Source organism: Salvelinus fontinalis, chromosome 7 (genome assembly GCF_029448725.1).
Source record: "Salvelinus fontinalis isolate EN_2023a chromosome 7, ASM2944872v1, whole genome shotgun sequence".
NCBI classification, from domain to species: Eukaryota; Metazoa; Chordata; class Actinopteri; order Salmoniformes; family Salmonidae; genus Salvelinus; species Salvelinus fontinalis.
Genome location: NC_074671.1, coordinates 5,469,349 through 5,541,437, shown reverse-complemented (window position 1 = coordinate 5,541,437; position 72,089 = coordinate 5,469,349). Strand labels below are relative to the sequence as shown.

The 72,089-nt window shown below is 43.0% G+C and overlaps 1 protein-coding gene across 1 annotated transcript; it reads right to left on the bottom strand.

The window, feature by feature from the left end:
- Positions 1 to 27,243: 27,243 nt before the first annotated feature.
- LOC129858941 (somatomedin-B and thrombospondin type-1 domain-containing protein-like) lies at positions 27,244 to 50,053 on the bottom strand. The gene is made up of 6 exons (XM_055928187.1): positions 49,229 to 50,053; positions 35,816 to 35,891; positions 35,408 to 35,526; positions 34,638 to 34,716; positions 31,092 to 31,268; positions 27,244 to 28,588 (listed from the first exon to the last, which is right to left on the bottom strand). The coding sequence occupies exons 1-6, from the start codon at positions 49,449 to 49,451 to the stop codon at positions 28,471 to 28,473; spliced, it is 792 nt and encodes a 263-aa protein (XP_055784162.1). The 5' UTR covers positions 49,452 to 50,053; the 3' UTR covers positions 27,244 to 28,470.
- Positions 50,054 to 72,089: the final 22,036 nt, after the last annotated feature.

Genomic DNA, 72,089 nt, shown 5'->3' with positions numbered 1-72,089 from the left:
CCCCAACAGCCCAACTCCGGTCCTCCAGTACCCCCAACAGCCCAACTCCGGTCCTCCAGTACCCCCAACAGCCCAACTCCGGTCTTCCAGTACCCCCAACAGCCCAACTCCGGTCCTCCTGTACCCCCAACAGCCCAACTCCGGTCCTCCAGTACCCTCAACAGCCCAACTCCGGTCTTCCAGTACCCCCAACAGCCCAACTCCGGTCCTCCAGTACCACCATCAGCACACATGTGTGTTGTAGCCCTGGTCAAAAACACCTGATTCAACTGGTCAAGGGATTGATGATTAGTTGACAGGTAAAATCAGGTGTGCTTGTCTGGGGACACAACAACAAATATGGAGTGTTGGTGATACTGGAGGACTGGAGTTGTGCTATTGGGGGTACTGGAGGACCGGAGTTGGGCTGTTGGGGGTACTGGAGGACCGGAGTTGGGAAAATACTGCTGTACAGTATAGATGCAAACTGAAATAGCACCCTATTCCCTATGTAGTGCACTACTTTTGGCCAGAGCCCTATGTAGTGCACTACTTTTGGCCAGAGCCCTATGTAGTGCACTACTTTTGGCCAGAGCCCTATGTAGTGCACTACTTTTGGCCAGAGCCCTATGTAGTGCACTACTTTTGGCCAGAGCCCTATGTAGTGCACTACTTTTGGCCAGAGCCCTATGTAGTGCACTACTTTTGGCCAGAGCCCTATGTAGTGCACTACTTTTGGCCAGAGCCCTAAGTAAGGAATATTTAGCACCAAAGTCAGTGTGTGTGTGTGTGTGTGTGTGTGTGTGTGTGTGTGTGTGTGTGTGTGTGTGTGTGTGTGTGTGTGTGTGTGTGTGCCTGTGTGTGTTCCTGTGTGTGTGCCTGTGTGTGTGCCTGTGTGTGTGCCTGTGTGTGTGTCTGTGTGTGTGCCTGTGTGTGTGTCTGTGTCTGTGTGTGTGTGTGTGTGTGTGTGTGTGTGTGTGTGTGTGTGTGTGTGTGTGTGTGTGTGTGTGTGTGTGTGTGTGTGTGTGTGTGTGTGTATGCTGAATGTAACTCTATGAGCTAACAGAAGCAGAAGGACAGTGTGCTACGACAGTCTCCTGGTATTATTACCGTTATCACCGTTTCCGGTGGAGAAAACGTTATGTCTTTATTGTCTTTGACACAACGGTTATTATTTGTGTCATCCACACGACATAAAATTATCGAACTCCCACTTCCCTTCCCACAAACACATAAATGCTACATTGTTTGTTTCCCATGTCTATGTGTAATTCTGCATCTCTTATTTTGGGGATATTGTTTTGTTTTTGATTCTTTTTTGTTGTTGTTCAGTTTTAAGGGACATTATCAGTAAACACATTTTTAAGATTCAGACTGTTTGGCATATCTCTGTACACATGTTTTTAGTCCCATTAATTATGTGACCACAGAACACTTTGTTATGGTACATGTATGTTAACATTTCTGTATTGATTAGACAGCATTGTTCTCCATTAAGTCTACTAGCATATGCAGGATAACAAATACATGTAAATACAACTCACCTGTGTCCTGTCTGCTCTTCTTCTTCTACAAGAAAAGATACATCCCAAATGGCACCCTATTTCCTATATAGTACACTACTTTAGACCAGAGCCCTATGGTACCCTATTCCCTATATAGTGCACTACTGTAGCCTGGCATCAGTCTCTTTAGCTAACGTTCCCACTCCCTGTAGTCCATGTCATGTGACATCTTCATGAACTTGAACATTCTATCACTAATGAGCTCGAGGAGAACAGAGGATTTGATCCTGATTTGATCACCCTCACAGCTACAATCCAATCACAAAGAGTATGCAAAAGATTATGTATTTTTTCCTCTATCCACAGAACACATTGGTATCCGGTTTCTAAGCAACCGTTGTCTTTGTCCAGGTCAAAAGTTGCTAGCTCACGTCCACATTCTCAAACTAAATAGCTGGCTGCATATTCCAATTCCAACCATAAAACGTCTTAGCTTTGATTATAAGCCTTAAAATACAACAACTTGCCTAGCTAACAGCTAACTGTTTGTTTATAAATATGTATGTTATTTCCAATAACCAATTCGGTATTAGATAGCTAGAACATAGTAGCCCTTTAGGGAAAACAACCTGTGGTTACCTAGGTTACCCAATCTGCTCACAACACATTTTCAAGCGCAATTTTCTTGTCTACTTGTTTTTGTCAATTACAAGACTACATTTAAGAAAAGTATAACATGTCTAAAGATAACTTTTCAACATTTCCTGCTCCCGAGCATTCTCACTAATTAGAAAAAAAAGTGAATATTGTAGGGGTCCTTTTCATAACGGTGCTAGCAGCCAGGGGAGTGAATGTTAACTAGGAGTTACCCACCTGAACATTAAATGTCTTACTGTACCTGTGATTAAATGTTTTCCACATTCATATCTATGTGTATCCTACTTAGACACCGGGTCCCATATTGTCCAAGCCATCGCAGAATAGCCTGAAGCCACGGGGCTCTTCTCACAGGCTCTATTTCCCTACCTGGGAGTATTACAAACCGTAGCTCAGGATGTTTGACCTGGTTGCATGTACACTGAACAAAAATATGAAAGCAACATGTAAAGTGTTGGTCCCATGTTTCATGAGCTGAAATAAAAGATTCCAGAAATGTTTCATACGCACAAAATAAGCTTATTTCTCTCAAATGTTCTGCACATATTTGTTTACGTCCCTATTAGTGAGCATTTCTCCTTTGCCAAGATAATCCATCCATTTGACAAGTGTGGCATATCAAAAAGCTGATTAAACAGCATGGATATTACACAGGTGCACCTTGTGCTGGGGACAATAAAAGTCCACTCTAAAAAGTGCAGTTATGTCACAAAACACAACGCCACAGATGTCTCAAGTTTTAAGGGAGCATGTAATTGGCATGCTGACTGCAGGAACGTCCACCAGATATGTTGCCAGAGAATTAAATGTTCATTCTACAATAAGTCACCTCCAACAGCGTTTTAGAGAATTTGGCAGTTCGTCCAACCGGCCTCAAAACCGCAGACCACATGTAACCACGCCAGCCCCGAACGTCCAAATCCAGCTTCTTCATCTGGTCTGAGACCAGCCCCCCAGACAGCTGATGAATCACTGTCAGAAACCGTCTCAGGGAAGCTCGTTGTCCTCACCAGGGTCTTGACCTGACTGCTGTTTTGTGTCGCAACTGACTTCAGTGAGTAAATGCTCACCTTTGATGGCCACTGGCACACAGGAGAAGTGTGATCTTCATGGAAGAATCTCGGTTTCAACTGTACCGGGCAGACGGCAGACAACGTGTATGGCATTGTGTGGGTGAGTAGTTTGCTGATGTCAACATTGTGAACAGAGTGCCCAATGGTTGGGGTTATGGTATGGACAGGGATAAGCAACAGACAACGAACACAATTGCATTTTATCAATGTCATTTTGAATGCACAGAGATACCGTGACTAGATCCTGATACACAATGTCATGCCATTCATCCGCCGCCATCACTGCATGTGTCGGCATGATAATGCACGGCCCCATGTCGCAAGGATCTGGACACAATTCCTGGAAGCTGAAAATGTCCCAGTTCTTCCATGGCCTGCATACTCACCAGACATGTCACCCATTGAGCATGTTTGGGATGCTCTGGATCGGCATGTACGACAGTGTGTTCCAGTTCCCGCCAATATCCAGCAACGTTGCACAGCCATTGAAAAGGGAGTGGGAAAACATTCCACAGGCCACAATCAACAGCCTGATCAACTCTATGTGAAGGCGATGTGTCGCGTTGCATGAGGCAAATGGTGGCCATATCAGATACTGACTGGTTCTCTGAGCCACGCCCCTTCCTTTTTCTAATGTATCTGTGACCAACAGATGCATATCTATATTCCCAGTAGTGTGAAATCCATAGATTAGGGCACAATTCAGTTATTTCAATTTACTGATTGCCTTATATGAACTGTAACTCAGTAAAATCTTGGAAATTGTAGCATTTATATTTTTGTTCATGTATATTGAACAACACAACAGCTTTTCGGCATGTTTAGATATTTCTGTATAGCAAAAAAAAACGACAAAGTTGGCTCTTTTACACAGGGTGTCAATGGTCAAGAATGTTTGTTTTCACAAATTTGTGGGTCGAGGGGAATTCCTTATTATTGTGTGAATATTGACGTAGACTATCCAGCTGCATATAGAGCTTGTCAGTTTGTAGTCCTAAAACCCAGAAATGAATTAGCTACAAAAATTCGATTTATTTCCCATATAGGCCATGTCCAACGAAAACATGGTGGAGTTAGTGACTACAAAAATATATCGTTACTATAACCAAGCTAAATAAGATAGCAACCAATATAAATAAGATAGCAACCAAGCTCAATAAGATAGCAACCAAGCTAAATAAGATAGCAACCAAGCTAAATAAGATAGTAACCAAGCTAAATAAGATAGCAACCAAGCTAAATAAGATAGTAACCAAGCTAAATAAGATAGCAACCAAGCTTTACAAGACAGCAACCAAGTTATACAAGATAGTCTTCATTGCATCATTGTGCTTTCGACCAAACATTTGAGTTAATTAATCACCTCAATCAATAGTTTAATTACTTAACAGATTTTCAATTTCCAACAGTGGGTTAAATAATTCATTATTCATCTCCAAAATTGCAGAATAAGCAACAAAACAACTGGAGTGTGTGTGTGTGTGTGTGTGTGTGTGTGTGTGTGTGTGTGTGTGTGTGTGTGTGTGTGTGTGTGTGTGTGTGTGTGTGTGTGTGTGTGTGTGTGTGTGTGTGTGTGTGTGTGTGTGTGTGTGTGTGTGTGTGTGTGTGTGTGTGTGTGTGTGTGTGTGTGTGTGTGTGTGTGTGTGTGTGTGTGTGTGTGTGTGTGTGTGCGTGTGTGTGTGTGTGTGTGTGTTGAACAATTTATCACAAAAGAGGAAATGTATTACATTTCAATACACAGTTAATTGATTGCGCTTATTTAAATCAGGATCAATAACTCAGTCTATTTGTCAAGTGGAGAAGTTTAATGTCTGGTTTTAGGACCAGTCTCCTATAACAGGTCGTAGCCAGATGAAAACGGATATCTTCATATCATGTTGGATTTGGGATTCTTAGTCGAATAACCTAGTGGTTTATATTTATGCTCAGAAAGGGGAGACGACGAGGATACCTTACACACTCCCAATAACCTTACACACTTACACACTCCCAATAACCTCTCCTCACCTTACACACTCCCAATAACCTCTCCTCACCTTACACACTCCCAATAACCTCTCCTCACCTTACACACTCCCAATAACCTCGCCTCACCTTACACACTCCCAATAACCTCTCCTCACCTTACACACTCCCAATAACCTCTCCTCACCTTACACACTCCCAATAACCTCTCCTCACCTTACACACTCCCAATAACCTCTCCTCACCTTACACACTCCCAATAACCTCTCCTCACCTTACACACTGCCAATAACCTCTCCTCACCTTACACACTGCCAATAACCTCTCCTCACCTTACACACTCCCAATAACCTCTCCTCACCTTACACACTGCCAATAACCTCTCCTCTCTCCCCAAGTGTGCACATGTGCACTTCCCTTCACGGCATTGAAAGGAAATCCCATGGAAACTCCATTTAGGCCATGCCAACACCAATCCAATGCTTTTACATTTAGTGAACAAGTGCACACTTCAGGAGAAAGGAGAGAGTATTGGGATTGAACCCTTACATTGTACTAGCCTACCAGGGGGATCCCTCATTGGTAGAGGTAGAGGCTGGTGAACCCCCCCACCTGTAACCCTCCCTCATTAGCTAAATGTGGTAGAGGCAATGCGAACCCCCATTTCCACATCACCAACAAACTATCATGGTCCAAACACACCAAGAAAGTTGTGAGGGGGGGAACCCTCAGGAGACAAAAAATATTTGGCACGGGTCCCCAGATCCTCAAAGCATTCTACAGCTGCACCATCGAGAGCATCCTGACCGGTTGCATCACCGCCTGGTATTGCAACTGCTCGGCCTACGACTGTAAGAAGCTACAGAGGGTAGTGTGTACAGCCCAGTAAATCACTGGGGCCAAGCTTCCTGCCATGCAGGACTTGTATACCCGGCAGTGTTGTTTTTACACTGCTGCTACTCGCTGTTTATATGCATAGTCACTTTACCCCTAACTACATGTACACTGCTGCTACTCTCTGTTTATATACATAGTCACTTTACCCCTAACTACATGTACACTGCTGCTACTCTCTGTTTATATACATAGTCACTTTACCCCTAACTACATGTACACTGCTGCTACTCTCTGTTTATATACATAGTCACTTTACCCCTAACTACATGTACACTGCTGCTACCCTCTGTTTATATGCATAGTCACTTTACCCCTAACTACATGTACACTGCTGCTACCCTCTGTTTATATGCATAGTCACTTTACCCCTACCTACATGTACACTGCTGCTTCTCGCTGTTTATTATCTATGCATAGTCACTTTACCCCTAACTACATGTACACTGCTGCTACTCGCTGTTTATATGCATAGTCACTTTACCCCTAACTACATGTACAAATTACCTCGACTAACCTGTTCACCCGCACATTGACTTGGTACCGGTACCTCCTGTATATAGCCTAATTATTGTTATTTTATTGTGTTACTTTTTAATTTTCTACTTTAGTTTATATAGTAAATATTTTCTTAACTCTATTTTCTTGTTGGTTTAGGGATTATAAGTAATCATTTCATGGTAAGGTTTACACCTGTTGTATTTGGAACATGTGACAAATAAAATTTTATTACAAAGGTGCACCTTGTGATTGGAACAATAAAAGACCACACAAAAATGTGCAGTTTTGTCACACAACACAATGCCACAGATGTCTCAAGTTTGGAGGCAGTGTGCAATTAGTATGCTGACCAGAGGGAATGTCCACCAGAGCTATTGCCAGATGTTCAATGTTCATTTTTCTACCATAAGCCGCCGTTTTAGAGAATTTTCCAGTATGTCTAACCGGCCTCACAACCGCAGACCATGTGTACGTGTGCCCAAAGGTGGCGGTGGGATTATGATAAGGGCAGGCATAAGCTACGTACAACAAACACAATTGCATTTTATCAATGGCAATTTGAATGCACAGAGACACAGTGATGAGATCCTGAGGTCCATTGTGGTGCCATTCATCCACTGCCATCACCTCATGTTTCAGCATTATAATGCATGGCCCAAGTTTGCAAGAATCTGCACACAATTCCTGGAAACTGAAAATGTCCCAGTTCTTCCATGGCCTGCATTCTCACAAGACATGTCACCCATTTAAGCATGTTTGGTCTGGATGGACATTTACGACATGTACGAAAGTGTGTTCCAGTTCCCGCCAATATCAAGGAAACAGCAGAGGGAGCACCCTCCTATCCACATCGACGGGACAACAGTGGAGTAGGTGAAAAGTTTTAAGTTCCTTGGCATACACATCACGGACAAACTGAAATGGTCCACCCACACAGACAGCGTGGTGAAGAAGGTGCAACAGCGCCTCTTCAACCTCAGGAGGCAGAAGAAATGTGGCTTGTCACCCAAAACCCGGACAAATTTTTAAAGATACACAATCGAGAGCATCCTGTCAGCAGCCTGGTACGGCAACTGCACTGCCATCAACCGCAAGGCTCTCCAGAGGGTGGTGCGGTCTCCCCAACGCATCACCGGGGGCAAACTACCTGCCCTCCATGACGCCTACAGCACTCGATGTCACAGGAAGGCCAAAAAGATCATCAAGGACAACAACCACCACTGACTGTTCACACTGCTACCATCCAGAAGACGAGGTCAGTAGAGGTGCATCAAAGCTGGGACCGAGAGACTGAAAAACAGCTTCTATCTCAAGGCCATCAGACTGCTAAACAGCAATCACTAATTCAGAATGGCTGCTGCCTACATTGAGACCCAATCACATGCCACTTTAATAAATGGATCACTAGTCACTTTAAACAAAACCACTTTAAATAATGCCACTTTATTAATAATGTTTACATATCTTACATTACTTATATCATTAAGTATATACTATATTGTATACCATCTGTTGCACCTTGCCTATGCATCTCGGCCATCGCTCATCCATATAGAGTTGAAGTCGGAAGATTACATACACTTAGGTTGGAGTAATTAAAACTCGTTTTTCAACCACTCCACAAATTTCTTGTTAACAAACTATAGTTTTATCAAGTCGGTTAGGACATCTACTTTGTGCATGACACAAGTAATTTTTCCAACAATTGTTTACAGACAGATTATTTCACTTATAATTCACGGTATCTAAATTCCAGTGGGTCAGAAGTTTACATACGGTAAATTGACTCTGCCTTTAAACAGCTTGGAAAATTCCAGAAAATTATGTCATGGATTTAGAAGCGTCTGATAGGCTAATTGACATAATTTGAGTCAGCTAAGAGGTGTACCTGTGGATACATGAAGTTACCACATTCATCTGTACAAACAATAGTATGCAAGTATAAGCACCATGGGACCACGCAGCCATCATACCGCTCAAGAAAGAGACGCGTTCTGTCTCCTAGAGATGAACAGACTTGTGTGTGAAAAGTGCAAATCAATCCAAGAACAACAGCAAGGACCTTGGGAAGATGCTGGAGGAAACAGGTACAAAAGTATCTATATTCACAGTAAAACGAGTCCTATATCGACATAACCTGAAAGGCCGCTTAGCAAGGAAGAAGCCACTGCTCCAAAACCGCTATAAAAAAGACAGACTACGGTTTGCAACTGCAGATGGGGACAAAGATCGTACTTTTTGGAGAAATGTCCTCTGGTCTGATGAAACAAAAATAGAACCCTTTGGCCAGAATGACCATCGTTATGTTTGGAGGGAAAAGGGGGAGGCTTGCAAGCTGAAGAACACCATCTCAACCGTGAAGCACGGGGGTGGCAGCATCATGTTGTGGGGGTGCTTTGCTGCAGGAGGAACTGGTGCACTTCACAAAATAGATGACTTCATGAGGAAGGGAAATGATGTAGATATTTTGAAACAACATCTCAAGACATCAATCAGGAAGTTAATGCTTGGTCGCAAAATGGGTCTTCCAAATGGACAATGACCCCAAGTATACTTCCAAAGTAATGGTAAAATAGCTTAACTTCTTGACGCTAGGGGCCAGAATTTTATTATTTTTTTAACGTTCCCAACGTAAACGGGCTATTTCTCAGGCCCAGATCGTAGAATATGCATATAATTTACAGATTAGGATAGAAAACACTCCAAAGTTTGCAAAACTGTCAAAATATTGTCTGTGAGTATAACAAAACTGATTCTGCAAGGTGAAAACCTGAGGAAATCCAACCCGGAAGTCTTTTTTTTAAAAATCCCTGTTCTGGTGCCTGCCCCTCCTCCATTTAAAGGCATATCAACCAGATTCATATTCCAATGGCTTCCTCAGGCTCTGACCAGGCTTTAGGCATAGTTTCAGGCTTTTATTTTGAAAAATGAAAAATGAAAACCAACACCGCTGATGGAGGAGGAGGAAAACCAACACCACTGATGGAGGAGGAGGAAAACCAACACCACTGATGGAGGAGGAGGAGGAAAACCAACACCACTGATGGAGGAGGAGGAAAACCAACACCACTGATGGAGGAGGAGGAAAACCAACACCACTGATGGAGGAGGAGGAAAACCAACACCACTGATGGAGGAGGAGGAAAACCAACACCACTGATGGAGGAGGAGGAAAACCAACACCACTGATGGAGGAGGAGGAAAACCAACACCACTGATGGAGGAGGAGGAGGAAAACCAACACCACTGATGGAGGAGGAGGAGGAAAACCAACACCACTGATGGAGGAGGAGGAAAACCAACACCACTGATGGAGGAGGAGGAAAACCAACACCACTGATGGAGGAGGAGGAAAACCAACACCACTGATGGAGGAGGAGGAGGAAAACCAACACCACTGATGGAGGAGGAGGAAAACCAACACCACTGATGGAGGAGGAGGAGGAAAACCAACACCACTGATGGAGGAGCAGGAAAACCAACACCACTGATGGAGGAGGAGGAGGAAAACCAACACCACTGATGGAGGAGGAGGAAAACCAAAATCACTGATGGAGGAGAAGGAGGAAAACCAACACCACTGATGGAGGAGGAGGAGGAAAACCAACACCACTGATGGAGAAGGAGGAGGAAAACCAACACCACTGATGGAGGAGGAGGAGGAAAACCAACACCACTGATGGAGGAGGAGGAAGAAAACCAACACCACTGATGGAGGAGGAGGAAAACCAACACCACTGATGGAGGAGGAGGAGGAAAACCAACACCACTGATGGAGGAGGAGGAGGAAAACCAACACCACTGATGGAGGAGGAGGAGGAATACCAACACCACTGATGGAGGAGGAGGAGGAAAACCAACACCACTGATGGAGGAGGAGGAAAACCAACACCACTGATGGAGGAGGAGGAGGAAAACCAACACCACTGATGGAGGAGGAGGAGGAAAACCAACACCACTGATGGAGGAGGAGGAGGAAAACCAACACCACTGATGGAGGAGGAGGAGGAAAACCAACACCACTGATGGAGGAGGAGGAGGAAACCCAACACCACTGATGGAGGAGGAGGAGGAAAACCAACACCACTGATGGAGGAGGAGGAGGAAAACCAACACCACTGATGGAGGAGGAGGAGGAAAACCAACACCACTGATGGAGGAGGAGGAGGAAAACCAACACCACTGATGGAGGAGGAGGAGGAAAACCAACACCACTGATAGAGGAGGAGGAAAACCAACACCACTGATGGAGGAGGAGGAGGAAAACCAACACCACTGATAGAGGAGGAGGAGGAAAACCAACACCACTGATGGAGGAGGAGGAAAACCAACACCGCTGATGGAGGAGGAGGAAAACCAACACCGCTGATGGAGGAGGAGGAAAACCAACACCACTGATGGAGGAGGAGGAGGAAAACCAACACCACTGATGGAGGAGGAGGAGGAAAACCAACACCACTGATGGAGGAGGAGGAGGAAAACCAACACCACTGATGGAGGAGAAGGAAAACCAACACCACTGATGGAGGAGGAGGAAAACCAACACCACTGATGGAGGAGGAGGAAAACCAACACCACTGATGGAGGAGGAGGAAAACCAACACCACTGATGGAGGAGGAGGAGGAAAACCAACACCACTGATGGAGGAGGAGGAGGAAAACCAACACCACTGATGGAGGAGGAGGAGGAAAACCAACACCACTGATGGAGGAGGAGGAAGAAAACCAACACCACTGATGGAGGAGGAGGAAAACCAACACCACTGATGGAGGAGGAGGAGGAAAACCAACACCACTGATGGAGGAGGAGGAGGAAAACCAACACCACTGATGGAGGAGGAGGAGGAAAACCAACACCACTGATGGAGGAGGAGGAGGAAAACCAACACCACTGATGGAGGAGGAGGAGGAAAACCAACACCACTGATGGAGGAGGAGGAGGAAAACCAACACCACTGATGGAGGAGGAGGAGGAAAACCAACACCACTGATGGAGGAGGAGGAGGAAAACCAACACCACTGATGGAGGAGGAGGAGGAAAACCAACACCACTGATGGAGGAGGAGGAGGAAAACCAACACCACTGATGGAGGAGGAGGAGGAAAACCAACACCACTGATGGAGGAGGAGGAAAACCAACACCACTGATGGAGGAGGAGGAGGAAAACCAACACCACTGATGGAGGAGGAGGAGGAAAACCAACACCACTGATGGAGGAGGAGGAGGAAAACCAACACCACTGATAGAGGAGGAGGAAAACCAACACCACTGATGGAGGAGGAGGAAAACCAACCCCACTGATAGAGGAGGAGGAGGAGGAAAACCAACACCACTGATGGAGGAGGAGGAAAACCAACACCACTGATGGAGGAGGAGGAAAACCAACACCGCTGATGGAGGAGGAGGAAAACCAACACCACTGATGGAGGAGGAGGAGGAAAACCAACACCACTGATGGAGGAGGAGGAGGAAAACCAACACCACTGATGGAGGAGGAGGAGGAAAACCAACACCACTGATGGAGGAGGAGGAGGAAAACCAACACACTGATGGAGGAGGAGGAAAACCAACACCACTGATGGAGGAGGAGGAGGAAAACCAACACCACTGATGGAGGAGGAGGAAAACCAACACCACTGATGGAGGAGGAGGAGGAAAACCAACACCACTGATGGAGGAGGAGGAAAACCAACACCACTGATGGAGGAGGAAAACCAACACCACTGATGGAGGAGGAGGAAAACCAACACCACTGATGGAGGAGGAGGAGGAAAACCAACACCACTGATGGAGGAGGAGGAAAACCAACACCACTGATGGAGGAGGAGGAAAACCAACACCACTGATGGAGGAGGAGGAAAACCAACACCACTGATGGAGGAGGAGGAAAACCAACACCACTGATGGAGGAGGAGGAAAACCAACACCACTGATGGAGGAGGAGGAGGAAAACCAACACCACTGATGGAGGAGGAGGAGGAAAACCAACACCACTGATGGAGGAGGAGGAAAACCAATACCACTGATGGAGGAGGAGGAGGCAAACCAACACCACTGATGGAGGAGGAGGAAAACCAACACCACTGATGGAGGAGGAGGAGGAAAACCAACACCACTGATGGAGGAGGAGGAGGAAAACCAACACCACTGATGGAGGAGGAGGAAAACCAACACCACTGATGGAGGAGGAGGAAAACCAACACCACTGATGGAGGAGGAGGAAAACCAACACCACTGATGGAGGAGGAGGAGGAAAATCAACACCACTGATGGAGGAGGAGGAAAACCAACACCACTGATGGAGGAGGAGGAGGAGGAAAACCAACACCACTGATGGAGGAGGAGGAGGAAAACCAACACCACTGATGGAGGAGGAGGAGGAAAACCAACACCACTGATGGAGGAGGAGGAGGAAAACCAACACCACTGATGGAGGAGGAGGAGGAAAACCAACACCACTGATGGAGGAGGAGGAGGAAAACCAACACCACTGATGGAGGAGGAGGAGGAAAACCAACACCACTGATGGAGGAGGAGGAGGAAAACCAACACCACTGATGGAGGAGGAGGAGGAAAACCAACACCACTGATGGAGGAGGAGGAAGAAAACCAACACCACTGATGGAGGAGGAGGAAAACCAACACCACTGATGGAGGAGGAGGAGGAAAACCAACACCACTGATGGAGGAGGAGGAGGAAAACCAACACCACTGATGGAGGAGGAGGAGGAAAACCAACACCACTGATGGAGGAGGAGGAGGAAAACCAACACCACTGATGGAGGAGGAGGAAAACCAACACCACTGATGGAGGAGGAGGAGGAAAACCAACACCACTGATGGAGGAGGAGGAGGAAAACCAACACCACTGATGGAGGAGGAGGAGGAAAACCAACACCACTGATGGAGGAGGAGGAGGAAAACCAACACCACTGGTGGAGGAGGAGGAGGATAACCAACACCACTGATGGAGGAGGAGGAGGAAAACCAACACCACTGATGGAGGAGGAGGAAAACCAACACCACTGATGGAGGAGGAGGAGGAAAACCAACACCACTGATGGAGGAGGAGGAGGAAAACCAACACCACTGATGGAGGAGGAGGAGGAAAACCAACACCACTGATGGAGGAGGAGGAGGAAAACCAACACCACTGATGGAGGAGGAGGAAAACCAACACCACTGATGGAGGAGGAGGAAAACCAACACCACTGATAGAGGAGGAGGAGGAAAACCAACACCACTGATGGAGGAGGAGGAAAACCAACACCACTGATGGAGGAGGAGGAAAACCAACACCGCTGATGGAGGAGGAGGAAAACCAACACCACTGATGGAGGAGGAGGAGGAAAACCAACACCACTGATGGAGGAGGAGGAGGAAAACCAACACCACTGATGGAGGAGGAGGAGGAAAACCAACACCACTGATGGAGGAGGAGGAGGAAAACCAACACACTGATGGAGGAGGAGGAAAACCAACACCACTGATGGAGGAGGAGGAGGAAAACCAACACCACTGATGGAGGAGGAGGAAAACCAACACCACTGATGGAGGAGGAGGAGGAAAACCAACACCACTGATGGAGGAGGAGGAAAACCAACACCACTGATGGAGGAGGAGGAAAACCAACACCACTGATGGAGGAGGAGGAAAACCAACACCACTGATGGAGGAGGAGGAGGAAAACCAACACCACTGATGGAGAAGGGGGGAAACAGACATCTTCTCTACCACACCTTCAACATGTCATTCAATGTTTGCTTCATGAACAATTGTTGTATCTTCTAAAATAAATACATCGTTTTTTTTGTGCTACGAGTAATTTAGCAGGTCTATAGCATAATATTTTGTTTTTCAATTTTTCTAAAATATAATAATTTGGATTATTTTATGTTACCTTTTTAAATGTTTGCTAAGATGATGTATGTATTGTTATCATTAGTTTGGACTAGACTATGATCTGGAAATGGCTCCTTTTTTAAAACGGCAACCTCGGATGTGTTTTAAGTATGCGTGTAAAGTGGACTTGAGTGCTGAAAACCTAAATGTATGAAATTTAGACAGCTGACAAACATGATTGGATGGCAAGAATCACAGATACCCTTGTAAAGTGTTGTGTGCTATGTTTATTGTTGAATATGTAGTAAAGTGAAACAAAATGTTTTATATATGCTTTAAACTACAGATTAAAGGACATTGAAGTGGTAAACTGTTACGTGCCTCCTGACGGTGGGAGGTGCAGGAATCAGGAGCAGGAGAGCAAGGAAATCCCAGTGGCAAAAACATTTATTGAGCAGTCCTCAACTCAACTACAACATGGGACTGAAACACGCCCAAACGAGGTTGTTACACACACAGGGAAGAAAGCGCTACACACGGAGGAGAAACCTCTACTCCTAGACTCAAATACCAAACAGCACAACTGCCGTAAGAAAATAAACCCCGTGGTGCAGACAGGTACAAACGTCACCACAGGAAAAACAATCCCGCACAAAGACTAACAGGCAGCAGAGGTTAATAAACCCACCGAAATCAACTAATAAGACACAGGTGTAAACAATACAGACAGACACAAACGAAAAGGAAAAAAGGATCGGTGGCAGCTAGTAGGCCGGCGACGACGACCGCCGAGCACCGCCTGAACAGGGAGAAGAGCCACCTTCGGTGGAAGTCGTGACATAAACAATGGCATAAAATCATTAAAGAGGAGAAAATAAATGTACAAATGTTTTAATATTACCCACATCAACTCATTAAAGTGCCCAGGTAGAGCGGAGACTTACAGCATGTGACTTTGCAACACACACAGGTGTTTCATGTCAAAACTGGGATGATTTTAACAATACATCGCCACACAGGCCTCATGCCGCTCAGGTAGGTACCAGAAATAAATGAATAAAAACACAAAACTTATGAAAGAGCACACAGCACTTGAGGAGCATGCAGACGCCAACAGTATCAATACGTTCAATTGTCTCGGCTCGCTATGACAGCACCACCAAATTTGAATTTATTAAGGTGGTAACTGACCTTTTAATGGGGTCACCATCAATCGCCACATTCTTTTGGGGAGATTAGAAACCTCAGACAAGACATATTCTTGCCTGGTTTAGAGCATATTTGTGGGAAAGATATCAGTTTGTCTCTGTGGATGTCCTCTGACAAATCAATTGTAAGTTTCGGCGTTCCTCAAGGTTTTGTTTTAGGACCACTATTGTTTTCACTATATATTCTACCTCTTGGTGATGTCATTCGGAAACACAATGTCAACTTTGACTGCTATGTGGACGACACACAGCTGTACATTTGTATGAAACACTGTGATTGCCTGCCCTGGAAGCCTGTGCTTCAGACATGAGGAAGTGGATGGCGGCAAATGTTTTACTTTTAAACTCAGACAAAACAGATATGCTAGTTCTTGGTCCCAAGAAACAAAGAGATCTGCTGTTGAATCTGACAATTAATCTTGATGGTTGTACAGTCGTCTCAAATAAAACTGTGAAGGACCTCGGCGTTACTCTGGACCCTGATCTCTCTTTTGACGAACATATCAAGACTGTTTCAAGTACAGCTTTTTTCCATCTACGTAACATTGCAAAAATCAGAAACTTTCTGTTCAAAAATGATGCAGAAAAATGAATCCATGCTTTTGTCACTTCTAGGTTAGACTAGTGCAATGCTCTACTTTCCGGCTACCCGGATAAAGCACTAAATAAACTTCAGTTAGTGCTAAACATGGCTGCTAGAATCTGGACTAGAACCAAAACATGTGATCATATTACTCCAGTGCTAGCCTCCCTACACTGGCTTCCTGTTAAGGATAGGGCTGATTTCAAGGCTTTACTGCCAACCTACAAAGAATTACATGGGCTTGCTCCTACCTATCTCTCTGATTTGGTCCTGCCGTACATACCTACACGTACACTACGGTCACAAGACGCAGGCCTCCTTATTGCCCCTAGAATTTCTAAGCAAACAGCTGGAGGCAGGGCTCAATTTTTATGGAATGGTCTGCCTATCCATGTGAGAGACGCAGACTCGGTCTCGACCTTTAAGTCTTTACTGAAGACTCATCTCTTCAGTAGGTCCTATGATTCAGTGTAGTCTGGCCGAGGGGTGCAAAGGTGAACGTCAATGCACTGGAGAGACGAACTGCCCTTGCTGTCTCTGCCTTGCCGGTTCCCCTCTCTCCACTGGGATTCTCTGACTGACCCTATTACAGGGGCTGGATCACTGGCTTACTAGTGTTCTTCCATGCAGTCCCTAGTAGGGGTGTGTCACTTGAGTGGGTTGAGTCACAGAAGGGATCTTCCTGTTTGGTTTTGCGTCCCCTCAGGCTTGTGTTGTGGAGGATATCTTCAGGGCCTATACTCAGCCTTGTCTCAGGGTAGTAAGTTGGTGGTCTGTTGATATCCCTCTAGTGATGTGAGGGCTGTGCTTTGGCAAAGTGGGTAGGGATATATCCAGCCTGGTTGGCTCTGTCCGGGGGTATCGTGGGACAGTGCCACAGTGTCCCCCGAGCCACCCCTGTCTCAGTCTCCAGTATCTATGGTGCAATAGTCCATGTAACGGTGGGCTAGGATCAGCCTGATATATTTGGTGTAATTCTCCTGTCTGATCTGGTATCCTGTGTGATTTAAGTATGCTCCCTTTAATTCTCTCTCTCTCTCTCCCGCTCCTCCCGGAGGACCTGAGCCCTAGGATCATTATTACCAAGGGGCTTTCTATTGGGTCCACCCATAACCACAGCCATACTCTGGACCTGGTTATTACCAAGGGGCTTTCTATTGGGTCCACCCATAACCACAGCCATACTCTGGACCTGGTTATAACCAAGGGGCTTTCTACTGGGCCCACCCATAACCACAGCCATACTCTGGACCTGGTTATAACCAAGGGGCTTTCTCCTGGGCCCACCCATAACCACAGCCATACTCTGGACCTGGTTATTACCAAGGGGCTTTCTACTGGGCCCACTTATAATCACGGCAATATTCTGGACCTGGTTATTACCAAGGGGCTTTATACTGGGGCCACCCATTACCACAGCCATACTCTGGACCGGATTATTACCAAGGGGCTTTCTACTGGGCCCACCCACAACCACAGCCATACCCTGGACCTGGTTATTACCAAGGGGGTTTCTATTGACATATCCTCTATTGTTGATGTTGCTTTCTCTGATCACCACTGGGGATTTATACTACCTTGATGCCCATAGCACAGGGTAATACTGAACGCATTGTTAAGAAAACGCTATCTTACCTCTGAAGTTACTACAATACTCCACCACCACAATACTCCACCACCTATTCTGCTTTCCTCTGGTGGTGATTTAGTTATCTATAATAGAAAATTAATGGCAACTATTGATGCCATAGCTCCAGTAAAGCTAAATGAAGGCCACATCCAAACAGAGAACCCCTTGAATGAATCAGGAAACTAATCAATTAAAGATAAATTGCAGAAAGGCAGAGCAGAAGTGGACAAAGTCAAAGTTGCAGATCCATTATGATATTCTGAGAGGACAGCTTGCATTTGGGAAAGTATTCAGATCCTTTGACTTTTTCCACAGTTTGTTGCGTTACAACCTTATTTTGAAGTGTAAGAAGGCAATTAGAAAATGCCAGACGTGGGTAGATTACTCATCTCAACCAATGACGGCCTGATAAATCCTACCCTCGCAAACCGATGTGAACTTTACTCCACATCTAAATGTGATGAGTTTTGCGGCATATTTCAGAGATTAACCTCTACCGAGCACCTACCCCGGGTCCGGGAGCACCCACCGTCACAAATGGACTAGAATAAATAAATAGAGCAACGTGTATTACCTAATTACTAATCATCAAACATTTCGTAAAAATACACAGCATACACTAATCGAAAGACACAGATCCTGTGAATATAGACAATATTTCAGATTTTCTAAGTGTCTTACAGCGAAAACACAATAAATCTGTAACGGGTGACGCTCTCCTCATCCTCGGATGAGGTGAGGAGAGAAGGATCCTCAGACCAAAACGCAGGCTTTGGGAAATAAGCCATCTTTATTAAACAACGATGATGGCAAACACGAAACGAAACAAAACACTTTCAAACTACAAAATAACAAAACGACGTTGACGAAACCTGAACATAAACTTACATAACTAAACATAAACTTACGTACAGGAAACAGACGACATCGAAACGAAAACGAAACAAACAAACGCTACAGTCCAGTGTGGTACGAACAAACATACTGACACAGGAGACAATCACCCACAAACAAACAGTGAGAATGCCCTACCTAAATATGACTCCTAATTAGAGGCAAACGCAAACCACCTGCCTCTAATCAAGAGCCATACCAGGCAAACCGAAACCAACATAGAAACAGATAACATAGAATGCCCACCCAACCTCACGTCCTGACCAACTAACACACAAAAACTAACATAAATAGGTCAGGAACGTGACAAAATCATTATATTAGCATACCACATGTGCAAACGTTACCAGAGCATTGATTCTAGCCAAAGAGAGCGATAACGTCAACATTGCCAAAAAATATTAATTTTTTCACTAACCTTCTCAGAATTCTTCCGATGACACTCCTGTAACATCATATTACACAATCCATATAGAGTTTGATCGAAAATGTGCATATTTAGCGGCACAAATCGTGCTTACACAATGGAAATACTTTCTAACTACTCAAGCAATCTGCCCGGCACCATCATGAAATTACAACTATTTTTATCGAAAACTATTCATAAACTTGACAAAAAAAATACAGGTTGGCCATGAAATGAAAGATGCATTAGTTATTAATGCAACCGCTAAATTAGATTTTTAAAATTAACGTTACTAGACATACAGTGTGCGTTACAGACGGACTAGTGCCGCAATAACGGCGTCACTATTTACCGTTATTGAGTTTACATTTTTCCACATAAAAATGTAATAACATCATAAATAGCTCTTACTTTTCAACGAGCTTCCATCGGAATCTTGGCCAAGTGGTACTTTGTCCAAAAGAATCGTTGCTTGGTTGTAAAACGTTGCATTCAACTTCTGATATAGCAGCTAACTATAGCTAACAATTGCTAACATTAGCTATTTTGCCACAACGTGTCCAAATTCTCAATACGCAATACTGAGGAAATTCCGAAAAATAGCAATATACTCGCATAATCTGATATAACTCGGTTTCAAATAGCTTCGTTATGATGTTTCTAACACCTATATCAAATTAAATTACAGACTGATATATCTAAAGTTCATTAGTGAGCGTTCGAAAATGTCATCCCGAGGTCTCTCTCTGCGTAAAGTTCAGCGTCGAAAAGAAGGCGTACCTCACTCCTTTGTGTTTTATAACCTCTGAGAGCTACCTAGGAAGCCCATTCCACTTCTCATTGGTTACTGACATCCAGGGGAAGGCGGGTGCAGTTTGTGTCGTTCCATAGGATATACACACGCCTTTAAACTGAACTGAGATCAGAGCTTCGCTCTCAGACCTTCGCAAAACCTGTCATGGATTTCGCTGTAGAAAGAGTTCTGTTCCACTCAGAGACATAATTCAAACGGCTATAGAAACTAGAGAGTGTTTTCTATCCAATAATAGTAATAATATGCATATTGTACGATCAAGAATTGAGTAGGAAGCCGTTCCATCTGTAGAGACAATTATGCTAATTTGAAACAGCACCCCCTATAGTCGCAAGAAGTTAAGATTAGGCAAAAAAGTAAGAGTAAGAAAAAGTAAGACCTGATGAGAAGTTTGATGATATGAGCCCTAGCCTACCACGCAAAGGAACTATGGATTTATTTTCCCTGGTTGACACAGACATGCTCAGGAAAGTGATATAACAATTTCAAGTCTTCTACAAGTCTTCTAGGTCCTATCCCCACCACCTTCTTCAAAACACTTTTCAATTATATATCTGAAGAAGTGCCAGCTGTTGTTAATCACTCCCTGTCGACAGACACTTTCCCCACTGCACTAAAAACTGCTACGGTGAAACTTCTTCTGAAGAAAAGTAATCTATATTCTTCGGCTCTTAGCAATTTTCAGCCAATCTCCAACCTTCCATTCCTAAGCAATGTTCTGGAGAAATTGGTGTTCAAACAGCTAAATTATTTTTTAAGTGCCAACTGTATTTTGGTTTTCGTGCCCACCACATCACAGAGACAGCCTTGGTTAAAGTGGTAAATGATCCTAGAGCCAACACAGATGTCAAACGGCTCTCTGTCCTGGTACTCTTGGATTTAAGTGCTGCATTCAACACTGTTGTCCATGATGTCCTTCTGAACAGGCTGGAGAGGTGGGTTGGCCTCTCCGGTCCAGTTCTAAATTGGTTTTGGATTTATCCGACCAAGAGGGGGTTTTTTTGTCCGAATTTTTGTCATTTATTTTCACTGGTACGCAGACGATACACGTCTTTACATTTCTCTTTCACCAGAGGATTTTAGCTCCACGGATAAAGTATTACACTGTAGTGATTTAAGTACTTGGATGGCTCACAACTTCCTCCAGCTAAATCAAGACGGGACTGAGAGACTTACTGTTGGAGCCAAAGCACAGAGAGAGAATCTAGCAGCACATTTTAATTCACAGGTAATAAAGATAAAACACCAGGTAAAAAAAAAAGCTGGGTGTTACTTTAGATTCTGAACTAAATGTGTAATCACACATTAGGAATGTGACCAAAATAGCTTTTTACCACGAGGAACATTGCCAAGGTGCGGACGTTTCTCTCTCAGGCTGATACAGAGAGACTCATCCATGCTTTTATTACAAACAGGCATGACTACTGTAATGCTCTCCTGTCTGATCAACTGCAAAACATACAGAATGCTGCAGTATGGGAATTGACCAGGACCAGACGAAGAGCACACATTACACCGGTTTTAAGGTCTCTGTACTGTAAAACAATGCATGCTGCAGGGTACTGACCAAGACCAGACAGAGAGAAAACATTACACCGGTTTTAACGTCCCTGCACTGGCTGCCTGTGAGTTTTAGAATTCATTTTAAGATTCTTCTATTGGTTTTGAAATCAATCCATGATTGTTCACCCCGATACATGTCAGACATGCTTTAAGTTATGTACCCAGTAGGTCCCTCAGGTCCTCTGGCCTTTTAACTATCCCAAAGCCTAGGACCAAGAGGCATGGAGAGAAAGCCTTTTAACTATCCCAAAGCCTAGGACCAAGAGGCATGGAGAGGCAGCCTTTTAACTATCCCAAAGCCTAGGACCAAGAGGCATGGAGAGACAGCCTTATAACTATCCCAAAGCCTAGGACCAAGAGGCATGGAGAGACAGCCTTATAACTATCCCAAAGCCTAGGACCAAGAGGCATGGAGAGACAGCCTTTTAACTATCCCAAAGCCTAGGACCAAGAGGCATGGAGAGACAGCCTTATAACTATCCCAAAGCCCAGGACCAAGAGACATGGAGAGACAGCCGTTAGTTACTATGCCCCCAGCCTCTGGAACAGCCTGCTAGATAACCTGAGGGGGGCCAAAACTGTGGACATATTTTAAAGAGGCTGCTTTTCCTTGGGGTGCTTTTTGGTCGTTCAGTTTGTGTCATTCTTTTGTGTTTTTTGTCTTATGTTTGTTGTGTAGTAACTATTTCAGCTTTTATTTTCATTGTTTTTCATTAGTTCCTATAAGGCACATTGCGTTGCATTCCATGTCTGAAATTGTGCTGTATAAATAAAGCTTGATATTATTTAATTGGATTATCAGTCTGGTCCAACAGTCTGCATGAAACACCCTCATTAAGCCTGTACATGTGGTCATTAAGTCTGTACATTCTTCTTTTTTTTTACCTTTATTTAACTCGGCAAGTCAGTTAAGAACAAATTATTATTTACAATGACAACCTAGGAACAGTGGGTTAGCTGCCTTGTTCAGTATCCCCAAACCATAAGACTGCTGATCAAATGGCTACACAGACTATTTGCATTGCCCCCCCCCCCCTCCTCTCTCCTTTACGCTGCTGCTACTCTGTTATTATCTATGCATAGCCTTTTTAATAACTCTACCTACATGTACATATTACCTCAATAACCTCAAAACCGGTGCCCCCGCACAATGACTCTGTCCCGGCACCCCCTGAATATAGCCCAGCTATTGTTATTTACTGCTGCTTTTAAATGATTTGTTATTCTTATCTCTTACTTTTTTGGGGGGGGGGGGTATATTCAAAAAACTCCATTGTTGGTTAAGGGCTTGTAAGTAACCATTTCACTGTAAGGTCTACACATGTTGTATTCGGTGCATGTGACAAGCACAATTTGATTTGATTTGATTTAAAAGTCCAAAATGGAGGTTACCAATCCCAGATTGCCCCTTTAATGTGAACCCTACTGCTTTCTGTGTAGAAGTGGCGGTGGGATCTGGACATTGCGCTGAAGTTGGGGGAGTGAAGCTCCGCCGGGAAGGGAAGTGGCCACGCGTCCTCCAGGAAACACGACTTCCTGTTTCGCACAGGGATTAAACTCGAAGACCGCTGGACGGTCCTCAGGAAGTTCTGAAGTCAACACATACTAAGTCAAACAAAGAGTGTATCCCAAATAGCACCCTATTTCCTAAGAAGTGCACTACTTTTTGACCAGAGCCCTATGGGGCCTGTGCATAGGGCCACGCCCAGGTGGTAAGGGTAGGCAACAACATGTCTGCCACGCTGAGATCCTCAACACTGGGGCCCCTCAAGGGTGTGTACTTAGTCCCCTTCCTGTACTCCCTGTTCACCCACAACTGTGTGGCCAAACACGTCTCCAACACCATCATTAAGTTTGCTGAAGACACAACCGTGGTAGGCCTGATCACCGACAACGACGAGACAGCCTATAGGGAGGAGGTCAGAGAATTGGCTGTGTGGTGCCAGGACAACAACCTCTACCTCAATGTGAGCAAGACAAAGGAGCTGATCGTGGACTACAGGAAAAGGCGGGCTGAACAGGCCCCCATTAACATCGACTGGAGCAGATCCTCAATAAATTCTACAGCTGCACCATCGAGAGCATCCTGACCGGTTGCATCACTGCCTGGTATGGCAACTGCTCGGCATCTGACAATAAGGCGCTACAGAGGGTAGTGCGTACCTCCTGCAATCCAGGACCTATATAAGAGGAACGACCATAAAATTGTCAGAGACTCCAATCACCCAAGTCATAGAATATTTTCTCTGCTACCGCACGGCAAGCGGTACCGGAGCCCCAAGTCCCAAAGCCTAGGACCAAGAGGCATGGAGAGACAGCCTTTTAACTATCCCAAAACCAAGGACCAAGAGGCATGGAGAGACAGCCTTTTAACTATCCCAAAACCAAGGACCAAGAGGCATGGAGAGACAGCCTTTTAACTATCCCAAAGCCTAGGACCAAGAGGCATGGAGAGAAAGCCTTTTAACTATCCCAAAGCCTAGGACCAAGAGGCATGGAGAGAAAGCCTTTTAACTATCCCAAAGCCTAGGACCAAGAGGCATGGAGAGGCAGCCTTATAACTATCCCAAAGCCTAGGACCAAGATACATGGAGAGACAGCATTTTAACTATCCCAAAGCCTAGGACCAAGAGACATGGAGAGACAGCATTTTAACTATCCCAAAGCCTAGGACCAAGAGACATGGAGAGACAGCCTTTTAACTATCCCAAAGCCTAGGACCAAGAGGCATGGAGAGGCAGCCTTTAGTTACTATGCCCCCAGCCTCTGGAACAGCCTGCTAGATAACCTGAGGGGGGCAGAAACTGTGGACATATTTTAAAAGAGGCTGCATTTCCTTGGGGTGCTTTTTGGTCGTTCAGTTTGTGTCATTCTTTTGTGTGTTTTGTCTTATGTTTGTTGTGTAGTAACTATTTCAGCTTTTATTTTCATTGTTTTTCATTAGTTCCTATAAGGCACATTGCGTTGCATTCCATGTCTGAAATTGTGCTGTATAAATAAAGCTTGATATTATTTAATTGGATTATCAGTCTGGTCCAACAGTCTGCATGAAACACCCTCATTAAGCCTGTACATGTGGTCATTAAGCTTGTACATGTGGTCATTAAGCCTGTACATGTGGTCATTAAGTCTGTACATTCTTTTTTTTACCTTTATTTAACTCGGCAAGTCAGTTAAGAACAAATTATTATTTACAATGACAACCTAGGAACAGTGGGCTAGCTGCCTTGTTCAGTACCCCCAAACCATAAGACTGCTGATCAAATGGCTACACAGACTATTTGCATTGCCCCCCACCTCCTCTCTCCTTTACGCTGCTGCTACTCTGTTAGTATCTATGCATAGCCTTTTTAATAACTCTACCTACATGTACACATTACCTCAATAACCTCAAAACCGGTGCCCCCGCACAATGACTCTGTCCCGGCACCCCCTGAATATAGCCCAGCTATTGTTATTTACTGCTGCTCTTAAATCAGTTGTTATTCTTATCTCTTACTTTTTTTTGGGGGGGGGGGGGGGGAGAGGTATATTCTTAAAACTCCATTGTTGGTTAAGGGCTTGTAAGTAACCATTTCACTGTAAGGTCTACACATGTTGTATTCGGCGCATGTGACAAGCACAATTTGATTTGATTTAAAAGTCCAAAATGGAGGTTACCAATCCCAGATTGCCCCTTTAATGTGAACCCTACTGCTTTCTGTGTAGAAGTGGCGGTGGGATCTGGACATTGCGCTGAAGTTGGGGGAGTGAAGCTCCGACCGGGAAGGGAAGTGGCCACGCGTCCTCCAGGAAACACGACTTCCTGTTTCGCACAGGGGTTAAACTCGAAGACCGCTGGACGGTCCTCAGGAAGTTCTGAAGTCAACACATACTAAGTCAAACAAAGAGTGTATTCCAAATAGCACCCTATTTCCTAAGAAGTGCACTACTTTTTGACCAGAGCCCTATGGGGCCTGTGCATAGGGCCACGCCCAGGTGGTAAGGGTAGGCAACAACATGTCTGCCACGCTGAGATCCTCAACACTGGGGCCCCTCAAGGGTGTGTACTTAGTCCCCTTCCTGTACTCCCTGTTCACCCACAACTGTGTTGCCAAACACGTCTCCAATACCGTCATTAAGTTTGCTGATGACACAACAGTGGTAGGCCTGATCACCGACAACGACGAGACAGCCTATAGGGAGGAGGTCAGAGAATTGGCTGTGTGGTGCCAGGACAACAACCTTTACCTCAATGTGAGCGAGACAAAGGAGCTAATCGTGGACTACAGGAAAAGGCGGGCTGAACAGGCCCCCATTAACATCGACGGGAGCAGATCCTCAATAAGTTCTACAGCTGCACCATCGACAGCATCCTGACCGGTTGCATCACCGCCTGGTATGGCAACTGCTCGGCATCTGACAATAAGGCGCTACAGAGGGTAGTGCGTACGGCCCAGTACATCACTGGGGCCAAGCCTCCTGCAATCCAGGACCTATACAATAGGTGGTGTCAGAGGAAGGACCATAAAATTGTCAGAGACTCCAATCACCCAAGTCATAGAATATTTTCTCTGCTACTGCACGGCAAGCGGTACCGGAGCCCCAAGTCTAGGACTAAAAGGCTCCTTAACAGCTTCTACCCCCAAGCCATAAGACTGCTGAACAGTTAATCAAATGGCCACCGGACTATTTACATTGACCCCCCCCCCCCCCCCCCCTCCATTTTGTTTTGTACACTGCTGCTACTCACTGTTTATTATCTATGCATAGTCACTTCACCCCTAATTACATGTACAAATTACCTTGACTAACCTGTACACCCGCACACTGACTCGGGACCGGTACCCCCTGTATATAGCCTTGTTATTTTTATGTTATTGTTTTTTTTATTTAATTTATTTGTTAAATATTTTCTTAACACTTCTTGAACTGCACTGTTGTTTAAGCATGAAAGTAAGCATTTCACGGTAAGGTCTACTACACTTGTTGTATTCGGAGCATGTGACAAATAAAGTTTGATTTGATTTGTTTAAGGTACCATTTGGGACTGTCTTTTGGTCTGTTCTGGACTCAGGTGTTTCTATACTCTACTATTGCTGGTATTGCCTGGGTTTTCTGGTCTGTTCTGGACTCAGGTGTTTCTATACTCTACTATTGCTGGTATTGACTGGGTCTTCTGGTCTGTTCTGGACTTAGGTGTTTCTATACTCTACTATTGCTGGTATTGCCTGGGTTTTCTGGTCTGTTCTGGACTCAGGTGTTTCTATACTCTACTATTGCTGGTATTGACTGGGTCTTCTGGTCTGTTCTGGACTTAGGTGTTTCTATACTCTACTATTGTTGGTATTGCCTGGGTTTTCTGGTCTGTTCTGGACTCAGGTGTTTCTATACTCTACTATTGCTGGTATTGACTGTTTCTTCTGGTCTGTTCTGGACTCAGGTGTTTATATACTCTACTGTTGGTGATATTGTTCTATTCCCTGGATTCCTCTTAAAGGTAAACTCAGCGATATGACGTACATGCAGAAAGTAAAACCGCATAGTGGGTCAATTTCCACAACAACTAAGAGCGTTGAAGCCAGAGGCTCAACTTTTCCGATGTTTTGGTGCCCCGGCTTCCACACGTGAAGAGAACCCATGATGCACCTGTACAGATGTGTGACTGTTGCATATCGCTCATCTTAATATCTGCGGTGTGTAACGGTCATCGTTGCTTGAAGAAGGATCGGACCAAAGAGCAGCGTGGTAAGTTTTCATGATATTTATTAACACTGAACACTAGAACAAAATAACAAAGTGAGAAACGAAACCGAAACAGTCCTCCTGTCAGGTGCAGAAAACACTAAGCAGAAAATAACTACCCACAAAACACAGGTGGGAAAAAGCTACCTAAGTATGGTTCCCAATCAGAGACAACGATAGACAGCTGTCCCTGATTGAGAACCATACCTGGCCAAAACAAAGAAATACAACACATAGAAAACTGAATATAGAATGCACACCCAAATCACACCCTGAACAAACCAAAATAGAGACATAAAAAGCTCTCTAAGGTCAGGGCGTGACACGGTGCTGCTCTTCATTTAGCTGAGTCTACCTTTAAAGCTCTGTTTAAGCCAGACCATTGGTCACTCACGGTACAGGTTATAGAGGGAATTGTACTTTATGCTTCTGGGCTTTTGTATTTCCAGAGTTGCCACTTTGAGTGTGACTAAGGCTGGGATTCAATCCGATTAAGGTCATTTCCAATTTAGCTGACATATGCAGAGTTTACCATGAATGCGATCTCCACAAACGAATCATGCCTTTAAAAGCTGCATTGTCTACAACCAGTGATCAGATTGAATCCCGGGCTTTTGTTAACATGCAGATTCAATGCAAATGTGTACTGTTGAGGAAATTGCTGTTGTGATTATGTTATTACAACCATTAACCAGCAGAGGGAGCTGTTTATCCTGCTGTGGACAAGCACAGTTTGAAAACTTGTACAGTAGATTACCATTTTTGCAAAGCTATTTATAACCTCTAGTTAACTAATCAATAGCTTCTAACTATTAATAACTAAAACACACAAAGTTTAAAACTATCAAACTAAATGTTTGATAAAAATGAGAAGAAAAAACAAATATTGTTAAATGTCTCATCGTTTTATTTACTTTCTTATACCAGTGTATTCTATTTCTGCAATATTAAGTGACAATACAAAAGCAGTGTTGTGTATAGTAAATTAGTTCAATCTATCATTGTGGAACGTCATGTGGTTGTCTGTACATAGAAAAGTTACTCAAATGTTCTTACAACAATAGTTTTAAACAAACTGATTTCATTAAATAAAGATGCATTTACTTTGATTGTGTGTTGTTTTGGATATGACTTACTGTGTCCAAAATGTCACCCTATTCCCTACTGTTGACCAGATCCCTATATAGGGAATAGGGTGCAAGTAGGACCGCAAGTAAGACTTCCTGTGTGTTTATATGAAAAGGAAGCTGTGGACGTGAGGACAGGAGCAGTGAGCTGTTCTCTGGACCTTCTTCCATGTTCCTCGACAGCGAGAGTTCCCCACAGCCTGCCAATGGAGCAGCTCCTCACTGCAACACACACAGGACGAAGGTTAGTACGGCTGACAGCCTGCCAATGGAGCAGCTCCTCACTGCAAAACACACAGGACGAAGGTTAGTACGGCTGACAGCCTGCCAATGGAGCAGCTCCTCACAGGACCTAGGTTAGTATGGCTGACAGGCTGCCAATGGAGCAGCTCCTCACTGCAAAACACACAGGACGAAGGTTAGTACGGCTGACAGCCTGCCAATGGAGCAGCTCCTCACTGCAACACACACAGGACGAAGGTTAGTACGGCTGACAGCCTGCCAATGGAGCAGCTCCTCACTGCAAAACACACAGGACGAAGGTTAGTACGGCTGACAGCCTGCAAATGGAGCAGCTCCTCACAGGACCTAGGTTAGTATGGCTGACAGGCTGCCAATGGAGCAGCTCCTCACTGCAAAACACACAGGACGAAGGTTAGTACGGCTGACAGGCTGCCAATGGAGCAGCTCCTCACTGCAAAACACACAGGACGAAGGTTAGTACGGCTGACAGCCTGCCAATGGAGCAGCTCCTCACAGGACCTAGGTTAGTATGGCTCACAGGCTGCCAATGGAGCAGCTCGTCACAGGACCTAGGTTAGTATGGCTCACAGGCTTCCAATGGAGCAGCTCCTCACAGGACCTAGGTTAGTATGGCTCACAGCCTGCCAATGGAGCAGCTCCTCACAGGACATAGGTTAGTACGGCTGACAGGCTGCCAATGGAGCAGCTCCTCACAGGACCTAGGTTAGTATGGCTCACAGCCTGCCAATGGAGTAGCTCCTCACAGGACGTAGGTTAGTAGGGCTCACAGCCTGCCAATGGAGCAGCTCCTCACAGGACATAGGTTAGTATGGCTCACAGCCTGCCAATGGAGCAGCTCTTCACAGGACATAGGTTAGTATGGCTCACAGCCTGCCAATGGAGCAGCTCCTCACATGACGTAGGTTAGTATGGCTCACAGCCTGCCAATGGAGCAGCTCTTCACAGGACATAGGTTAGTATGGCTCACAGCCTGCCAATGGAGTAGCTCCTCACAGGACGTAGGTTAGTACGGCTGACAGGCTGCCAATGGAGCAGCTCCTCACAGGACCTAGGTTAGTATGGCTCACAGCCTGCCAATGGAGCATCTCCTCACAGGACCTAGGTTAGTATGGCTCACAGCCTGCCAATGGAGTAGCTCCTCACTGGACAAAGGTTAGTACGGCTGACAGGCTGCCAATGGAGCAGCTCCTCACTGGACAAAGGTTAGTAGGGCTGAAAGCCTGCCAATGGAGCAGCTCCTCACAGGACATAGGTTAGTATGGCTCACAGCCTGCCAATGGAGCAGCTCCTCACAGGACCTAGGTTAGTATGGCTCACAGCCTGCCAATGGAGTAGCTCCTCACTGGACAAAGGTTAGTACGGCTGACAGGCTGCCAATGGAGCAGCTCCTCACTGGACAAAGGTTAGTAGGGCTGAAAGCCTGCCAATGGAGCAGCTCCTCACAGGACATAGGTTAGTATGGCTCACAGCCTGCCAATGGAGCAGCTCTTCACAGGACATAGGTTAGTATGGCTCACAGCCTGTCAATGGAGCAGCTCCTCACTGGACAAAGGTTAGTAGGGCTGAAAGCCTGCCAATGGAGCAGCTCCTCACAGGACATAGGTTAGTACGGCTGACAATAGACACTTGTCCACTAAGAACACCTGTTTTCAATTTTCCTTAGGATGATTTTTCTCAATAGTCGTTCAATACTTCCGACAAAACCAATAGTACTGGATTGGTGGAGGCCGTCCATGATACACAGGGTTAAAGGAAAATACCCGGAGATATCAGGTGAAATATATACATATATATAGATATACTGTATATACTGATGTATATATACAAATACATGTTCTGAAAGGTCATTCTAACAGGAGTGGTGAGGTGTCAAATCTATAGCAGCACAAAGATCACACTAACGACAACACAACTACTGTGTGTGAAAACATTTTTCACCTTTCAGTTTAAAAAAACAACAGAAATGTATCCTATCCTGACTAGACTAGTCTTCACCCATGCAACTGTTTTGATAAGCTTGTACACCAGTCAAATGTTACCACAAACTAAGATTACAGTACCATCTCATATAGTCTACACATTGAATAATGTCGCTGTATAATCAATCAACTAGTGCCATTTCCAGGGGCTTGGACATCGAAGCTCAACTACAGAAATCTGCGCGACATAGCTGCGCGACATAGCTGCGCGACATAGCTGCGCGACATAGCTGCGCGACATAGCTGCACGACATAGCTGCACGACATAGCTGCACGACATAGCTGCACGACATAGCTGCACGACATAGCTGCACGACATAGCTGCACGACATAGCTGCACGACATAGCTGCACGACATAGCTGCACGACATAGCTGCACTACATAGCTGCACTACATAGCTGCACTGGCTCGAACAGGGCTTACATAACTTTCTTCATAATACCAAACGTCTTTAAAAAATGATCCGTCCGTGACTCCGTACCTGTTGGATTCTTGTCCGTCTCCCTGGCAGCCGCCGCTACGGTTACGCATGGCGGGGGGTTGGCACGCCACACACACCGTGTAGCCCTCCCGTAGGTACTGCATCCAGTGGGTGTGTGGTCTTTTCTCCACCGTACAGTGGGTAGTCAGAGACTCCATCTTAAACTCCATACAGAACCTGACGGAGGAGGGGGTTTGAAATATCATACGTACCGTTCCACACAGCGTACATCCTAAATGGCACCCTATTCCCTATATAGTGCACTACTTTAGACCAGAGCCCTATGGCACCCTATTCCCTATATAGTGCACTACTTTTGACCAGAGCTCTATAGGGAGTATAGTGCACTACTTTTGACCAAGGTCAATAGGGAGTATAGTGCACTACTTTTGACCAAGACCTATAGGGAGTATAGTGCACTACTTTTGACCAAGGCCTATGGGGAGTATAGTCCACTACTTTTGACCAAGGTCAATAGGGAGTATAGTGCACTACTTTTGACCAAGGCCTATGGGGAGTATAGTCCACTACTTTTGACCAAGGTCAATAGGGAGTATAGTGCACTACTTTTGACCAAGGCCTATAGGGAGTATAGTGCACTACTTTTGACCAAGGCCTATAGGTTGCCATTTTTAGATGCAACAGAAGTAATTGGATTGAATAATGACAGTTTGAATTACAGTGTTGCAGGAGGGAGCTGAGACTTCCCATTTCTCTCTCTGTGTGTGTGTGTGTGTGTGTGTGCGTGCGTGCGTGCGTGCGTGCGTGCGTGCGTGCGTGTGTGTTCAGAGAAACTTGCCAGTTGTTGTCCAGATCCTTTGTATATGTGATGTTAATCATGTTTCATACCTAATGAATACCGGTGTGTGTGCGCGCGTGCGATCTAGATATCCTGGTGAGAAAACACTTCATTTGGGCAGTAGAAAATCTAGTTGTTTTTTGCTGTGACGATGGCGTGAGTGTGCCTCACGCCATCAAAAAAAAATACTCACATTTCAAACCAGAATGATTGTTGAAATCTTATGAACTAAAGAAGTACGTACCACAGATCCCCTTTAACTAAAGAAGTACGTACCACAGATCCCCTTTAACTAAAGAGGTACAGTGCATTCGAAAAGAATTCAGACCCCTGCACTTTTTCTACATTTTGTTACGATACAGCCTTATTCTAAAATCGATTAAATAGTGTTTTTCCTCATCAATCTACACCATAATGACAAAGTGAATATAACTTAGAGTTTGAGAGGATCTGCAGAGCTTGTAGTGTCATACCCAAGAAGACTCGAGGCTGTAATCGCTGCCAAAGGTGCTTCAACAAAGTACTGAGTAAATACTTATGTAAATATGATATTTCCTTTTTTTATTTTTTTTATACATTTGCTAAGATTTCTAAGAACCTGTTTTTGCTTTGTCATTATGGGGTATTGTGTGTAGATTGATGTGGATTTTTTATTTTTATTTTAATTTAACTCTAATTTAACAAAATGTGGATAAACTCAAGGGGTCTGAATACACCAAATGCACTGTACGTACCACAGATCCCCTTTAACTAAAGAAGTACGTACCACAGATCCCCTTTAAGCTAAAGAGTTACAGAGCCTCCAGAAATCATTCATATACCTTTTGACTTAATTCACATTTTGTTGTGTTAAAGCCTGAATTAAAAATGAGCAGCTAAAATATACAAATTATAAACTAATCTACACACGATAAACCATAATGACAAAGTGTAACATGTTTTTAGAAATGTTTGCACATTTATTGAAAATTAAATACATAAATATCTAATTTACATAACTATTCACACCCCTGAGTCAATACTTTGTAGAAGCACCTTTGGCAGCGATTACTGCAGTGAGTGTTTCTGGGTAAGTCTCTAAGAGCTGTGTCTTTCTGGTTAAGTCTCTAAGAGCTGTGAGTCTTTCTGGGTGAGTTTCTAAGAGATGTGAGTCTTTCTAGGTACATCTCTAAGAGCTGTGAGTCTTTCTGGGTAAGTCTCTAAGAGCTGTGAGTCTTTCTGGGTGAGTTTCTAAGAGATGTGAGTCTTTCTAGGTACATCTCTAAGAGCTGTGAGTCTTTCTGGGTAAGTCTCTAAGAGCTGTGAGTCTTTCTGGGTAAGTCTATAAGAGCTGTGAGTCTTTCTGGCTGTCTCTAAGAGCTGTGAGTCTTTCTGGGTAAGTTTCTAAGAGCTGTGAGTCTTTCTGGGTAAGTCCATAAGAGCTGTGAGTATTTCTGGGTAAGTCTCTAAGAGCTGCGAGTCTTTCTGGCTGTCTCTAAGAGCTGTGAGTCTTTCTGGGTAAGTTCCTAAGAGCTAGGATTTTGTCTGTGTTTGGCCATTTATTTGTCATCCTTTTTTATCCTTGTAAGCATACCCATAACATGATGCAGCCGCCACTATGTTTAAAAATATGGAGAGTGATACTCAGTAGTGTGATGTATTGGATTTGTCCCAAAAAGAACACTTCGTATTAAGGACAAAAAATGAATTGCTTTGCCACTTTTTCTTGCAGTAATACTTTCGTTTCTTGTTGCAAACAGGAAGCATGTTTTGGAATATTTGTATTCTGTCGAAGCTTCCTTCTTTTCACTCTGTCCATTATGTTAATATTGTGGAGTAACTACAATGTTGTTGATCCATCCTCAGTGTTCTCCATTCCCAGCCGATAAACTCTAACCTGTTTTAAAGTCACCATTGACCTCATGGTGAAATCCCTGAGTGGTTTCCTTCCTCTTCGGCAACTGAGTTAGGAAGGACGCCTGTATCTTTGTAGTGACTGGGTGTATTGATACACCATCCAAAGTGTAATTAATAACTTCACCATGCTCAAAGGGATATTCAATGTCTGCTTTTTAGTTTGTAGCCATCTACCAATAGGTGCCCTTCTTTATATTTACCCATCTACCAATAGGTACCCTTCTTTATATTTACCCATCTACCAATAGGTGCCCTTCTTTATATTTACCAATCTACCAATAGGTGCCCTTCTTTGTGAGGCGTTGGAAAACCTCACTGGTCTTTGTGGTTGAATCTGTGTTTGAAATTCACTGCTGGACTGAGGGACCTTACAATTATCTGTATATGTGGGGTACAGAGATGAGGTAATCATTTAAACATCATGTTAAACACTATTATTACACACAGTGAGTCATAACTTTATATGTAACTTAAAGCACATTGTTACTCCTGAACTTTTTTAGGTTTGCCATAACAAAGGGGATTAATACTTATTGACTCGAGACATTTTAAGCTTTTCATTTGTAAAAATGGCAAACGTTATCGAGTATTGTGTGTAGGCCAGTGACAAAAAAAAATCTTGAATTAATCCATTTTAAATTCAGGCTGTAACAACAAAATGTGGAAAAGGTCAAGGGGCATGAAACATTTCTGATGGCACTGTATGTACCACAGGATCCTTGAATCTGATTGGTCCCCGTACCCTATGTGAGTAGACGGGTGTAATAGAGCATTATACAACTTGCTATAAGCCTTCATAACTGTTAATTTCTCCCTAAGAACAGTCATAAAACATGTATAATGCAGCATACCCGGGGTACAGAGGTGCTTCGTAGATGTCATGCTTTGTTCTTCCTTTACCAAACTCCCTTGTGGTGATGAAAGCTGGACCTGGAGAGAGACCAACACAGTCCCCTGGTTATAACCAGGACCTGGAGAGAGACCGACACAGTCCCCAGGTTATAACCAGGACCTGGAGAGACACCGACACAGTCCCCAGGTTATAACCAGGACCTGGAGAGAGACCAACACAGTCTCCTGGTTATAACCAGGACCTGGAGAGAGACCAACACAGTCCCCTGGTTATAACCAGGACCTGGAGAGACACCAACACAGTCTCCTGGTTATAACCAGGACCTGGAGAGACACCAACACAGTCTCCTGGTTATAACCAGGTCCTGGAGAGACACCAACACAGTCCCCAGGTTATAACCAGGACCTGGAGAGAGACCAACACCATCCCCAGGTTATAACCAGGACCTGGAGAGAGACCGACACAGTCCCCAGGTTATAACCAGGACCTGAAGACAGACCAACACAGTCCCCAGGTTATAACCAGGACCTGGAGAGAGACCAACACGGTCCCCAGGTTATAACCAGGACCTGGAGAGAGACCAACACAGACCCCAGGTTATAACCATGACCTGGAGAGAGACCAACACGGTCCCCAGGTTATAACCAGGACCTGGAGAGAGACCAACACGGTCTCCTGGTTATAACCAGGACCTGGAGAGAGACCAACACAGTCCCCAGGTTATAACCATGCAACAGTGTGACTCAGTTGGTTTAGTTTAGTGTGTACCTGTGTTCTGAGTGCAGATCTCTCCATGCTGTGACTGGTAGTCCATGCAGCCTGCCTGCTCCTCCAGATTGGGACATGGCTCTGCACTGTTCCTGGGCTCCTGCTCAATGTGACGCTGCCTACAATCCATTGATGATTCATAGATTATTGGGTTAATAATCAGAAGAAAAAAAACTATTTGTAGTCTTTAAAGCATTTTAAAAGTACAAATAAATGAATCCCAGAAGATAACACGAGTGTTAAGTACACATGTAATATCTAATGTGGTCTTCAGTGTTGGACAAAATAAAGGTTTACACAAGAAGACCAATTCTGATCTTTTGCCAGTAATTTGTCTTTTAACAAATCAGATATATTCCCACTAATTTGGGTTGCCAACAGGACTAATAAATAACACACAGGACTCACCGGACCCTCATGGACCGCTGGCAGGGCTGGGCACAACCGCTCCAGTAACTCCATTCAGTCACCACACACGACTGGGCTGGACAAAGAGACAACAGTGTAACTATTTGCATTGAGTATCTTCATAAACACCTATAAACACACGCGTGTGACATAACAGCTAGATAGAGTATCATTAACGCTTCATTAATAGGACATTCATAGCATTGCTACATAACACTGTCCTTGACACACATGCATCTTTAATAGACCATTCAGGGAATCGGTATCTAATGTTCATACACTTGTCATGTCCTTCACTCCTGGTTGGTGGATTGTACATGCTTTTGTTACAGCCCAGCATAAAAACGCACCTACCAAATCATCAAGGCTTTGATTAGCTGAATCCGATTAGTTAGTGCTGGGTTGGAACTAAAGCCTGCACGGCCCTGTGAATCCTCCGTATCAGGAGTGACGACCGGATGTTCTGTAACTTTTTAAGCCAATACCTGTAAGACTGAAGACTGAACAAGTTTAAGGGTGTGTACAGTTCGCTCAGCTGACTGCTCAATATTCTAGAAATATTCACCCTATTCCCTATTAAAGTGCACTAATTTTGACCAGAGCCCTACAAGAATAGGGTGCCATTTGGGACACATATTTGGATTTGAAGGATTAGTGTTTCTGTACAGCGTTGAGTGATCTGAAAGTAACTGTAAAGCTGAATGAATTGGATCCGGTCACTGACCCATTTAAATCCTGTCGTTCTCTTTTCAATGCTCTCCTCACGCTCTCTGAGTACCTGGTCTTTGATGTATCAGGTATTAGATATACTCTGCTTGGCTGATTCCTACAGTAATTACCACAGAGATCCTATTCAGTTCTACATGTAGTACACTACATTGTAAATAAGGTGCTATTCGGGACCCAGATAATGATTAATAGAAGTGCCTTCCTGACATATTTGTCCATAATTCCATCCTGTCCGTGAATCATTCATACAAAGTAAATGATTTACGATTGAAACTAGACAGCGTAGTTGATATTAGATCAGTCAGAGTCGTAACCATAGAGATCAGATTAAATTACTAGAGGGGCTATGATGTCATAAACCCTTAGAGTTCCAGAATAGGTTTGAAAATGGCAGCCATCTTGGTCAGGGAGAAGGCTAAACCAGTCTCATTGGAATGAATGGCAGAAGAGGCTTAATCCTGATTTTACTTATGCAGGAAATTCAAAGTAAAAAAAAATGTGATGTCAGAAATTGTTGAATAGAAGTTTTGTCAACTTAAAATAATATCATATAATTATAACTGCTATAATTCTAACTGGTTTTATACACATTTTCTGTTTAAATACCCTCTAAAATATATGTACTGTAAGCAGACCATAAATGTCTACATTTTTGTTTTCTTAGAAGGCTGTGAGTGCTATTGTAACCCTAAATATTAAACTAATTATCCAACACCTATTCCGAAAGGGCCCGTGGGATCGACGATAAAGAGTCGGGTTACAATTTAGTTATTTTTTTTGTAGCTGAATCCTTCCAAGTAGCAGCAGCACAAACTTTAGAGGCACATGACATTAGGCTACATCTCCATCACTTCCCTTCTCTGTCACTCACACGTCTGAGTCTGGTTAGGGTATTTTCAGAATAATAGTCCCAACATATAATCTCAATGACAATACCATAATAAAAGTCTCAGATGCACATTACATATTTATCGATATAAAATATATAAAGTGAACAAAAATATAAACGCAACATGTAGCAATTTCAAAATCAGTCAATTTTAATTTATTTATTAGGCCCTAATCTATGGATTTCATTCCTGGGAATACAGATATGCATCTGTTGGTCACAGATACCTTCAAAAATAAAGATAGGGGTGTGGATCAGAAAACCAGTCAGTATCTGGTGTGACCACCATTTGCCTCATGCAACGCAACACATCTCCTTCGCATAGAGTTGATCAGGCTGTTGATTGTGGCCTGTTGGAATTTTGTCCTACTCCTCTTCAACGGCTGTCCAAAGGTGAGAACTGGAACACGCTGTCGTACACATTGATCCAGAGCATCCCAAACATGCTCAATGGGTGACAACTCTCGTAGTACGAAACCGTGATTCATCTGTGAAGAGCACATATCAAAGGTGAGCATTTGCCCACTGAAGTCGGTTACGACGCCGAATGGCAGTCAGGTCAAGACCCTGATGAGGAACGACGAGCACGCAGATGAGCTTCCCTGAGACGTTTCTTACAGTTTGTGCAGAAATTGTTTGGTTGTGCAAACCCACAGTTTCATCAGCTGTCCAGGTGGCTGGTCCGAGACGATCCCTACAGGTGAAGAAGCCTGATGTGGATTTCCTGGGCTGTCGTGGTTACACATGTGGTCTGCAGTTTTGAGGCCAGTTGGACATACTACCAAATTCTCTGAAACGACGTTGGAGGCAGCTTATGGTAGAATGAACATTCAGTTCTCTGGCAACAGGTCTGGTGGACATTCCTGCAGTCAAAACTTGACTGGCCTTTAATTGTCCCCCAGCACAAGGTGCACCTGTGTAATGATCATGCTGTTTAATCAGCTTCTTGATATGCCACACCTGTCAGGTGGAGGGATTATCTTGGCAAGGAGAAATGCTCACTAACAGGGATGTAAACAAATTTGTGCACAACATTTGAGAGAAATAAGCTTTTTGTGTGTATGTAAAATAATATTTGATTTCAGCTCATGAAACATGTAACCAATACATGTTGTGTTTATATTTTTGCTCAGTAATATTTCTTATTCCAAAACCAACCACTATTATACGATACAATATCAGTACATGTTGCTTTTACAACTTGCCTAAATCCTATCATCAACTGAGGTCAGCCAGTGTATTGCTGTGGATGGATTGTCTGAATGGAATGTCGGCATATTGGCAGTCCAATTAAAAATGGAACGGAATCTTTCCTCTAAAACTGACTGGCTAGCGAGTTAACAAAGGTACAGTGCAGATAAATTCTTCAAATTCATTATTTTATTCAATATATTATCACAACTCTGGCAAACCATGGTTGACCAACTCCCTGACCAAAATGGCTGCCCTTTATCCCATCATGAGAATGTTAATGTCCATTTGAGGATTCTAATTCATAACTCTATGGTCCTAACACTTTGAAATGGCACCCTATACCCTGAATAGAACACTACTTTTGACCAGGGCCCATAGTCCACTATACAGAATGCTATTTCAGATATTGTCATACTGTACTTATAGGTGAAGTAGAGTGGATGAACTAGAGAATGTGAGCAAATACAAATGGACTCTGTCTGACCCCAACCTCTAATCTAAGGACAGAGGGCGCTGTTTTCACTTTGGGGGAAAATCGTGCCCAATTTAAACGGCCTCGTACTCAATTCTTGCTCGTACAATATGCATATTATTATTACTATTGGATAGAAAACACTCTCTAGTTTCTAAAACCGTTTGAATTATATCTGTGAGTAAAACAGAACTCATTTGGCACAAACTTCCTGACCAGGAAGTGGAAAATCTGAAATCGATGCTCTGTTCTAGGTCTTGCCTATAAATGGGCATGATACGTATTAGTATACATGCACGTCATAAACCTTCCCCTGGATGTCAAGAGGCAGTGAAAGAAGAAATGTGGTGTTTATCTTGGTCTGAGATGGAATAAATCCTCTTGGAATGACGTGTCACCCATTTCCTGTTTTCTGGAAAGCGCGAGGTTGGACCTGGAATTGCCTTCTGAAAAGCTTTCGTTATAGGCGACTACTATCTCCGGCTTTGATTTTATTTGATACATGTGACAATATCATCGTAAAGTATGTTTTTTCAATATAGTTTTATTAGACTATTGAAATTTATTCGGGACGTTAGGCGTGTTGCGTTGTGTGCCTTTGTTCAGGAAGGAGAGCTTGGTGCCACTTGGCTAGTGCGCTTGCTAATTCAAGAGGGAAAAAGGACGTTCTAAATCCAAACAACGATTGTTCCCGACAAAGGACCCCTTGTACAACATTCTGATGAAAGATCATCAAAAGTAGGACCCATTTTATGATGCTATTTCATATATCTGTCGAACTGTGTACTATTAGTTTTGCGCCCAGGTTTTGGGCACTCGCTCGCCATAACGTAAGCCTTATGTCGTAATGAAGTTATATTTAGAATTCTAACACGGCGATTGCATTAAGAACTAGTGTATCTATAATTTCCTATACAACATGTATTTTTTAGTTATGTTTATGAATAGCTATTTGGTCAGAATATGTGTGTCAGAAAAAGTGTCAGAAAAATATCCGGACGTTGTGGGAAAAAGTAGCTACGTTAGCACAATGTATAACCACTGATTTCAGCTCTAAATATGCACATTTTCGAACGAAACATAAGTGTATGTATAACCTGATGTTATAGGACTGTCATCTGATGAAGCATATCAAGGTTAAACAAAAATTATATATCTTTTGCTGGTTTGTTACGATCGCTAACTTTTACTTCTGGGAAATGGCTTGTGTTTCTGGCTATTGTGGTAAGCTAATATAACGCTATATTGTGTTTTCACTGTAAAACACTTAATAAATCGGAAATATTGTCTGGAATCACAAGATGCCTGTCTTTCCTTTGCTGTACACTATGTATTTTTCAGAAATGTTTTATGATGAGTATTTCGGTGTTTGACGTTGGTGTCTGTAATTATTCTGTCTGCTTTCAGTGCAATTTCTGATTGTAGCTGCAATGTAAACTATGATTTATACCTGAAATATGCACATTTTTCGAACAAAACATAGATTTATTGAATAACATGTTATAAGACTGTCATCTGATGAAGTTGTTTGTTGGTTAGTTTGGTTGGTTCTTGGTTAGTTAGGTTGGCTTTGTGCATGCTACCTGTGCTGTGAAAAATGTCTGTCCTTTTTTGTATTTGGTGGTGAGCTAACATAAATATACGTGCTGTTTTCGCTGTAAAATATTTTAAAAATCGGACATGTTGGCTGGATTCACAAGATGTGTACCTTTCATTTGCTGTATTGGACTTGTTAATGTGTGAAAGTTAAATATTTCTAAAAAAATATATTTTGAATTTCGCGCTCTGCCTTTTCAGTGGAATGAGGGGAGGAGTTCCGCTGGCGGAACGCCAGAGCAGTACAGGTTAAACACTTTAACCTCTACAGGATTGGTGTCCCCCGTTTGAGGAAAGTGCACAGTTATGAACTTGAAAATGTATTAACAAACCAATTAGGCACATTTGGGCAGACGTGATACAACATTTTGAACAGATATTCAATGGTTCATTGGATCAGTCTAAAGCATTGCACATACACTACCACCATTTTTATTTATTTAAATTTTATTTTACCTTTCTTTAACTAGGCAAGTCAGTTAACTTCTTGCAACTATAGGGGGTGCTGTTTCAAATTAGCATAATTGTCTCTACAGATTAAACTGCCTAGTACTCAATTCTTGCTCGTACAATATGCATATTATTGTTATTATTGGATAGACAACACTCTCTAGTTTCTATAGCCGTTTGAATTATGTCTCTGAGTGAAACAGAACTCATTCTACAGCACTTTTCCTCCCAGTGTGTGAGATTTAGACATCTTGGCCTCTGGTTCCAGATCAGTTTTAAAAGTCTCTGTTAATCCTATGAGATACAAACACTGCCCACGCCTTCCTCTAGATGTCAGTAAGTGGTGACAATTTGAATGGAGTCGATTGTGCAATCATTGCCTCTATAAATGACAAAATACCGGAAGTAGCCTTCCTTTGGACACTGCGCTCAACGCAAGAAGGATATCTGACTGGCCTTTTTCCAAGCATTGGTTTAGCCAGTAATATAGCGTCGGTCATCTTTTTACTTATAGGTGTTAGAAACATCATAATGTAGTTAATTTAAACCGTTTTATAGCAATTTATATCCGTTTAGTGCGATTTTGAGGCATTGCTTTGTAATAGACTTTGAAGCTCCGGGCACGTTTCGGGGTCCCGGTCGTACGTTAGTGGGCATTTCGACCAAAAGAAGATTAGACCCAAGAAAGGATTCATTGCCCAAGATTCTGATGGGAGAACAGCTCATAGTTTATGATGATAAATCGTGTTTTTTGTCGAAAAATGTTAAACGCTTATGCCGCCATTTTGTTTGCTATAGCTTCACTTGGCGCAACCTGTATTGAAAAGTAAGGATCATTTAAAAAATGTAATTCCGCGATTGTATTAAGAATTAAATTGTCTATCAATCGCTGTCCACCCTGTATTTTTTAGTCAAGTTTATGAGTATTTATGTATAAGACTAGATCACTGTCTAATATGGTGCAGGACATTTTCTGACCAGCTGAGCTACTTTTGTCATTGTCTAACCGTGATTTTGGTGGCTAAATATGCACATTTTCGAACAAACTCTCTATGTATGTTGTAATATGATGTTACAGGAGTGTCATCTGAAGAATTCTGAGAAGGTTAGTGAAAAAATTAATATATTTTGGCGATGATTACGTTATCGCTCTCTTTGGCTAGAATCAATGCTCTGGTAATGTTTGCACATGTGGTATGCTAATATAACGATTTATTGTGTTTTCGCTGTAAGACACTTAGAAAATCTGAAATATTGTCTGTATTCACAGGATCTGTGTCTTTCGATTAGTGTATGCTGTGTATTTTTACGAAATGTTTGATGATTAGTAATTAGGTAATACACGTTGCTCTATGTATTTATTCTAGTCTAGTTGTGATGGTGGGTGCAATTGTAAACTAGGATTTCTACCTGAAATATGCACATTTTTCTAACAAAACCTATCCTATACCATAAATATGTTATCAGACTGTCATCTGATGAGGTTTTTTCTTGGTTAGTGGCTATCAATATCTTAGTTTAGCCGAATTGGTGATAGCTACTGGTGTTGAGAGAAAATGGTGGACAAAGAAAAATGGTGATTTTTGCTAAGGTGTTTAGCTAATAGATTTACATATTGTGTCTTCCCTGTAAAACATTTTAAAAATCTGAAATGGTGGCTTTATTCACAGGATCTGTATCTTTCATTAGGTGTCTTGGACTTGTGATTTAATGATATTTAGATGCTACTATTTAATTGTGACGCTATGCTAGCGATGCTAATCAGTGTGGGGGGGGGGGGGGGGGGGCTTGGGGGGGGTGCTCCCGGACCCGGGGTAGAGGCTCGTGAAAGGTTAAGAACAAATTCTCATTTTCAATGACGGCCTAGGAACAGTGGGTTAACTGCCTTGTTCAAGGGCAGAATGACAGATTTGTACCTTGTCAGCTCAGGGATTTGAACTTGCAACCTTGCGGTTACTAGTCCAACGCTCTAACCACTAGGCTACACTGCCACCGCCATCTAGTGGCCAAAATCTTTATTGCGCCTAAACTAATTCTTTGTAGTCTCTTTCACCAGATCTAATGTGTTATATTCTCCTACAGTATTTTCACAATTAAAGAATTGCAGATACATTTCTGAATGTACAGTGTACATCTTCCAGGCCTACTGGATAGTTGGCCCTGGCCAAAAGTAGTGCACTAAATAGGGTGACATTTGGGATGCATGCATTGACAGCACCAATGAGCAAGTACAGTTGATAGATTACCTATTTATTCACCAGTCTGTTTCTTTACCTAGGGTTAGGTTAAAACATGGGTTCTCAAACAGAGGTACTGCAGATGGTAGAAATTTGAAGAAATGTGTAGAATTGCAGAATATCAGCTTTACAACAGCAACTTTTTCAAAGATACCATTCTAGCTAATAGATTATGTTAGAGTTTACACTTCCTCTTCCAATGATCTGTGGGGACTGGAAGGTCAAAATAATAAAACTGTCTTCCAATGTCTATTCATTTTAATAGGTTGATTACTTCTACTTGCCATTGCCGGTTTGCCTGGGCAGGGTTCCCTGGGCAAGAAAAGTTTGAAAATCCCTGGGTTAGAGGACAGCGGTAAGTAAAACCATGAGCGGTAAAATTAGATAAGAGTTTAAAAATCCACTGTTATGAAAATACTATGCATCCATTGTTTCTCTGGCCAGATACTGTAGAAAGGATCCATTGTTTCCCTGGCCAGATACTGTAGAATGCATCCATTGTTTCTCTGGCCAGATACTGTAGAATGCATCCATTGTTTCTCTGGCCAGATACTGTAGAATGCATCCATTGTTTCCCTGGCCAGATACTGTAGAATGCATCCATTGTTTCTCTGGCCAGATACTGTAGAATGCATCCATTGTTTCCCTGGTCAGATACTGTAGAATGCATCCATTGTTTCTCTGGCCAGATACTGTAGAATGCATCCATTGTTTCTCTGGCCAGATACTGTAGAATGCATCCATTGTTTCTCTGGCCAGATACTGTAGAATGCATCCATTGTTTCTCTGGCCAGATACTGTAGAAAGCATCTATTTCCCTGGCCAGATACTGTAGAAAGCATCCATTGTTTCACTGGTCAGATACTGTAGAAAGCATCCATTGTTTCCCTGGCCAGATACTGTAGAATGCATCCATTGTTTCCCTGGCCAGATACTGTAGAAAGCATCCATTGTTTCACTGGTCAGATACTGTAGAATGCATCCATTGTTTCTCTGGCCAGATACTGTAGAATGCATCCATTGTTTCTCTGGCCAGATACTGTAGAAAGCATCCATTGTTTCTCTGGCCAGATACTGTAGAAAGCATCCATTGTTTCTCTGGCCAGATACTGTAGAAAGCATCCATTGTTTCCCTGGCCAGATACTGTAGAAAGCATCCATTGTTTCCCTGGCCAGATACTGTAGAAAGCATCCATTGTTTCTCTGGCCAGATACTGTAGAATGCATCCATTGTTTCTCTGGCCAGATACTGTAGAAAGCATCCATTGTTTCTCTGGCCAGATACTGTAGAAAGCATCCGTTGTTTCTCTGGCCAGATACTGTAGAATGCATCCGTTGTTTCTCTGGCCAGATACTGTAGAAAGCATCCATTGTTTCTCTGGCCAGATACTGTAGAATGCATCCATTGTTTCCCTGGCCAGATACTGTAGAATGCATCCATTGTTTCCCTGGCCAGATACTGTAGAATGCATCCATTGTTTCCCTGGCCAGATACTGTAGAATGCATCCATTGTTTCTCTGGCCAGATACTGTAGAAAGCATCCATTGTTTCTCTGGCCAGATACTGTAGAATGCATCCATTGTTTCTCTGGCCAGATACTGTAGAAAGCATCCATTGTTTCTCTGGCCAGATACTGTAGAAAGCATCCATTGTTTCCCTGGCCAGATACTGTAGAAAGCATCCATTGATTATCTGGCCAGATACTGTAGAATGCATCCATTGTTTCTCTGGCCAGATACTGTAGAATGCATCCATTGTTTCTCTGGCCAGATACTGTAGAATGCATCCATTGTTTCTCTGGTCAGATACTGTAGAAAGCATCCATTGTTTTTTTTGGCCAGATACTGTAGAAAGCATCCATTGTTTCCCTGGCCAGATACTGTAGAAAGCATCCATTGTTTCCCTGGCCAGATACTGTAGAATGCATCCATTGTTTCCCTGGCCAGATACTGTAGAAAGCATCCATTGTTTCTCTGGCCAGATACTGTAGAATGCATCCATTGTTTCCATGGCCAGATACTGTAGAAAGCATCCATTGTTTCTCTGGCCAGATACTGTAGAAAGCATCTATTTCCCTGGCCAGATACTGTAGAATGCATCCATTGTTTCCCTGGCCAGATACTGTAGAATGCATCCATTGTTTCCTGGCCAGATACTGTAGAATGCATCCATTGTTTCCCTGGCCAGATACTGTAGAAAGCATCCATTGTTTCTCTGGCCAGATACTGTAGAATGCATCCATTGTTTCCATGGCCAGATACTGTAGAAAGCATCCATTGTTTCTCTGGCCAGATACTGTAGAATGCATCCATTGTTTCCCTGGCCAGATACTGTAGAATGCATCCATTGTTTCCCTGGCCAGATACTGTAGAAAGCATCCATTGTTTCCCTGGTCAGATACTGTAGAAAGCATCCATTGTTTCCCTGGCCAGATACTGTAGAAAGCATCCATTGTTTATCTGGCCAGATACTGTAGAAAGCATCCATTGTTTCCCTGGCCAGATACTGTAGAATGCATCCATTGTTTCCCTGGCCAGATACTGTAGAAAGCATCCATTGTTTCTCTGGCCAGATACTGTAGAAAGCATCCATTGTTTCCCTGGCCAGATACTGTAGAATGCATCCATTGTTTCCTGGCCAGATACTGTAGAAAGCATCCATTGTTTCCTGGCCAGATACTGTAGAAAGCATCCATTTCCATGGCCAGATACTGTAGAAAGCATCCATTGTTTCTCTGGCCAGATACTGTAGAATGCATCCATTGTTTCTCTGGTCAGATACTGTAGAAAGCATCCATTGTTTCTCTGGCCAGATACTGTAGAAAGCATCCATTGTTTCCCTGGCCAGATACTGTAGAATGCATCCATTGTTTCCTGGCCAGATACTGTAGAAAGCATCCATTTCCATGGCCAGATACTGTAGAAAGCATCCATTGTTTCTCTGGCCAGATACTGTAGAATGCATCCATTGTTTCTCTGGCCAGATACTGTAGAAAGCATCCATTGTTTCTCTGGCCAAATACTGTAGAAAGCATCCATTGTTTCTCTGGCCAAATACTGTAGAAAGCATCCATTGTTTCTCTGGCCAGATACTGTAGAATGCATCCATTGTTTCTCTGGCCAGATACTGTAGAAAGCATCCATTGTTTCTCTGGCCAAATACTGTAGAAAGCATCCATTGTTTCACTGGCCAGACACTGTAGAAAGCATCCATTGTTTCTCTGGCCAGATACTGTAGAAAGCATCCATTGTTTCCCTGGCCAGATACTGTAGAAAGCATCCATTGTTTCCCTGGACAGATACTGTAGAATGCATCCATTGTTTCCCTGGCCAGATACTGTAGAAAGCATCCATTGTTTCCCTGGTCAGATACTGTAGAAAGCATCCATTGTTTCCCTGGCCAGATACTGTAGAAAGCATCCATTGTTTCTCTGGCCAGATACTGTAGAAAGCATCCATTGTTTCCCTGGCCAGATACTGTAGAAAGCATCCATTGTTTCCCTGGCCAGATACTGTAGATTGCATCCGTTGTTTCTCTGGCCAGATACTGTAGAATGCATCCATTTCCCTGGCCAGATACTGTAGAAAGCATCCATTGTTTCCCTGGCCAGATACTGTAGAAAGCATCCATTGTTTCCCTGGTCAGATACTGTAGAAAGCATCCATTGTTTCCCTGGTCAGATACTGTAGAAAGCATCCATTGTTTCTCTGGCCAGATACTGTAGAAAGCATCCATTGTTTCCCTGGTCAGATACTGTAGAAAGCATCCATTGTTTCCCTGGCCAGATACTGTAGAAAGCATCCATTGTTTCTCTGGCCAAATACTGTAGAAAGCATCCATTGTTTCTCTGGCCAAATACTGTAGAAAGCATCCATTGTTTCACTGGCCAAATACTGTAGAAAGCATCCATTGTTTCTCTGGCCAGATACTGTAGAATGCATCCATTGTTTCTCTGGCCAGATACTGTAGAAAGCATCCATTGTTTCCCTGGTCAGATACTGTAGAAAGCATCCATTGTTTCCATGGCCAGATACTGTAGAAAGCATCCATTGTTTCCCTGGCCAGATACTGTAGAATGCATCCATTTCCCTGGCCAGATACTGTAGAAAGCATCCATTGTTTCCCTGGCCAGATACTGTAGAAAGCATCCATTGTTTCTCTGGCCAGATACTGTAGAAACCATCCATTGTTTCTCTGGCCAGATACTGTAGAAAGCATCCATTGTTTCCCTGGCCAGATACTGTAGATTGCATCCGTTGTTTCTCTGGCCAGATACTGTAGAATGCATCCATTGTTTCTCTGGCCAGATACTGTAGAAAGCATCCATTGTTTCCCTGGCCAGATACTGTAGATTGCATCCGTTGATTATCTGGCCAGATACTGTAGAATGCATCCATTTCCCTGGCCAGATACTGTAGAAAGCATCCATTGTTTATCTGGCCAGATACTGTAGAATGCATCCATTGTTTCTCTGGCCAGATACTGTAGAATGCATCCATTTCCCGGGCCAGATACTGTAGAAAGCATCCATTGTTTCCCTGGCCAGATACTGTAGAATGCATCCATTGTTTCCCTGGCCAGATACTGTAGAATGCATCCATTGTTTTTCTGGCCAGATACTGTAGAATGCATCCATTGTTTCTCTGGCCAGATACTGTAGAAAGCATCCATTGTTTCTCTGGCCAGATACTGTAGAATGCATCCATTGTTTCTCTGGCCAGATACTGTAGAATGCATCCATTGTTTCTCTGGCCAGATACTGTAGAATGCATCCATTGTTTCTCTGGCCAGATACTGTAGAATGCATCCATTTCCCTGGCCAGACACTGTAGAAAGCATCCATTGTTTATCTGGCCAGATACTGTAGAATGCATCCATTGTTTCTCTGGCCAGATACTGTAGAATGCATCCATTTCCCGGGCCAGATACTGTAGAAAGCATCCATTGTTTCCCTGGCCAGATACTGTAGAATGCATCCATTGTTTCCCTGGCCAGATACTGTAGAATGCATCCATTGTTTCTCTGGCCAGATACTGTAGAATGCATCCATTGTTTCTCTGGCCAGATACTGTAGAAAGCATCCATTGTTTCTCTGGCCAGATACTGTAGAATGCATCCATTGTTTCTCTGGCCAGATACTGTAGAATGCATCCATTGTTTCTCTGGCCAGATACTGTAGAATGCATCCATTGTTTCTCTGGCCAGATACTGTAGAATGCATCCATTGTTTCTCTGGCCAGATACTGTAGAAAGCATCCATTGTTTCTCTGGCCAGATACTGTAGAAAGCATCCGTTGTTTCTCTGGCCAGATACTGTAGAAAGCATCCATTGTTTCTCTGGCCAGATACTGTAGAAAGCATCCAAAATAGCAATATTTTCCATATACTATATGGTTCACTAATTCTAATGGCATCCGAACAAAATTTTGAAAAAATCAAGAGGTATGAATACTTTACTGTATCTACCATTTTCAATGTTTTATAATAACATAGACTACCCACAATTCTTCATCATCATTACACTATTGTGGCGCAAGGTAGCCTAGTGGTTAGAGCGTTGGGCCAGTAACTGAAAGGCTGGCTAGATCGAATCTCCGAGCATGACAAGGTAAAAGTTTGTCAATCTGCCCCTGAACAAGGCAGTTAACCCACTGTTCCCCCGGTAGGCCGTCATTGTAAATAAGTATTTGTTCTTAGCTGACTTGCCTAGTTAAATAAAGGTCAAATATAGTGCTATGGACCCTGGTCAAAAGTAGCGCATTACATAAGGAATAGGGTAACATTTGGAGCAATTCATGAAAACCGTGACAGCCGTTACTGTAGTGACTCCACCCATCCTCCTTACCTGGGCACTCGGTGGGGTAGTCGTAGCAACAGTCTTCGGTCCTGAGGCAGCCCTTGTCGCAGTAGCAGGTGCCGTACACACGGTCCATCCTCCAGTCTGCCGTTGCACAGGTGATGTCTGAACCCCGGCAGCACTTTCCAGCGCACCCTCCTTTCACCTCCACGTGGTACGATCCCAGCACGGCAGCTACCAGCAACAACACATAATCCATGAAGGATGCCATCGTCAGGGACAAAAAATACAAGAGGGGACCAAGTTGGGACTTCCAAGGATTCCACAAGAGGCTGAAATAGTCTCTCCAAAATTACAATGTGTGTGTATGTTGTCTCCGCGTCCTTTCTACAGTGTGTGTGTGTATGTCGTCTCCGCGTCTAGAGTCTCTGTGTGTGTGTGTCTTCTACTCAGTGTGTTTTCAGATCTCCCATACTGTCTGAGTAAGAAGGACAGGGACAAACGTCAATCAAGCAGGAAACAATACACATACTCCCTACCCCAGCTCAGCTACAACACTTGTCCAGCCCAGCCTTTGCCCCGCTGCTGGAGCCCTCGTGACCTGAAATTCCTGCGTCCACACAGCCCTTCTGTTTACCAGCAGGTTGAGCTGAAGAAAAGCGTCATTCCACAAACACACAGAGCTCAGGTCCACTGTTCAACACACAGATCAGTCACTCCGGCAGTGGGGCTGTCCGTCTAGTGTCTGTTTCCGCCCCGACTGCTTGTACACTAACCACACACTTCTCCCTCCTGAGTTTCTCCCTCTCGCCCACTGAGTTTCTCCCTCTCGCCCACTGAGTTTCTCCCTCTCGCCCACTGAGTTTCTCCCTCTCGCCCACTGAGTTTCTCCCTCTCGCCCACTGAGTTTCTCCCTCTCGCCCACTGAGTTTCTCCCTCTCGCCCACTGAGTTTCTCCCTCTCGCCCACTGAGTTTCTCCCTCTCGCCCACTGAGTTTCTCCCTCTCGCCCACTGAGTTTCTCCCTCTCGCCCACTGAGTTTCTCCCTCTCGCCCACTGAGTTTCTCCCTCTCGCCCACTGAGTTTCTCCCTCTCGCCCACTGAGTTTCTCCCTCTCGCCCACTGAGTTTCTCCCTCTCGCCCACTGAGTTTCTCCCTCTCGCCCACTGAGTTTCTCCCTCTCGCCCACTGAGTTTCTCCCTCTCGCCCACTGAGTTTCTCCCTCTCGCCCACTGAGTTTCTCCCTCTCGCCCACTGAGTTTCTCCCTCTCGCCCACTGAGTTTCTCCCTCTCGCCCACTGAGTTTCTCCCTCTCGCCCACTGAGTTTCTCCCTCTCGCCCACTGAGTTTCTCCCTCTCTCTCTCTGTCCCTCACTCTCTCTCTCTCTGTCCCTCACTCTCTCTCTCTCTGTCCCTCACTCTCTCTCTCTCTGTCCCTCACTCTCTCTCTCTCTGTCCCTCACTCTCTCTCTCTCTGTCCCTCACTCTCTCTCTCTCTGTCCCTCACTCTCTCTCTCTCTGTCCCTCACTCTCTCTCTCTCTGTCCCTCACTCTCTCTCTCTCTGTCCCTCACTCTCTCTCTCTGTCCCTCACTCTCTCTCTGTCCCTCACTCTCTCTCTGTCCCTCACTCTCTCTCTGTCCCTCACTCTCTCTCTGTCCCTCACTCTCTCTCTGTCCCTCACTCTCTCTCTGTCCCTCACTCTCTCTCTGTCCCTCACTCTCTCTCTGTCCCTCACTCTCTCTCTGTCCCTCACTCTCTCTCTGTCCCTCACTCTCTCTCTGTCCCTCACTCTCTCTCTGTCCCTCACTCTCTCTCTGTCCCTCACTCTCTCTCTCTCTCCGTCCCTCACTCTCTCTCTCTCTCCGTCCCTCACTCTCTCTCTCTCTCCGTCCCTCACTCTCTCTCTCTCTCCGTCCCTCACTCTCTCTCTCTCTCCGTCCCTCACTTTCTCTCTCTCCGTCCCTCACTTTCTCTCTCTCCGTCCCTCACTTTCTCTCTCTCCGTCCCTCACTTTCTCTCTCTCCGTCCCTCACTTTCTCTCTTTCCGTCCCTCACTTTCTCTCTCTCCGTCCCTCACTTTCTCTCTCTCCGTCCCTCACTTTCTCTCTCTCCGTCCCTCACTTTCTCTCTCTCCGTCCCTCTGTCTTTTTCTCTCTCAATTCAATTCAAAGGGCTTTATTGGCATAGGAAACGTATGTTTACAAGTGAATAGAAAATAAAAAGTGAACAGTAAACATTACACTCACAGAAGTTCCAAAGGAATAAACACATTTCAAATGTCATATTCTGTCTATAAACAGTGTTGTAACGATGTACAAATAGTTAAAGTACAAAAGGGAAAATAAATAAATATAGGTTTTATTTACAACAGTGTTTGTTCTTCACTGGTTGCCTTTTTTTTTTATGACAACAGGTCACAAATCTTGCTGCTGTGACGACACACTGTGGTATTTCACCCAGTAGATATGAGAGTTTATCAAAATTGGATTTGTTTTCGAATTCTTTGTGTGTCTGTGTAATCTGAGGGAAATATGTGTCTCTAATATGGTCATACATTTGGCAGGAGGTTAGGAAGTGCAGCTCAGTTTCCACCTCATTTTGTGGGCAGTGGGCACATAGCCTGTCTTCTCTTGAGAGCCATGTCTGCCTACGGCGGCCTTTCTCAATAGCAAGGCTATGTTCACTGAGTCTGTACATAGTCAAAGCTTTCCTTAATTTTGGGCCAGTCACAGTGGTCAGGTATTCTGCCACTGTATACTCTCTGTTTAAAGCCGAATACCATTCTAGTTTGCTCTGTTTTTTTATTAATTGTTTCCAATGTGTCAAGTAATTATCTCTTTGTTTTCTCATGATTTGGTTGGGTCTAATTGTGTTGCTGTCCTGGGGCTCTGTGGGGTCTGTTTGTGTTTGTGAACAGAGCCCTAGGACCAGCTAGCTTAGGGGACCAGCTCTCTGTAGGTGATGGCTTTGTTATGGAAGGTTTGGGAATTGCTTCCTTTTAGGTGGTTGTATAGTTTAACGACTCTTTTCTGGATTTTGATCATTATCGGGTATCTGCCTAATTCTGCTCTGCATGCATTAGTTGGTGTTTTACGATGTACGCGGTGGATATTTTGTTGTTTTGTGAATTATTGGTTGGTGAGCGGACCCGAGACCTCACAACCATAAAGGTAAATGGGTTCTATAACTGATTCAAGTATTTTTAGCCAGATCCTAATTGGTGTGTTGAATTATATGTTCCTTTTGATGGCGTAGAAGGCACCAGATCATCAGCAAACAGCAGACATTTGACTTCAGATTCTAGTAGGGGGAGGCCGGGTGCTGCAGACTGGTCTAGTGCCGTCGCCAATTCGTTGATATATATGTTGAAGAGGGTGGGGCTTAAGATGCATCCGTGTCTCACCCCCCGGCCCTAAGGAAAGAAATGTGTGTGTTTTTTGCCAATTTTAACCTCACACTTGTTGTTTGTGTACATGGATTTTATGATATCGTATGTTTTTCCCCCCAACACCTCTTTCCATCAATGTGTATAGCAGGCCCTTAAGCCAAATTGAGTCAAGAGCTTTTTTGAAATCAACAAAGCATGAGAATACTTTGCCTTTGCTTTGGTTTGTTTGTTTGTCAAGTAGGGTGTTCAGAATGAATACGTGGTCTGTCGTACGGTCATTTGGTAAAAAGCCAAATTGACATTTGCTCATTACCTTGTTTTCGCTGAGGAAATGTATGAGTCTGCTGTTAGAATGGCGGCGGAGGAGATGGCTGCCATTTTACGGGCTCTTAACCAACCTTCCTCCCTCTATCAGTTAACTTCTCTGGGGCAGGTGGGATGCAATCGTCCCCCCGGCCAATAGCCAGGGAAAATACAGCGCGCCATATTCAAATAACATGATATAAAAATCTGACTTTCATTAAATCACACATGTAAGATACCAAATTAAAGCTACACTCGTTGTGAATCCAGCCAACATGTCAGATTTCAAAAAGGCTTTTCGGCGAAAGCATAAGATGCTATTATCTGATGATAGCACAACAGTAAACAAAGATAGAAGCATATTTCAACACTGCAAGCACGACACAAAACGCAGAAATAAAATATAAATCATGCCTTTGACAAAATTATTTTGTTGGCACTCCAATATGTCCCATAAGCATCACAAATGGTCCTTTTGTTCGATTAATTCCGTCAATATATATCCAAAATGTCCATTTGGACCGTTTCATCCAGAAAAACACAGCTTCCACATTTCGCCAAGTCACTACAAAATATATCAAATTACATGTAAACTTAACCAAAACATTTCAAACTACTTTGGTAATACAACGTTAGGTATTTTTAAACGTTAATAATCAATCAATTTGAAGACGGGATGATCTGTGTTCAATACAAAAAGAAAACAAACTGACAACTTTTTTCGTAACGTGCCTCTCTCAAAATATTTTCTTCATGTGACCCTCATTTACAATAGCCCTACTTCTTCATTACACAAAGGAATAACCCCAACCGATTCCCAAGGACTGGTGACATCCAGTGGAAGCGGTAGGAACTGCAAGCAAGTCCATTAGAAATCTGGTGTCTCTAAGAAACCCCATTGAAAAGACAGTGACATCAATAAAATACAAATTCTGAATGGTTTGTCCTCAGGGTTTTGCCTGAAACATAAGTTCTGTTATTCTCACAGACATGATTCAAACAGTTGTAGAAACTTCAGAGGGTTTTCTATCCAAATCTACTAATAATATGCATATCTTATATTCTGGGGATGAGTAGCAGGCAGTTGAATTTTGGCATGATATTTATCCAAAAGTGAAAATGCTGCCCCCTGCCCACAAGAAGTTAACCAATATTGTGTGTTTTTTTGCGTTATTTGTAACTTATATTGTACATGCCATCGTCTCTTATGACCGAAAATGACATCTGGATATCAGGACAGCGATTACTCACCTCATACTGGACAAAGATTTTATTCTTTAACGAGTAGGACACAAAGGATTCACTTCAGACACCCGACAAGGCCCAAATCCCCGTAATTCGCATGAGACAGAGATACGTTCAAAAGTTTGTCCATTAAAAAAAACATAAAATTGATCAGAAATACAGTGTAGACATTGTTAATGTTGTAGATGACTATTGTAGCTGGAAACGGCTGATTTTTTAAAATGTAATATCTACATAGGCGTACAGAGGCCCATTATCAGCAACCATCACTCCTGTGTTCCAACGGTATGTTGTGTTAGTTAATCCAAGTTTATCATTTTAAAAGTCTAATGGATCATTATAAACCCCTTTCGCAATTATGTTAGCACAGCTGAAAACTGTTGTCCTGATTAAAGAAGCAATACAACTGGACTTCTTTAGACTAGCTGAGTATCTGGAGCATCAGCATTTGTGGGTTTGATTACAGGCTCAAAATGTCCAGAAACAAATAACTTTCTTTTGAAACTCGTCAGTCTATTCTTGTTCTGAGAAATTAAGGCTATTCCATGCAAGTAAATGCCAAGAAACGAAAGATCTCGTACAACGCTGTGTACTTCCTTCACAGAACAGCGCAAACTGTCTCTAACCAGAGTAAAAAGAGTGGGAGGCCCCGGTGCACAACTGAGCAAGAGGACAAGTACATTAGAGTGTGTAGTTTGAGAAACAGACGCCTCACAAGTCCTCAACTGGCAACTTCATTAAATAGTATCGGCAAAACACCAGTCTTAACGTCGACAGTGAAGTGGCGACTCCGGGATGCTGGCCTTCTAGGCAGAGTTGCAAAGAAAAAGGCATATCTCAAACTGGCCAATAAAAATAAAAGATTAAGATGGGCAAAAGAACACAGTCACTGGACAGAGGAACTCTGTCCTTTGTTCCAAATATTGAGGAATATGTCAGAGCTGAGAATGAGGATGATGTTCAAAAGTTTAAGTATAGCCAATTTGAATTTGTGGTCTGTATATTTTATCATTTAATTTAGGAAACCATCAACACCACAGGCCTTTTTGGGTTGGAGGGTTTGTATTTTGTCCTGTAGTTCATTCAATATAATTGGAGAATCCAGTGGGGTCTGGTAGTCAAAACATTTTTTGAATTTCGCGCGTTGCCTTTTCAGTGGAATGTGGGGTAGCGGAACCCAGGGGCTAGACAGGTTAAAGTATAGGGATTCTAATGGGGGGATATAAGTAGCACACATTCTCTGTTGAGGTCATTTCCTTATTAATTTCTAGCCAGATGTAAAATGTTTCTGTTTTGGTTCATTTAATAGAGTGGGTTAGGTCTGCTCTATACCAACTTAGCATACCCCTAAGTGTCTTCCCTGTTTACACCTATTAGTTTAGTGGATGGGACTACCAGCTTTCTATAACCTAGAGGGCAACTAGTGGGTCCGTCTCCTCTATACCACCCACCTGGTAGTGTGGTGGATGGGACTACCAGCTCTCTGTAACCTAGAGGGCAACCAGTGGGTCCATCTCCTCTATGCCACCCACCTGGTAGTGTTGTGGATGGGACTACCAGCTCTCTGGTATGGTTCCTACTTTTGCTGAGCTTCCATCAGAATCTTGTACAAGGGGTCCTTTGTCCAGAACAATCGTTGTTTGGTTTTAGAATGTCCTTTTCTCTTGTCGAATTAGCAACCAAAGCTAGCCAAGTGGCGCGAAGCTGTCCATCATCACCAAACGCAGAGAACGGAAAAAGCCAAAACTCCCGATAAACTTTCAATAATCTGATAAAACTATATTGAAAAAACATACTTTACGATGATATTATTACATCTATCAAATAAAATCAAAGCCGGAGATATTAGCCGTCTATAACAAAAGCTTTTCAGAAGGCAATCCAGGGTTCCTTCCTGCGCCTTGCTGAACAAAGGAAATTTGGGGTCATGTCATTCCAAGAGCTCTCGTTTGACCTCAGATCAAGCTATACACCCCATTTCACCTCTCACTGCCTGTTGACATCTAGTGGAAGGCGTATGAAGTGCATGTATATCCATAGATTTCAAGCAAATGAATAGGAAGGCCCTGGAACAGAGCCTCTATCAGATATTTTCACTTCCTGACAGGAAGTTTGCTGCAAAATTAGTTACGTTTTACTCACAGATATAATTAAAACGGTTTTAGAAACTAGAGAGTGTTTTCTATCCAATAGTAATAATAATATGCATATTGTACGAGCAAGAATTGAGTACGAGGCAGTTTAATTTGGGCACGATTTTTTACAAAGTGAAAATAGCGCCCCCCTATTGAGAAAAGGTCAATTGGGGAACCAGTTAGTTATCTCATACAATGTCTGTACGACAGTCACTCTCTACTTTTCTCATAGGGGGAAGGAGTTTGGCCGTGTTTGGAACCATTCTATGTCCCCTCTGAGGTTGCCCTTAACTTGACCTAGTATTTGACCTAAGGGGCTCACTGTCTGATTTTGAGTTTGTCCAGGTTTGGGAGTATCTAGAAATGACAATTGATATATGCCATTGGATGAGGTAATGTTTTGGTGGACAGTGAAGTATCAAGCATGAGATTTAAACCTTGACTTGGGAGATCAAACTGAACGATGATTTATAGCTGATGCTGTCTAGCGATAGGATACTCCTCTTTCGGGTAAAGGATTCTTTGTAAGTTGAGAGGGGTGTATCTTGGCTATAAATTAAACTAAGAATTGTTTTGTAGACACTCTCAGAGAATTCATTGATATTATGATAATATGAATTGATCTGAGAGTCAAAAAAGGGCTTTGGTGAAGCTTGTATAATATATTAACTTCTTTGGGCTGCAAGCCCAAAGCCGGGCACAATATGACAACAGCCACTTCAAGTGCAGGGCGCGAAATTCAAAATATATATTTTTGAAATATTTAACTTTCACACATTAACAAGTCCAATACAGCATATGAAAGATAAACATCTTGTGAATCCAGCCAACATGTCCGATTTTTAAAATGTTTTACAGCGAAAAATCCACGTATATTTATATTAGCTCACCACCAAATACAAAAAGGACAGACATTTTTCACAGCACAGGTAGCATGCACAAAACCAACCTAACTAACCAAGAACCAACCAAACTAACCAAGAAACAACTTCATCAGATGACAGTCTCATAACATGTTATACAATAAATCTATGTTTTGTTCGAAAAATGTGCATATTTGAGCTATAAATCAGTTTTACATTGCAGCTACCATCACAGCTACCGTCAGAAATAGCACCGAAGCAGCCAGAGTAATTACAGACACCAACGTCAAATACCTAAATACTCATCATAAAACATTTCTGAAAAATACATGGTGTACAGCAAATGAAAGACAGGCATCTTGTGATTCCAGACAATATTTCCGATTTCTTAAGTGTTTTACAGCGAAAACACAATATAGCATTGTATTAGCTTACCACAGTAGCCAGAAACACAAGCCATTTACCAGCAGCAAAAGTTAGCGATCGTAACAAACCAGCAAAAGATATATAATTTTTGACTAACCTTGATAAGCTTCATCAGATGACAGTCCTATAACATCAGGTTATACATACACTTATGTTTTGTTCAAAAATGTGCATATTTAGAGCTGAAATCAGTGGTTATACATTGTGCTAACGTAGCATCTTTTTCCCACAACGTCCGGATTTTTTTCTGACACTTTTTCTGACACACATATTCTGACCATATAACTATTCATAAACATAACTAAAAAACACATGTTGTATAGGAAATGATAGATACACTAGTTCTTAATGCAATCGCCGTGTTAGAAATCTAAAAATAACTTTATTACGATATGCAGTTTACGTTATGGCGAGAGCGTGCCCAAAACCTGGCCGCAAACTACTAGTTCACATGTACGACAGATATATGAAATATCATCATAAAATAGGTCCTACTTTTGCTGATCTTCCATCAGAATGTTGTACAAGGGGTTCTTTGTCCAGAACAATCGTTGTTTGGATTTAGAATGTCCTCTTCTCCAGTCAATTAGCACAGAAAGCTAGCAAAGTGGCGCGAAGCTCTCCTTCGTGAACATACGCAGACAAAGCAACACGCCTAATGTCCCGATAATTTCTAGAATCTAATAAAACTATATTGAAAAAACATACGTTACGATGATATTGTGACATGTATCAAATAAAATCAAAGCCGGAGATATTAGTCGTCGATAACGACAGCTTATCAGAAGGCAAAACCAGGTCCCTTCACGCGCTCTCCAGAAAAGAGGAAACTGGTGACACGTCATGCAAAGAGCTTTTATTCGAGCCCAGATCAAGTTATACACTTCATTTCTTCTCTCACTGCCTCTCGACATCTAGTGTAAGACGTGTCCTTTTATCCGGCTACTCAATACTGCCCCTGCAGCCCAAACAGGTTAAAGATGGAATATATAATTTATCTCTGACTTGTGTGTGTGGTTGGCTCTCTCTCTCTCTTTATTGAGTAATACAGGAAATTACCACGACAGAATGTGTTAATAAAGTTCACAGTTAGCCATTGTTATTGAAATGCCAGCTGAAAAGTACCAGTGTCCTGGCTTTGGCCCCAAGTGAGAGGGAGGAGAGCCACGGCCCAGTGAGACAGGGATGGTCTGAGCCTTTGGAGTAAAACAACTTTGGAACACAGCCTTTGAGTCTCCATTAGATTAGTCATTTCAGGAAAAGAGAGCACAGAAATGTTGACACATAGAAAGAGTTGGGGAGTAACTGTAATAAAATATAACTAATAAAATAAAATGTGACTGTAAAAAAATTAAATATAACTAATAAAATTAAATATAACTATTGAAATAAAATATGACTAATCAGTTAAGTTAAGAGCAAAAATATTGAAATGAGATTAGATACTTTTTGAAAAAAGCTAAATGATTACTTCTTAGATTACTTTAAAATTCAGAAAGGACGCTTCCTTTTTGTCTACAATTAACTATTCTTAATGGGAAAGTATTCCCAAAAGTAACTGGAAGACTATAGAGTGGATAATACACACTAGAGAGGATAACACACACTAGAGAGGATAACACACACTAGAGAGAGGATAACACACACTAGAGAGGATCACACACACTAGAGAGAGGATCACACACACTAGAGAGAGGATAACACACACTAGAGAGAGGATAACACACACTAGAGAGAGGATAACACACACTAGAGAGAGGATAACACACACTAGAGAGAGGATAACACACACTAGAGAGAGGATCACACACACTAGAGAGAGGATAACACACACTAGAGAGAGGATAACACACACTAGAGAGAGGATAACACACACTAGAGAGGATCACACACACTAGAGAGAGGATAACACACACTAGAGAGGATCACACACACTAGAGAGAGGATAACACACACTAGAGAGGATCACACACACTAGAGAGAGGATCACACACACTAGAGAGGATAACACACACTAGAGAGAGGATCACACACACTAGAGAGAGGATCACACACACTAGAGAGGATAACACACACTAGAGAGGATAACACACACTAGAGAGGATAACACACACTAGAGAGAGGATAACACACACTAGAGAGGATAACACACACTAGAGAGGATAACACACACTAGAGAGCATAACACACACTAGAGAGCATAACACAAACTACAGAGTGGATAACACACACTAGAGAGAGGATAACACACACTAGAGAGAGGATAACACACATAAGAGAGAGGATAACACACATAAGAGAGAGGATAACACACACTAGAGAGAGGATAACACACACTAGAGAGAGGATAACACACACTAGAGAGAGGATAACACACACTAGAGAGAGGATAACACACACTAGAGAGAGGATAACACACACTAGAGAGAGGATAACACACACTAGAGAGAGAATAACACACTAGAGAGAGAATAACACACTCTAGAGAGGATAACACAAACTAGAGAGGATAACACACAATAGAAAGAGGAAAACACACACTATAGAGAGAATAACACACACTAGAGAGAAGATAACACACTAGAGAGAGGATAACACACACTAGAGAGAGAATAACACACACTAGAGAGGATAACACACACTATAGAGAGAATAACACACACTAGAGAGAGGATAACACACTAGAGAGAGGATAACACACACTAGAGAGAGAATAACACACACTAGAGAGGATAACACACTAGAAAGAGAATAACACACTAGAGAGAGAACAACACACACTAGAGAGAGGATAACACACACTAGAGAGAGGATAACACACACTAGAGAGGATAACACACTCTAGAGAGAGGATAACACAAACTAGAGAGGAAAACACACAATAGAAAGACGTTACCACACTAGAGAGAAGGTAACAAACAGTAGAGAGAGGATAACACACACTAGAGAGAGGATAACACACACTAGAGAGAGGAAAACACACACTAGAGAGATGAAAACACACACTAGAGAGAGGAAAACACACACTAGAGAGAGGAAAACACACACTAGAGAGAGGATAACACACACTAGAGAGAGGATAACACACACTAGAGAGAGGATAACACACACTAGAGAGAGGATAACACACACTAGAGAGAGGATAACACACACTAGAGAGAGGATAACACACACTAGAGAGAGGATAACACACAGTAGAGAGAGGATAACACACAGTAGAGAGAGGATAACACACACTAGAGAGAGGATAACACACACTAGAGAGAGGATAACACACACTAGAGAGAGGATAACACACACTAGAGACAGGGTAACAGTAGAAAGGATAACACACAATAGAGAGGGGATAAAACACACTATAGAGAGGGTAACACAATAGAGAGAGGGTAACACACACTAGAGAGAGGATAACACACACCAGAGAGAGGATAACACACACCAAAGAGAGGATAACACACACAAGAGAGAGGGTAACACACACTAGAGACAGGGTAACACTAGAAAGGATAACACACACTAGAGAGAGGGTAACACACTAGAGAGAGGGTAACACACTAGAGAGAGGATAACACACACTAGAGAGAGGATAACACACACTAGAGAGGATAACACACACTAGAGAGAGGATAACACACACTAGAGAGAGAATAACACACACTAGAGAGGATAACACACTAGAGAGAGAATAACACACTAGAGAGAGAACAACACACTCTAGAGAGAGGATAACACAAACTAGAGAGGATAACACACAATAGAAAGAGGTTAACACACTAGAGAGAAGGTAACAAACAGTAGAGAGAGGATAACACACTAGAAAGGATAACACACACTAGAGAGAGGATAACACACACTAGAGAGAGGATAACACACACTAGAGAGAGGATAACACACCATAGAGAGAGGATAACACACACTAGAGAGAGGATAACACACAGTAGAGAGAGGATAAAACACACAGTAGAGAGAGGATAACACACACTAGAGAGAGGATAACACACACTAGAGAGAGGATAACACGCACTAGAGAGAGGAAAAGACACACTAGAGAGAGGATAACACACACTAGAGAGAGGATAACACACACTAGAGAGAGGATAACACACACTAGAGAGAGGATAACACACACTAGAGAGAGGATAACACACACTAGAGAGAGGATAACACACACTAGAGAGAGGATAACACACACTAGAGAGAGGATAACACACCATAGAGAGAGGATAACACACACTAGAGAGAGGATAACACACAGTAGAGAGAGGATAAAACACACAGTAGAGAGAGGATAACACACACTAGAGAGAGGATAACACACACTAGAGAGAGGATAACACACACTAGAGAGAGGATAACACACACTAGAGAGAGGATAACACACACTAGAGACAGGGTAACAGTAGAAAGGATAACACACAAGAGAGAGAGGATAAAACACACTATAGAGAGGGTAACACGCTAGAGAGAGGGTAACACACACTAGAGAGAGGATAACACACACTAGAGAGAGGATAACACACACTAGAGAGAGGATAACACACACTAGAGAGAGGATAACACACACTAGAGAGAGGGTAACACACACTAGAGACAGGGTAACACTAGAAAGGATAACACACACTAGAGAGGATCACACACACTAGAGAGAGGATAACACAAAATAGAGAGAGGATAAAACACACTAGAGAGAGGATAACACACACTAGAGAGAGAATAACACACACTAGAGAGGATAACACACTAGAGAGAGAATAACACACTAGAGAGAGAATAACACACACTAGAGAGAGAATAACACACACTAGAGAGAGAATAACACACACTAGAGAGAGGATAACACACACTAGAGAGAGGATAGCACACACTAGAGAGAGGATAACACACACTAGAGAGAGAATAACACACATTAGAGAGAGAATAACACACATTAGAGAGAGAATAACACACACTAGAGAGAGGATAGCACACACTAGAGAGAGGATAACACACACTAGAGAGAGAATAACACACATTAGAGAGAGAATAACACACATTAGAGAGAGGATAACACACACTAGAGAGAGGATAACACACACTAGAGAGAGGATAACACACACTAGAGAGAGGATAACACACACTAGAGAGAGGATAACACACTCTAGAGAGAGGATAACACACTCTAGAGAGAGGATAAAACACACTAGAGAGAGGATAACACACACTAGAGAGAGGATAACACACACTAGAGAGAGGATAACACACACTAGAGAGGATAACACACACTAGAGAGAGGATAACACACACTAGAGAGAGGATAACACACACTAGAGAGAGGATAACACACAGTAGAGAGAGGATAACACACAGTAGAGAGAGGATAACACACACTAGAGAGAGGATAACACACACTAGAGAGAGGATAACACACACTAGAGAGAGGATAACACACACTAGAGAGAGGATAACACACACTAGAGACAGGGTAACAGTAGAAAGGATAACACACAATAGAGAGAGGATAAAACACACTATAGAGAGGGTAACACAATAGAGAGAGGGTAACACACACTAGAGAGAGGATAACACACACTAGAGAGAGGATAACACACACCAAAGAGAGGATAACACACACCAAAGAGAGGGTAACACACACTAGAGACAGGGTAACACTAGAAAGGATAACACACACTAGAGAGAGGATAACACACACTAGAGAGAGGATAACACACACTAGAGAGAGGATAACACACACTAGAGAGAGGATAACACACACTAGAGAGAGGATAACACACACTAGAGAGGATAACACACACTAGAGAGGATAACACACACTAGAGAGGATAACACACCATAGAGAGAGGATAACACACCGTAGAGAGAGGATTAAACACACAGTAGAGAGAGGATTAAACACACAGTAGAGAGAGGATAACACACAGTAGAGAGAGGATAACACACAGTAGAGAGAGGATAACACACAGTAGAGAGAGGATAACACACACTAGAGAGAGGATAACACACACTAGAGAGAGGATAACACACACTAGAGAGAGGATAACACACACTAGAGAGAGGATAACACACACTAGAGAGAGGATAACACACACTAGAGAGAGGATAACACACACTAGAGAGAGGATAACACACACTAGAGAGAGGATAACACACTCTAGAGAGAGGATAACACACTCTAGAGAGAGGATAAAACACTCTAGAGAGAGGATAAAACACACTAGAGAGAGGATAACACACACTAGAGAGGATAACACACACTAGAGAGGATAACACACACTAGAGAGAGGATAACACACACTAGAGAGAGGATAACACACACTAGAGAGAGGATAACACACACTAGAGAGAGGATAACACACACTAGAGAGAGGATAACACACACTAGAGAGAGGATAACACACACTAGAGAGAGGATAACACACACTAGAGAGAGGATAACACACAGTAGAGAGAGGATAACACACAGTAGAGAGAGGATAACACACAGTAGAGAGAGGATAACACACACTAGAGAGAGGATAACACACACTAGAGAGAGGATAACACACACTAGAGACAGGGTAACAGTAGAAAGGATAACACACAATAGAGAGAGGATAAAACACACTATAGAGAGGGTAACACAATAGAGAGAGGGTAACACACACTAGAGAGAGGATAACACACACCAAAGAGAGGATAACACACACCAAAGAGAGGATAACACACACTAGAGAGAGGGTAACACACACTAGAGACAGGGTAACACTAGAAAGGATAACACACACTAGAGAGAGGGTAACACACTAGAGAGAGGGTAACACACTAGAGAGAGGGTAACACACTAGAGAGAGGATAACACACACTAGAGAGAGGATAACACACACTAGAGAGGATAACACACACTAGAGAGAGGATAACACACAATAGAGAGAGAATAACACACACTAGAGAGGATAACACACTAGAGAGAGAATAACACACTAGAGAGAGAATAACACACTAGAGAGAGAACAACACACACTAGAGAGAGGATAACACACTCTAGAGAGAGGATAACACAAACTAGAGAGGATAACACACAATAGAAAGAGGTTAACACACTAGAGAGAAGGTAACAAACAGTAGAGAGAGGATAACACACTAGAAAGGATAACACACACTAGAGAGAGGATAACACACACTAGAAAGGATAACACACTAGAGAGAGAATAACACACTAGAGAGAGAACAACACACACTAGAGAGAGGATAACACACCATAGAGAGAGGATAACACACCATAGAGAGAGGATAACACACACTAGAGAGAGGATAAAACACACAGTAGAGAGAGGATAACACACACTAGAGAGAGGATAACACACACTAGAGAGAGGATAACACACACTAGAGAGAGGATAACACACACTAGAGAGAGGAAAACACACACTAGAGAGAGGATAACACACACTAGAGAGAGGATAACACACACTAGAGAGAGGATAACACACACTAGAGAGAGGATAACACACACTAGAGAGAGGATAACACACACTAGAGAGAGGATAACACACACTAGAGAGAGGATAACACACACTAGAGAGAGGATAACACACACTAGAGAGAGGATAACACACACTAGAGAGAGGATAACACACACTAGAGAGAGGATAACACACACTAGAGAGAGGATAACACACACTAGAGAGAGGGTAACACACACTAGAGAGAGGATAACACACACTAGAGAGAGGATAACACACACTAGAGAGAGGATAACACACACCAGAGAGAGGATAACACACACCAGAGAGAGGATAACACACACCAGAGAGAGGATAACACACACTAGAGAGAGGATAACACACACTAGAGAGAGGATAACACACACTAGAGAGAGGATAACACACACTAGAGAGAGGATAACACACACTAGAGAGAGGATAACACACACTAGAGAGAGGATAACACACACTAGAGAGAGGATAACACACACTAGAGAGAGGATAACACACACTAGAGAGAGGATAACACATCATAGAGAGAGGATAACACACACTAGAGAGAGTATAACACACAGTAGAGAGAGGATAACACACACTAGAGAGAGAATAACACACACTAGAGAGGATAACACACACTAGAGAGAGGATAACACACACTAGAGAGAGGATAACACACACTAGAGAGGATAACACACACTAGAAAGAGGATAACACACACTAGAGAGAGGATAACACACACTAGAGAGAGGATAACACACACTAGAGAGAGGATAACACACAGTAGAGAGAGGATAACACACAGTAGAGAGAGGATAACACACAGTAGAGAGAGGATAACACACACTAGAGAGAGGATAACACACACTAGAGAGAGGATAACACACACTAGAGACAGGGTAACAGTAGAAAGGATAACACACAATAGAGAGAGGATAAAACACACTATAGAGAGGGTAACACAATAGAGAGAGGGTAACACACACTAGAGAGAGGATAACACACACTAGAGAGAGGATAACACACACTAGAGAGAGGATAACACACACCAAAGAGAGGATAACACACACCAAAGAGAGGGTAGCACACACCAAAGAGAGGGTAGCACACACTAGAGAGGATAACACACACTAGAAAGGATAACACACACTAGAGAGAGGATAACACACACTAGAGAGAGGATAACACACACTAGAGAGAGGATAACACACACTAGAGAGGATAACACACACTAGAGAGGATAACACACCATAGAGAGAGGATAACACACACTAGAGAGAGGATAACACACACTAGAGAGAGGATAACACACAGTAGAGAGAGGATTAAACACACAGTAGAGAGAGGATAACACACACTAGAGAGAGGATAACACACACTAGAGAGAGGATAACACACACTAGAGAGAGGATAACACACACTAGAGAGAGGATAACACACACTAGAGAGAGGATAACACACTCTAGAGAGAGGATAACACACTCTAGAGAGAGGATAAAACACACTAGAGAGAGGATAACACACACTAGAGAGAGGATAACACACACACTAGAGAGAGGATAACACACACTAGAGAGGATAACACACACTAGAGAGAGGATAACACACACTAGAGAGAGGATAACACACACTAGAGAGAGGATAACACACACTAGAGAGAGGATAACACACACTAGAGAGAGGATAACACACAGTAGAGAGAGGATAACACACAGTAGAGAGAGGATAACACACACTAGAGAGAGGATAACACACACTAGAGAGAGGATAAAACACACTAGAGAGAGGATAAAACACACTAGAGACAGGGTAACAGTAGAAAGGATAACACACAATAGAGAGAGGATAAAACACACTATAGAGAGGGTAACACAATAGAGAGAGGGTAACACACAATAGAGAGAGGATAACACACAATAGAGAGAGGATAACACACACTAGAGAGAGGATAACACACACTAGAGAGGATAACACACACCAAAGAGAGGATAACACACACCAGAGAGAGGGTAACACACACTAGAGAGAGGGTAACACACACTAGAGACAGGGTAACACTAGAAAGGATAACACACTAGAGAGAGGGTAACACACTAGAGAGAGGGTAACACACTAGAGAGAGGGTAACACACTAGAGAGAGGATAACACACACTAGAGAGAGGATAACACACACTAGAGAGGATAACACACACTAGAGAGAGGATAACACACAATAGAGAGAGAATAACACACACTAGAGAGGATAACACACTAGAGAGAGAATAACACACTAGAGAGAGAACAACACACTAGAGAGAGAACAACACACACTAGAGAGAGGATAACACAAACTAGAGAGGATAACACACAATAGAAAGAGGTTAACACACTAGAGAGAAGGTAACAAACAGTAGAGAGAGGATAACACACTAGAAAGGATAACACACTAGAGAGAGAATAACACACTAGAGAGAGAACAACACACACTAGAGAGAGGATAACACACACTAGAGAGAGGATAACACACCATAGAGAGAGGATAACACACCATAGAGAGAGGATAACACACACTAGAGAGAGGATAACACACACTAGAGAGAGGATAACACACACTAGAGAGAGGATAAAACACACAGTAGAGAGAGGATAACACACACTAGAGAGAGGATAACACACACTAGAGAGAGGATAACACGCACTAGAGAGAGGAAAACACACACTAGAGAGAGGATAACACACACTAGAGAGAGGATAACACACACTAGAGAGAGGATAACACACACTAGAGAGAGGATAACACACACTAGAGAGAGGATAACACACACTAGAGAGAGGATAACACACACTAGAGAGAGGATAACACACACTAGAGAGAGGATAACACACACTAGAGAGAGGATAACACACACTAGAGAGAGGATAACACACACTAGAGAGAGGATAACACACACTAGAGAGAGGGTAACACACACTAGAGACAGGGTAACACTAGAAAGGATAACACACACTAGAGAGGATCACACACACTAGAGAGAGGATAACACAAAATAGAGAGAGGATAACACAAAATAGAGAGAGGATAAAACACACTAGAGAGAGGATAACACACACTAGAGAGAGAATAACACACAGTAGAGAGGATAACACACTAGAGAGGATAACACACTAGAGAGAGAATAACACACACTAGAGAGAGGATAACACACACTAGAGAGAGGATAGCACACACTAGAGAGAGGATAACACACACTAGAGAGAATATAACACATACTAGAGAGAGGATAACACACACTAGAGAGAGGATAACACACACTAGAGAGAGGATAACAAACACTAGAGAGGATAACAAACTCTAGAGAGAGGATAACACACTAGAAAGGATAGCACACAATAGAGAGAGGATAACACACACTAGAAAGAGGGTAACACACTAGAAAGAGGGTAACAAACAGTAGAGAGAGGATAACACACTTAAATGATAACCCACACTACAGAGGATTTCACACACTAGAGAGAGGATAACACACACTAGAGAGAGGATAACACGCACTAGAGAGAGGAAAAGACACTCTAGAGAGAGGATAACACACACTAGAGAGAGGATAACACACACTAGAGAGAGGATAACACACACCAGAGAGAGGATAACACACACTAGAGAGAGGATAACACACACTAGAGAGAGGATAACACACACCAGAGAGAGGATAACACACACTAGAGAGAGGATAACACACACTAGAGAGGATAACACACACTAGAGAGAGGATAACACACACTAGAGAGAGGATAACACACACCAGAGAGAGGATAACACACACTAGAGAGAGGATAACACACACTAGAGAGAGGATAACACACACTAGAGAGAGGATAACACACACTAGAGAGAGGATAACACACACTAGAGAGAGGATCACACACACTAGAGAGAGGATAACACACACTAGAGAGAGGATAACACACACCAGAGAGAGGAAAACACACACCAGAGAGAGGATAACACACACTAGAGAGAGGATAACACACACTAGAGAGAGGATAACACACACTAGAGAGAGGATAACACACACTAGAGAGAGGATAACACACACTAGAGAGAGGATAACACACACTAGAGAGAGGATAACACACACTAGAGAGAGGATAACACACACTAGAGAGAGGATAACACATCATAGAGAGAGGATAACACACACTAGAGAGAGTATAACACACAGTAGAGATAGGATAACACACACTAGAGAGAGGATAACACACACTAGAGAGAGGATAACACACACTAGAGACAGGGTAACAGTAGAAAGGATAACACACAAGAGAGAGAGAGGATAAAACACACTATAGAGAGGGTAACACGCTAGAGAGAGGGTAACACACACTAGAGAGAGGATAACACACACTAGAGAGAGGATAACACAAACTAGAGAGAGGATAACACACACTAGAGAGAGGATAACACACACTAGAGAGAGGGTAACACACACTAGAGACAGGGTAACACTAGAAAGGATAACACACACTAGAGAGGATCACACACACTAGAGAGAGGATAACACAAAATAGAGAGAGGATAAAACACACTAGAGAGAGGATAACACACACTAGAGAGAGAATAACACACACTAGAGAGGATCACACACACTAGAGAGAGGATAACACAAAATAGAGAGAGGATAACACACACTAGAGAGGAGATAGCACACACTAGAGAGAGGATAACACACACTAGAGAGAGAATAACACACATTAGAGAGAGAATAACACACACTAGAGAGAGGATAGCACACACTAGAGAGAGGATAACACACACTAGAGAGGATAACACACACTAGAGAGGATAACACACACTAGAGAGGATAACACACAGTAGAGAGAGGATAACACACACTAGAGAGAGGATAACACACCATAGAGAGAGGATAACACACTTAAATGATAACCCACACTACAGAGGATTTCACACACTAGAGAGAGGATAACACACACTAGAGAGGATAACACGCACTAGAGAGAGGATAACACATACTAGAGAGGATAAAACACACTAGAGAGAGGATAACAAACACTAGAGAGAAGATAACACACACTAGAGAGAGGATAACACACACTAGAGAGAGTATAACACACAGTAGAGAGAGGATAACACACACTAGAGAGAGGATAACAAACACTAGAGAGGATAACACACACTAGAGAGGATCGCACACACTAGAGAGAGGATAACAAACACTAGAGAGGATAACACACACTAGAGAGGATCGCACACACTAGAGAGAGGATAACACACAGTAGAGAGAGGATAACACACACTAGAGAGAGTATAACACACAGTAGAGAGAGGATAACACACACTAGAGAGAGAATAACAAACACTAGAGAGGATAACACACACTAGAGAGGATAACACACACTAGAGAGGATCGCACACACTAGAGAGAGGATAACACACACTAGAGAGAGGATAAAACACACTACAGAGTGGATAACACACACTAGAGAGAGGATAACACACATAAGAGAAAGGATAACACACACTAGAGAGAGGATAACACACACTAGAGAGAGGATAACACACACTAGAGAGAGGATAACACACACTAGAGAGAGGATAACACACACTAGAGAGAGGATAACACACACTAGAGAGAGGATAACACACACTAGAGAGGATAACACACACTAGAGAGGATAACACACACTAGAGAGAGGATAACACACACTAGAGAGGATAACACACACTAGAGATAGGGTAACACACACTAGAGATAGGGTAACACACACTAGAGACAGGGTAACACTAGAAAGGATAACACACACTAGAGAGAGAACAACACACACTAGAGAGAGGATAACACACACTAGAGAGAGGATAACACACACTAGAGAGAGGATAACACACACTAGAGAGAGGATAACACACACTAGAGAGAGGATAACACACACTAGAGAGAGGATAACACACACTAGAGAGAGGATAACACACACCAGAGAGAGAATAACACACACTAGAGAGGATAACACACTAGAGAGAGAATAACACACTCTAGAGAGAGGATAACACACACTAGAGAGAGGATAACACACACTAAAGAGAGGATAACACACACTAGAGAGGATAACAAACTCTAGAGAGGATAACACACACTAGAGAGAGAATAACACACTCTAGAGAGAGGATAACACACACTAGAGAGAGGATAACACACACTAGAGAGGATAACACACACTAGAGAGAGGGTAACACACACTAGAGACAGGGTAACACTAGAAAGGATAACACACACTAGAGAGGATCACACACACTAGAGAGAGGATAACACAAAATAGAGAGAGGATAAAACACACTAGAGAGAGGATAACACACACTAGAGAGAGAATAACACACACTAGAGAGGATCACACACACTAGAGAGAGGATAACACAAAATAGAGAGAGGATAACACACTAGAGAGAGGATAACACACACTAGAGAGAGAATAACACACATTAGAGAGAGGATAACACACACTAGAGAGAGGATAACACAAAATAGAGAGAGGATAACACACTAGAGAGAGGATAACACACACTAGAGAGAGAATAACACACATTAGAGAGAGGATAACACACACTAGAGAGAGGATAACACACACTAGAGAGGATAGCACACACTAGAGAGAGGATAACACACACTAGAGAGAGGATAACAAACACTAGAGAGAGGATAACACACCATAGAGAGAGGATAACACACTTAAATGATAACCCACACTACAGAGGATTTCACACACTAGAGAGAGGATAACACACACTAGAGAGGATAACACGCACTAGAGAGAGGATAACACATACTAGAGAGGATAAAACACACTAGAGAGAGGATAACAAACACTAGAGAGAAGATAACACACACTAGAGAGAGGATAACACACACTAGAGAGAGTATAACACACAGTAGAGAGAGGATAACACACACTAGAGAGAGGATAACAAACACTAAAGAGGATAACACACACTAGAGAGGATCGCACACACTAGAGAGAGGATAACAAACACTAGAGAGGATAACACACACTAGAGAGGATCGCACACACTAGAGAGAGGATAACACACAGTAGAGAGAGGAT

Bases quoted from the DNA above. Each gene is read 5' to 3' on its own strand.
- LOC129858941 (XM_055928187.1), bottom strand. From the start codon at position 49,451: ATGGCATCCTTCATGGATTATGTGTTGTTGCTGGTAGCTGCCGTGCTG. The intron at 35,892-49,228 runs GTAAGGAGGATG...CTCTTTGTCCAG, and splicing joins CTACCCCACCGAGTGCCCAG to CCCAGTCGTGTGTGGTGACT. The intron at 35,527-35,815 runs GTGAGTCCTGTG...AATGGATTGTAG, and splicing joins CAGCGGTCCATGAGGGTCCG to GCAGCGTCACATTGAGCAGG.